Source organism: Triticum aestivum, chromosome 2D (assembly GCF_018294505.1).
Source record: "Triticum aestivum cultivar Chinese Spring chromosome 2D, IWGSC CS RefSeq v2.1, whole genome shotgun sequence".
NCBI lineage: Eukaryota > Viridiplantae > Streptophyta > Magnoliopsida > Poales > Poaceae > Triticum > Triticum aestivum.
In genome coordinates, this window is record NC_057799.1 from 546,285,968 (window position 1) to 546,357,895 (window position 71,928).

Genomic DNA, 71,928 nt, shown 5'->3' on the forward strand with positions numbered 1-71,928 from the left:
ATCAATTGAAAAAAGAAGATAGTGAATAGTAGTATTAAGCTTCTGATTATTTGTACTAAATAAAATCCTTTCAGTTAACATTTTGCCCTTGCCATGCCTGCACTGTTGCATGCACTTCTCCCTCTCTCTCCCATCACGTGTAGCAGTACTTCTTTTGCATGGTGGAATGGCTTGCTAGTAGTACTGTATGGTAGCACTCTCATGAGAGCCTACCAGAGATATCTAGGATGCTCATGTCCGGCGGAAGAATCACGAACATGCACGTACTCTCTATTGCAGATGTAGTCTGCCAGCGAAGATGTGCACGCGAATCCCTCCACCGTGGGCCGTCCTATTACTCTATCTAACGGTCTATATGTGGCCACATAGTCCTCTATCTAAACCAATTGAGTGTGAGCCGTCGGATTACAAAGATCCAACGGTCTATATCCCTTCATATTGATACACTATATAGGAGTATCGAAACCCGCGTGGAATGCGAGAAACCCACTCCGGCCACACACGTCCGCTCAGGAGCAGGACGTCGGCCAAGCTCCTCCTTCCACCATTTTGTCCACTCTTTCGGCGGCATCCGACAAACAGGAAGAGCAGTTCTCCGGCATAAAAGCCGTCTGGGTGGCCCGCCGAGCCCGACAGTTACGAGTGAGGCTGCTCGTTGCTCCACCTACCTCGCCTAGCCCGTCGGAGGCAGTTGCCGCACTAAGCTAGCGTGTGGTTCCCCAGTTGGCCGCTCCAATACAGCTCGAGGAAGAGTGACGAATTTCTCCACGCCGGCTTGTCGGGGAGCACGGCGGCACGGGCACCGTCGCTGCCCTCAACGCCGCTGCGTCGTACAGCGCCTCCCGTGTCTGCGACTTCGCCATCCGTCGTCGACGCACTCGTAGCCGCGCCATGCAGGCAGAGAAAGAGGCCGCCGCGGATGTCAACGAGGTGACGCAGCTACTCGGCTATGCGGATGTCGACGAGGTGACGGCCAGCACGTCCCCGCCCGCTGCCATCATCGAGGAGAAGTAGAACATGGGAGGCCGCCGCTGATTGTATCCCATGAAGGCAACCGCCGAGGCGACGCTGACGAATACAGCCGGTGTCTTGCACGATTCTTCTTCGGTCGGATGCTGGAGGAGGACAAAGAGATCGGGCGGCGACCATTTAGATTAGGTATATTAATTCTACCAGGCTGGTTGTAATGGGAGTATCATAAGTAGTATCATGCATGCCAACTAGTAGGCAAATTTGATGAGGTGGCGTAGAATTAAATGAGGAAAGAGAGGGTTGAGTATCATATATGATATCGTATGGAATTAAGTTACTCCCACTGTGGTTAGCCTTAGGCTGGTTGTAATGGGGAGTATCATATACTAGTATCATGCATGTGATACTAGTGTATGATACTACATCTGCAATGCATGATATCATATGTTGGTATCATATAAGACTGCATTTATTGCCATGCGTGACACAAAGTAGCACCTCATTTAATATGATACAGTATCATGATATGATACTCAAGCCTATCTTTCCATATTAATTCTATGACACCTCATCAAAATTGCTTAGTTGGCATGTATGATACTACCTATGATACTCCCATTACGAGGCCTTGTTCGGTTCAACCTCCTCCTAAGGGGTTTGGAGAGGAATGTAGGGGAATTTGGCTTGTACATGATTTAATCCTCCACAATCCCTGTTAATCCCTGTTAAAACCCCTTGAACCGCACATGCCCTTGTTATCACATAGTCATAATGCAATTGTTATGCATGTTAATGTAAGCCCCCGTTAATCTAGTGCCAGTGTTGATTTGATGTGATGGCACTTCTTAGATAATGGCACTTTTTCATATTGTCATTGTAATGCCATTGATAACATATGAGATGCTTCTGTTAATCATATGCCGCTGCAAAAAATGACACTGCTTAAATAACCCTGTTACATATTTGTGCAAACAGGGTTGTCTATCTCCACATGGTGTCTATTTGTGCAAACGGAAGCACAAACCTCAATTTTAGTGGAACCTGCTGTCAGCTGACCTCACAGTGCTCTAGGTATTCCTACATTCTTAACTACTCAATTTTAGTAGGTAGAATGACCAACGCAAGATGAAATAAGCTTATTGGTACGTTGACCGATGAGGAGCCATAATTAAGCTGGAGGCGTCTCTTATTTTATTTCGAATTGGAAATAAGTTGGAGAGCTGGAGAGTGTCTCTAATGGGATGCCTCTAGTGTTAAGGCCCTCTAGTACGAAACACGGGCAGCAACTGGGCCGATACAAAAGCCTATCCATCTTAAAGCCCATTTGTTTTTGTTTTTTGCGAGGAGAAGCCCATATTTCTTGAAGAGGGGGCGATCCCAGAAAAACCCTCCTTCCTCCTCGCTTCCACTTATACTACAACTCGCTGGACTCTCCAGCTTCCGTCGCCCCCCAATTCCCCCCACTCCCCATCTTCCCCACTCGTACAGAAAACCCCCGCTCACCTTCTTCCTCACTCGTACAGAAAACACCTGCTCCCCTTCTTCCACTCCTACAGAAAAACCCAGCCCTCCTTCTTCCCCACTCGCACTGCCACTAGGCTCGTCTCTGGCTACTCTGCTCAAACCCGTGAGCTCGGTGCGACGACCGCAAGAAAAATGGAGTCGGCTGGCCCTAGCACCAAGAATATGAGGCTCCCACCAGCGGTGACGCCGGTTATAGATCCCGCACCCGGCGGACGGGGAGAAGCGACGAGCACCCCCCCCCCACCCGGATCTGAGGAACCCGTAGAATCTCCGGTGGACCGCATCAGCAATCTCCCGGACGACATCCTTGGGAGATCATCTTGCTTCTCCCAACCAAGGATTGCTACCGCACACAAGTCCTCTCAACTCGGTGGCGCCCTCTATGGCGCACCGCGCCCCTCAATCTTGACTGTCGTTAGATATCTGTCCTTCCTGAATTTGATCTCCTCAGAGCCATCGTCTCCTCTCACCAGCAGGGCCCCATTCTATCGGATCACGGGTTCCGGCAAAACTCTCAAGGTTCGAACACTGGGGTGCGCACGCAGATCTCTCCTCTCCCAAGTTCTCGCGCTCCACGATCTAGCGGACAAACTCGTCGAACCCAAAGAACACAGAGACACAAGATTTATACTGGTCCGGGCCACCGATGTGGTGTAATACCCTACTCCAGTGTGGTGTGGTGGATTACCTCTCGGGCTGGGGATGAACAGTACAAGTGGAAGAACAGCCTCCTGAGGCGAGGTGTTCTTGTGCTTGGTGAACTCGTGAGTGCGAGAGCGGTCTGAATGATCCGTCCTCAGATGAGATGCCTCTCTATGGTGGTGGCTAGACCTATTTATAGAGGCCCGGGTCCTCTTCCCAAATATTGAGCGGGAAGGGATCCCACAACGGCCAAGTTTGAAGGGGAACATCTAGTATAGCTTATCCTGACAAAAGCGGTCTTCGCCTACCAAAGGCTCTGGTGATGGCGCCGTCTTGGGCTCCTCGGTGACCTCCGTCCTACCGTCCCGCTGGTCTTGGTCTTGTTGCACTGATATGGAAACCTTTTCCTGATGCCTCGGGACTCCGCGCCTACGCTTGCTTCTTTAGCACCAAAGAGGAAACTGGTGCTCTGCGCTCGCTGGCGCCCACCTGGCCTTGGTCGTCGTGGCTTGCGTCATTGGAACCTCGCGAGGTTCGCCTCGCCTCGATCTCTCCGCTCCTTGTGAGCCAGCCTAGTGAGGCCGCTCCTGAGGAGGTCTTGTGTCGTCCGCCTCGTGAGGCTTGGCCCCTCGCGAGGGTCTTGTGTGTTGCTGATGAAGATGGGCCAGACGGCCCGCTGGTGGAGCCATTCCGTGGGCCGTAGGCAGGCAAGTCTGGGTACCCCCGTTCCCAGAACGCCGACAGTAGCCCCCGGGCCCAAGGCGCGCTCGGGCTTGGCTTCGGGGCGAAGCCAAAGGGCAAGTACGGAGCGCTGCGGGCCCCAACAGCCTACGGCCTTGGGCGACGCATGCGATTGATTGGACGTGGGCGTCTCCGCTTTCCCACGCTGCCTTGGCAACTGCCCGGCTGACAAAAGGCTGGCACGGGCAAGGCTTGCCTTCATTGCTTTCCTTCGCCTTGCTCCAGATCCCCTTTCTCGCTCCTTGCTTCCGAAATCTCCAGATCCGCTTCAATCCCCTCCAATCTTCCGACCAATGGCGCCGCGCAAGGTCAAGCCCGCCTTGTCGCCGGCTTGGTACGAGCCAGCTCAGGGTGCACCCAACGTCTCGGAGAAGAATTTTGCACCACGCGCTTGCTAACAGAGGGGGAGAGCAACGAGAGGGGGAAGACCGAACTCCGAGTTGGCTCCGCTGAGCTGGAGGCCCCGAACAGCACCTTCTACCCCTTCTTCACGAGCAGCATCGTCGCAGGCCTGGTTCCCCCTTTCTCTCACTTCTTCTTCACCGTCCTCAGCCATTACGGGCCGCAGGCCCTTCATCTTCATCCCAACTCTGTTCTTCTTTTGTCGATCTTCGCCTTCTACTGTGAGGCGTATGTCGGTGTGATGTCGTCTGTGGCCTTGGTGCGCCACTTCTTCTTCCTTCGAGTCAACAGCGACCATGCCACTGGGTGTGCCAACTTCATCGCGGCTGGCAAGGCCAACGCTATTTCGAAGGCTGGGAAGAAGGCAGGCGGCTTCAGGATGGACGCCAAGTGCGTCCACCCACGGATGACGCTGCCAACGGAGGTGCCCCAACCCGACAAGGGGTGGTCTTGCGCAAAGCTTACTGATGACCGGGCGACACCGGTGCTGGAGAAGATGAACGCCGACCTGAAGCCGGGCAACGCGAAGGCGGCAAAGCTGACGGGGGCCATGCTTCTGAGGGAGTTCCTGATGCTGCGCGTGGCCCCGCTCCAGGCACGCTCGCGCTCCTTGTGGATGCTTAGGGGCACGGATGACAAGCTTTGTTTGAGTTCGGCGGCCTTGTCTGATGAAGAGCTAGCAGCGGCTCTCCGTCTTCTGGTTGGAGACGACCAGGAGTACCCGCTGAGTGCCTTCGTTCCTTTGTTCCTATGCAAGGACGGAGCGCGGGTCGTGACCGCCATGCCCATCTTCGACGGGCGCGGGCTGGTGCCGCTGATGCGCCCTGGGGCTTCGATGACGACGGCGCAGGTGCTCGTGTCCTCCAATGAGTCCTGCAAGGGAGAAGAAGAAGAGGAAGGCGAGGAGCGCAATTCCGAAGCGACCCTTGAGGGGACGGGGGAGTCCTCCCCCTTGAGCAAGGCTGAAATCCTCCGCACCCTTCATGACGACGACGAGGCCGGCGTCTCCCAGGAGAAGGAGGATCCGCCCGTGATCCCGACGAGGGACAGGTCGGCGCTGATCTCCCAGGATGCTGCCTCTGCTCGGACGCCACCCGGTGCCGCTCACGGCCATCTCCTGCTCCTCCTTCAGCTCCTGGAGCCCGTGCGCCCGCGCCCCAGACCGCGAGGTTCTCGGGCTTCAAGCTTAACAAGCGGAGGGTGGACCACACCGCGGTAGACCAGTAAGTATTTGTGCTCCATCTTGTTCTTGATTATGTTGTCGATCCTTGACGTTCACCATTGATTGGCTAGGCCACCGCCTGCGGCAAAGAAGAGGAAGGAGGACATGAAGACGCCGCCCGAGGTCGATCCATCCGCGGCGGCCGCACCTCCCTCTGTGGGGAAGGGAAGCGATGGCGCTCGCCCCTCCCCGGCTCCAACATCTTCGCCAGGTCCTAACGGGCATCTTCGTGAGGAGTCAGCCCCCGTGGCCCCGCTGGCTCCGGAGGCGCCGATGCCCAGCGCGGCTGCTGAGGTGCCAGAAGCTCAGGAGCCCCCAGTCTCCCAAGCCATGGTGACGTTGTTGCCTCCTCCTCCTTCTGCTGCACCGCTGGTTCCAGGTTTTTCTGCCTCTCTCGACGTCTTGGAGCGTGCCCTTTCTGAGATAACCCAGCTGCAAGAAGATCTTCAGGGCGCCGAGCCCTTCCTGGCAGCAGGGCACCTGGAGCTGGTCTCTGGCTGGCTCCATTCCAACGTGTCCGTGCGGGCGGCACTGAGCCAGGCCGCGGCAACCTCCGAGAGGGAGAAGCAGGCGGCCGCCCAGGCAGCAGCTGCTTGCAAGGCGGCTGCAAAGGACACCGAGGTCGCCCAGGATCGCTGCCGGGCGTTGGAGGCCGAGCTGAAGGCCCTGCGCGACGAGCGTGCCGAAGAAGCTCGTGGTCGCCAGGTGGAGGAGGAGAAGATGAAGGCCCGAGAGGACGCCATCAAGGGCCGTGACACCAAGCTGGCGCAGTCGGCGGAGGCGCAGGCTGCTGAGCGCGGCCGGCTGGAGGAGCTGGAGCGGAAGGTGAAGGCGGAGAGGGCCGAACTTGACGCCAAGGCGAAGGTCCTGGCCGTGGACCGCGCGGCCTTCGCGCTCTTTGAGGAGAGGTCTCGTGTGGCACTGAAGGCACTCTACGAGAAGGGCCTGGAGAAGCCGCTGACCACCGACGAGGACGACCCCGCTCAGCTGCTTCCTTACTTGGTGGAGGCGCTTGAAGAAGTCGTGAGCGGCGTCGACCCCATGGGGGAGGAAGAAGCTCGCGTCCTTTCTTCGGCTGCGCTGACGCGCGTCTTCAGCCACCTCTAGCTTTGCGACCCTACCACCCGCCTTGACGAGCTGCTAGAGCCTGTGGATGACGTGCACTATGCAGCCGCTGCCACAGCTGTGAAGGGCCAGGTGGAGGCCCTCTTGAAGAAGTTCCGCGCCTTTGACCGGTGGTGCCACTAATCCTGCAGCCCCGACCGATGGTGCAGGAGAAGGCGACGCCACCAAGGGAGGAGCGCCCCTTGCGGGCGCCGGCGATGTCCAGGGGTGACTTGCTTGCGGCTCCTTTCCTGCTTAAACTCCTGCAACATGCATCGTGCCTCGTGGAGGCGTTTAAACTTGTGTTTGATATTCGGAGAACAATATGTCTTGTAATATTTGTTTGAATTTTGTGACTTCCTTCCTGTTTTCTTTTATGTTCTACGTCGGCAGAGCCCGACCCCACGCATACCTCAGCCGCCGCTGGCTCTGACCGGAGACCAGGGCGAGGCCAGGGGTGAGGGGCTACGTGGCCAGTTAGGCTCCTGAGTCGCGATGCTCAGGAGTCCCCCTTGACGCACAAACAGCTTACACAAAGGAGATGCAGGAGCAGGTCCTGATGTTCTACGTCGGCAGGGCCCGACCCCGCGCATACCTTAGCCGCCAATGGCTCTGACCGTAGACCAGGACGAGGCCAGGGGGTGAGGGGCTACGTGGCCAGTTAGGCTCCTGAGTCGCGATGCTCAGGAGTCCCCCTTGACGTTCAAACGACCTTGAGAAGGAGATGTAAGAGCAGGTCTTGGTGTTCTGCGTCGGCAGGGCCCGGCCCCGTGCATACCTCAGCCGCCACTGGCTCTGACCGGAGACCAGGACGAGGCCAGGGGGTGAGGGGCTACATGGCCAGTTCGGCCCTTGGGTCGTGATGCCCAAGGGTCCCCCTTGACGTACGAACAGACCTCATACCTGTCCTCGCCGGGCTTTCGCTCGGGAGGGTTGCGCGACGACCAGGTCCGAGGGACCTGGCGGGGCGTACGCCAGGCGTGACCTGAGCGCAGCCCCCGTGCCCAGCCCCCTCGTGCTACCCTCCCGAGGGAAAGCAGCGCGGTGAGGCTAGGCACCGAGCTCAAGGGCTCCCTGAGGTTGATACGGCCATGGGGCCGCCCTCAGTTGTTTATCACCAGCGCGGAGCATAGCGCTTCTATACTTGCACGGGCATAGCCGCTCCTCGGCAGTGTCGACGGCCAGCGCGGAACATGGTGCTTCCACTGGTGCATGGGAGGGGACTCCCTACTGCGGAGAGCCCCCGGGGCGTGTATAGCCCCGCCCTGACACGTAACTTGCACGGCAGGGCTAGATGAGGTGTGTCTGGGCACTCGTGAGCCAGCGCGGGACTCACGAGGCCCTACCTCAAGGCGGGTTGCGCCTGGTCTTTGTTCTTGTTGACTGTGGTGGTCCTGCGAGGTGGTTAGGCAACCTGCGCCGAATGAATTTCCTGAGGTTATCATATGAGAAGGCCAAGCACCAAAGGCCCCAGGAGGTGACGTGAACGGGGCCGGCCCGCCAGACAGAGCTCAGCCGTTGGATTTATCGACGCTGCAGGGACGGGCCCGAGCATAGACGTCGTGCTTAACTCTCTCATGTGGAAGATCCTGAAGAAAGACAATCGGCGCGCAGCTCCCGTGGTGGGTGACAATCAAGCAGGTGATAACCATAGATAGATCATGGATGAAAAGCGAACTAGCTTAGGTAAATGCAGGAACGACACATGCCACTGGGTAGGACCCGAGCGGCCTGGGGATGATGCAGCCTGAGGGGCGCCCCAGCAAGGTAAGCTAAAGACATGAAAGGATACATGCCGCAAGGATGGACCTATACGGCTTGGGAATGATGCAGCCCGAAGGGCGCTCCCAGCTAAATGAACTTGGAAAATGTCACCTGGTTTAGTTGCTGAAGAGATGTTGCTGTAGGTGAAGGCGTGCGATGAAGTTGCTCCTCACGAGCCACCAGGTTCCTGAGCCTCGGCAGGCCCTGGGAGTTCGGGCGGCTCCTTGAGGACCGTCTCCACCTCCGTCAGGACCGCGTGATGCCTGGCCTCCTAAGCCGCCAAAATGCTCCGTAGGCTACGCTGGAAGGCGGACGCCACGCTCGGCAGGCCAAAGGGCATGCAAACGTAGCTGTGCGGTGGGCCCTCGCAGCGCCCCACGCGCGAAGGCCAGAAACGCTCCTGAGATGCGGCCCGATTGAGCCCTGGGATGTCGACACAGACGCGCAGCCAACCATCCTCGCCTGGATGGGGGGCCGCACGAGGTGGGCGGCGATTACCGTGCATGGCCCTTGCATTTTCCAGCTCCTGAATGGTTTTGTGGACGAACTCCTGAACACCGAGCGCTCCTTGCTTGCCGTCTTCCTGAGGGAAACGTGCCACGAAGCACGCCTCCACGTGGTGCCCAAGCGCCTCACTCGTGACGTTCGTGAGGTCTGAGGCCCTCCAAAAGAGAGCCCCCGAGCCTTGCCCGAGGATGGCACCGGGCGCGCTTTCCTATGCGCGGGAGGGAGGTGCCCCACCTGAGGGCGCTGGCCTTGAAGTGGTGCTTCCAGTGGTGTTGCCCTCCTGCGGACCCGCATGGAGCAGCTGCTTCTTCTTCTTGGGGATGGCCTCAGGAGGGTACAGGATTCCTTCGTTGCCGGGGTCTTCAATTGCTGTGGCTTGGAAGGCGCGCTCGAGGGAGCACACCGCGTCTCTTTCTTCGCAGGGGACCGTGATGATCCCACCGCTCCCTGGCATCTTGGGGACGTTGTAGCCGTGGTGAGTGGCCGCCATGAACTTGGGTAATGCTGGATACCCGAGGATGGCGTTGTACGGCAGGCTGATGTGGGCGACATCGAAGTTGATGAGCTCAGTGCGGTAGTTCTTGCGTTCTCCAAAGGTGACAGGAAGGCGGACCTGCCCTATCGGGGTAGTGGAGCCATCGGTCACCCCTGAGAAGGGCTTGGTAGGCTGCAGCTGTTCATATTGCACTTGGAGGCTGTCGAATGTCTCAACGGACAGGACATTGAGTCCTGCTCCACCGTCGATGAGGGTCTTGGTGACTTGGACGTTGCTGATGACGGGCGAACAGAACATCGAGAGGGCGCCGGTGGTTGCGGCACACTTGAGCTGGTCAACTGAGCTGAAGGTGACGGTGCACTTGGACCACCTAAGCGGGCGTGTCGCCTCGAGCCTGGGAAGAGCCGCGTTCACCTCTCGAGCAAACTGCTTGAAGAGGCGCTGGGAGGCTGGGGCCTACGCACCGCCCAAGATGCAGGCGATGGCACGAGGCTCCTGGAAGCCCCCAGCCCCCTCGTCCTGGTGGTGGTCGTCCTTCCTTCTTGGTGGTGGAGGCAGCGGAGGAAGGCCAGCGTTGCCGTGAGGGCGATCCTCGCGAGGCTGATCCCTCCAGTTGCCCTCACGAAGCTGGTCCAGCCAGCGGTCCTCACGAGGTCAGTCACGCCACTCCTAGCGAGGGCTGCGGTCGTCCCAGCGTCCTCCTCCTCGTCCTCCTCCTAGGCCGTAGCCCCGGTCGTTGCGCTCGGGGCATCGGCCGAAGCGTCCATCTCGAATGGCCCTGAGCTCTTGACAGTCATTGGTGTTGTGCATGTGCACGTTGTGGAAGGCGCAGAACGGTCGGCTGCTCTTGGACGACTCAGGATGGTCCCGGCCGCGCTTCGTATCCGGCTCCGCAGTGAGCACGGCTACTCCCTTGCGCTTCACGTTCTTGGCCTTGGCTTTCTTGTCTTCTAGATCTGCCGTCGGGAGCTCGATGAGGGAGAGACGTCCCTCCTCAGCTCTTGCGCACTTGGTTGCTAGGTTGAATAGCTCCAAGGCCGTGCACAGGTCTTCATGGATAGCGAGCTCCTCCTTCATCTTGACATCGCGGACGCCATCAGAGAATGCGAAGATGATGGCCTCGTCCGTCACCTTGGGGATCTTGAGGCGGCCGCAGTTGAAACGTTGGATGTACTTCTGCAGGGTCTCTCTAGGCTCTTGCTTGATGCGGCGCAGGTCAACCACGGCCGGCGGGCGGTCGCGAGTGCCCTGGAATTTGGCGACAAAGCGGTCGCGCATCTCACCCCAGGAGGAGATGGATCCCGCGGGCAGGTTCAGGAGCCAAGAGCGTGCGCCATCCTTGAGAGCCATGGGAAACCAGTTCGCCATGACTTTCTCGTCGCCGTTGGCCGCCTCGATGCTCAGCTCATAGAGCTGCAAGAACTCTGCAGGGTCGGGGGTGCCGTCATAGCGAGGGGCAGGTCTGGCTTGAACTTGCCCGGCCAGATGACGCTGCGCAGCTTCGGAGTGAAGGCGCGGCAGCCTGCTGTCGCCACCGGGGCTCGCCGTGGGAGTGGAGACGGATCTTGGTGACCGCGCGCCGTCACGACAAGTGGCGCATGGCCCTGCCGCGGCAAGCGATCCTGACGCGGCGGTGCTGGGAGCGGTGGAGCATTCTCTTGCGGGCAAGGAACTTCTTGGCAGCTTCTTTCTTCATGCGCGGGCACCTGACGTGGTGGGTTTTGCCGCGTGGCCGCGTGTCTTGGCGCTAGGACGCCGTCTTGATGCGGGGGTGGTGGAGGTGCTCCGTGAGCCACGTCGCCCGTAGCTGGTGGGGGACAAGGCAGCAAGAGGGACGGCGCAGGAGAGCCCCCAGCAGCGCTGACGAGCTCGGCGATGCTGTCGAGCCAATCCTCGTAGAGGTTGTCGACCGGGCGGTAACGCAGGAGCTCGTGCGCCATGAGCAGCGCGGCCCGCACGTCCGTGGGGGCGCGACGAGCGTGAGACAACGAGCCGGCTAGAGTCAGTGACGGAGTGGCAGTGCGGCCGTCCCGCTGCACCGAGGGGTGCAGCGAGGACGCCTGCTGCTCGTTTCCGGCCGGGCCGGTGGCAGCATTGGTGGTGGGTGACGGAGAACGACGGGGAGGCCCGCCGACAGGAGCCGTCTGAGCGACGCGAGCGGCGAGGGCAGCCCGACGCTCAACGCGGCCGCGACGAGCGTCCGACATGGTTGTGGTGGAGCGGCGAAACGCAGATCGATGAGAAGAAAGCTTCGGCACTCCCCTACCTAGCGCGCCAAATGTCGGATCACGGGTTCCGGCAAAACCCTCAAGGTTCGAACACTGGGGTGCGCACAAAGATCTCTCCTCTCCCAAGTTCTCGCGCTCCACGATCTAGCGGACTAACTCGTCAAACCCAAAGAACACAGAGACACAAGATTTATACTGGTTCGGGCCACCGATGTGGTGTAATACCCTACTCCAGTGTGGTGTGGTGGATTGCCTCTCGGGCTGGGGATGAACAGTACAAGTGGAAGAACAGCCTCCTGAGGCGAGGTGTTCTTGTGCTTGGTGAACTGGTGAGTGCGAGAGCGGTCCGAATGATCCGTCCTCAGATGAGATGCCTCTCTATGGTGGTGGCTAGACCTATTTATAGAGGCCCGGGTCCTCTTCCCAAATATTGAGCGGGAAGGGATCCCACAACGGCCAAGTTTGAAGGGGGACATCTAGTACAGCTTATCCTGACAAAAGCGGTCTTCGCCTGCCAAAGGCTCTGGTGAGGACGTCGTCTTGGGCTCCACGGTGACCTCCGTCCTGCCGTCCCGCTGGTCTTGGTCACGTTGCACTGATATGGAAACCTTTGCCTGATGCCTCGGGACTCTGCGCCTGTGCTTGCTTCTTTAGCACCAAAGAGGAAACTGGTGCTCTGCGCTCACTGGCGCCCGCCTGGCCTTGGTCATCATGGCTTGCGTCATTGGAACCTCGCGAGGTTCGCCTCGCCTTGATCTCTCCGCTCCTCGGGAGCCAGCCTGGTGAGGCCGCTCCTGAGGAGGTCTTGTGTCGTCCGCCTCGCGAGGATCTTGAGTGTTGCCGATGAAGATGGGCCAGACGGGCCCGCTGGTGGAGCCATGCCGTGGGCCGCAGGCAGGAAAGTCTGGGTACCCCCGTTCCTAGAACGCCGACACATTCAATGCCTTTGCATCCCGACATGCTACCTGTTGTCCATACCCTGCACGGTGGAGGCTTGGCTGACATCCCCTGAATTCGAAAAACTTCAGCAGTTTGAGTTCTACCATTACCATGAAAGTTTCATACCATGAACCGGACACCAAGAATTTGTGCCCACACCACCGTTGTCCATCTCGTGGTTTTCCTCCTCTCTCTGCACCGCCACCTTCGGCCGGTGCCATCTACCAGACGATATGGTACAAATGCTTCGACTCCCACTGCTAAAAAAACTTTTTCTTGTGGTGGTTTATCTGTCAAAGGCCTCGCTACATAGCATCATCCACTCCAGTTGCCCTGCCCTGGAGCGCTTGCTGATTGTTTTGGAAAAATAAATCCCTATCAGTTGTCTCCAAGTAAAAGCATTAGAATTTGTTTTGAAGGACAGCAGCTGATCACTGAAGATGCCCCTTCACTTCAAAGGTTGCTCCTTCATTATTGTTATAAACCTTCGCAAATAATTGTCGTCTCTGCGCCCAAATTGGAGACCTTGGGTGTAATTCGTGATCCGTTTAATGATCACAACAAGTTGGTGTTTGGATCCTCACATTTTTTTGAATATTTACTGTGAGGCAAAGCCCCACAGCCCTTTATTAAAGAAAACAGAACTGTACAAGCAAATTACAGACTATACAAAGAAAAAGAAAAGAGCCTACCTATGACTAAACATCCCTACCTGCTTTACAACAAAGAATCAACCCAAGCCAAGAGTTTTGGTTTAATACAATCTTTCACCCTATGAGCAAGCAATGAAATATCATGGATGAATTTACACTTCCAAGCACTGAAAGTAGCTCTCTCAGCTCTGAAGGTTCTGCCATTTCTTAAAATCCAAATATTCCAGGCTGCTGTCAGCATAACTTCAAAGAAGAAAGGGTGCCTGAAGCTGCATCTAGCATGCATGATACATTGCAGTATATCGGGGCCTCCAGACCAATCAATGCCCAAGTAGCTCCAGACTCTACAGCTGAATGTGCAATTAAAAAATAGATGGATTCTATCCTCATACACCAGCTCACTGCAAATGAGACAGAGATTGTCATCTTGGCTAGAGCGCCAATGTCTTCGAACTAGCATATCCTTGGTGTTGAGTCTATCAAAGAATAACAGCCACCCAAACACCTTGATCTTCATAGTGCACCTACTCTGCCACAACCATTTGCAAGGTTGTATTGTAGGTAGGTGGGAGTGCATGATCATGTAGAAGCTTTTGGCAGTGTATTCCCCTGAATTACCAGGCCATATCCAAACATCAGGTATAGTGGGGTCTCTGTCTAACTGCATGATCCAACCTTCCAGCATGTGTGACTCAGCAGCAGCCTCATGAGAAAGAGGCAAATAAAACACGGAGAATAGATCCTGGGATTGAAGAAATTCCTGCACTGAGATCTTATCATTATTGACAAAAGAAAACAACCTAGGCAATCTCCAACATAGGGGTCTAGCAGAATCCCCAATGTGCCAAGAATCTGTCCAGAACAGAGCAGTGTCACCCATGTTGATATGAGCTGAGGCAATAGCAGTATAAGCCTCATGCAGTTTCAGAACATCCCTCCACCAGAAAGATCCAGCTTGAGCTGTGGCCTGTGGAACCACATGATCATAGTAGCTGTTCCATATCAGGGTCACCCAAGGAATATCAACCTTGTTATAGAACTTGTGAAGATGCTTGATGAGGAGTCCTTTATTCTGGATGTTCAGATTAATAACTCCTAAACCCCCTTTATCTTTTGGCCTGCAAACTAGCTCCCATGCAGCCAGAGACTGCTTTGGAGCATCACTATTGCCCCTCCAGAGACATTGCCTGAAGATTCTGTCTAGCTGCTTAATGATCCCTGGTGGAATATTGAGGCTGCACAGAAAGTATATTGGCAGAGAGGTCAGGACAGAGGTAAGAAGCTGCAAGCGAGAGCCTTGATTCAGCATGGAAGAGCTTGCAGTTAACCTCCTCTCAAGACTGTCAACTAGAGGCATTAGGTCAATGATCCTCGGCCTAGTAGTTCCCAAAGGCAATCCAAGATAAGTAAATGGTAGCTGCCCAATTCTACAACCAAGAATAGCAGCAAGCCTAGTAGCCTCATCATCACTCATATTCAATGGAATCATTGAAGATTTAGCAAAGTTCACCTTTAAACGTGTGGATTGTTGGAAGGTAAGCAGCATGTTCTTTAGGGCAACAAGCTCATCATCCTTAGCTGCAAGAAATATAATCGTGTCATCTGCATATTGAATGATAGGAAAATCTCTATCATGGGTTGGAATAGGCAAAGAGAGCGTGCCATGCTCCAACATTTGGTTGACCACAGACTGCAACAGATCCGCTGCGATGACAAACAACAATGGTGATAGGGGATCACCCTGTCTGACCCCACACTTGCACTTAAATTGCTTTCCAGGAATTCCATTTAACAGCAAAGATGAAGAACCTGTGGACAGTAATTGTTTAACCCAAGATATCCATTTGGCATCAAACCCTTTATGATGCAACATCTGTAGAATAACCCTTTATGCTCCTCACATTTCAGGTACCGTATATTATCATCTACACATTTGTAATCATAAGCTACATGTTTCATTTGTGCGCATAAGTTTTATATCATCTTGGAGTACACTTTGGGTACTAATATTATGTTATATGCTCAATGAAGAGTTCATCCATGGATAGCCTATCAATGTTGCTGGATTCTGTCAAGATCTTATATACTGGAATGTATAGTTATGATCTGAACATAATTATTGGCTTGCTGCGATGCATTCGATGTTTGGAGAATTTATATATAAAGGTGATGATTTCATGAACATTGAAAGCTCGTATATACTGTACTAGAATTAACCGTTCAACTGTCGCTCTTTCGACACACTCTTTTTTTCAGACCTTAACTTTTTTCAATCTTCATGTCTACTTAGGCACTAACACATGGAGAAAAACATATAACCAACCGGTGGCGTAATAAGCACCAGGATTTTCTTAGTTCTCATGACATTCATTTGAGGACAATAATGATGGAAGGATATGCATCCAACCAGCCAAACAGAAGCTTTGTCACATTCTTCCTGTTGAATGCGAGGTTACTATTGTCCATGGGGCTTGAGTTTTTCAACAAGAGATTTCTCACGGACGGACATGTTGCACAGCAAAAAAATAAGTTTCGGGTGAACAAATGGGCTTTTGAACGGGCTCGGCTTCTATTTACAACAACTTGTAGTCATCCTCCAATAATTTTTTTGCACGGGATGTTCATTTTATGGATCAGACTGATCCATTTGATTGTAACTGTGAAAAAGAGTGGTTCGGTTAGATGTTATTGCCATGTTCAATCTGGGTTTTGTCTAAATTTGATGAACAATTAATCCTTGGGCTTTTTGTACCGTTTGTATGCTTGAGTTACATGTTGTTGCCCTCGTACTCCCCTCCTCCTGCCACTACACTGCCACATCTTCAACGGCTACGTACTCCCGTCCGAGGCCTCGCCGTCATTCTCCACCTTGGTTTGCTCGCTGTGCCCGTCGCTGTCTGGTGTTGTCAACATGGTCAACAACCGAGAGGAATCAGGAGATGACTACGTGGACAGGGTGACACTAGGGACCCACCAGGGTCATTGCATTACGCAAGCAGATGCCTCGTTATTACAAGCCAAAAAAATACTTCCTCCTAATTGTTTGACAACTAGGTCCCACGCCACTGTCAATGTAGTCAATAAATGAGAAAATTACACGACGAGCGGATAACACCAGGGACCCAGCAGCTCGCCCAGTTGTTTTTTAGTTTTAGAGACGGAGCTCAACTGCGCGATGTGTGGGGGCTGTGGCCCATCTAGCCCACGCCTACGCTTTTATTTAAGCACATGACGTTCCCAGTTGATATCTTTTTTCTTTCTAAAAATGGCTAGCCCAGTTCTTTTTTTGGAGAATACCCAACCGAGGCCTACTTGCTTTTCTCAGCCCTGCTGGGCTGCAAATCTTTCAAGACGAGGAGGGATGTAAGTAGTAAGAAATGGGCTTCCCCAGAAAATGGGCTATAAGTTGTAAGAAATGGGTTGTAAATTTTTAAACCAAAGCCAACCGGCAATTACATTCAAATATCGTTTTTTCTGGATTTCTCTACTCTTATAAAGAGCAGAGTTGGTGATGATGGTGTGCCTGCCATCCTGCAATATAGGCCATCCGATCTATATCTAACGGATAGGAAGGAAACTATGATAATTTACCCGCACTCCTCTCCACATTTGCAAATACGGCTTTCCCTCGTTCATCCTTTTCTCCCAAAAGATAAACTACTCATACAAATGCATCTTGATGTTCCGTGCAATGCACGGGCATCTTGCTAGTCAAGATTTTAAATTTCATTCATTTTTGTGGAGAACTTTTTTTATATGATTTTTTAAAAATTATTTTTAACGTGACTCGAAATTTCGTGATTAAAAGAGTTTGGACCCAACGGAAAAATGCAAAATTTTGTTGAACTTTTTAGCAGTGCCTAGAATATGGTCTGTAATGCTAATAAAAAGAATATGGGCTTCAAAATATCCTCAAGAATTAGCAAATGGGCTGTAAATTATTGAAAATAATGGCTAATGGGCTGTATGCTGTTTCCACAGATTTGGAGGCTGACTTCTGGGCCTACTAGGTTGACGATGACGCAGTCCTAAAATAATTGACGCGTACGCAAGGCCTTGTCAACTTAGTCAACACAGAGCAGTGACTGTTGGATGTCCATCCAACGGCCGTCGTGCTTCTTTAATCTCTGATCTTCCTGCTCCAGCCGCCCAAACCAGCACCGGTGGGACTGCCTACTCCCTCCTCCCGTGGCCGTTTGTGCTGCCGCCAAGCCATCCCTCTACCCACCCGCACATCCTGTTATCTTTTGGCAACATCAGCCTCACCCCGCAGCTGACCAGTCAGCGCTCGTACTCCCCTCGGCGTGGGCATCCGCTGTTGTGGCTTCATCGGCTCCGGGTCGTTCCCTTCCTGGGCCTTGCCCTCATCCATCGCGTTTGTGCTCTCGGTGCGGCATGGTCAACATGGTCAACAAACAACAGCCATTGGAAGAGCGATGTAAGTGGAGAGGCTGACAGTAGGGACCCACACAATCAAGTGCCTCCTTATTATGCGCAAAATAATGATTCGTCTACCTAACAGCTGGGACCCACCGGAAGGGCCTCTGTATTTTGCGAAACAAACGTTCCTCCCGCTGACAGCTTGGACCCACCAGCTATATCTTCGCACGCAAGGAAGTGCCTCCTTATTACGCACAAAAAAATGAATAATCCCCCGGCTAGATGGGACCCACCATAGTGGGAGGCTGACTAGTGGGCCTACTAAGTTGACGCGGACGGAGCACTTTGTCAACTTAGTCAATATGAACGATTCTAGCTCTTGTGACCGTACGATGTCCATCCAATGGTCGTAGTGCTTCTTCAACCTCTGGTCTTCTTGCTCCAGCCGCCCAACCTAGCGCTGGTCGTGTCGCCTGCTCCTGCCTCCCATGGCCGGCTGTGCTGCCGCGGAGGCCTCACCGCCCCCTACTACTCCCACCGCTGGCCAGGCCATCCCTATACTCACCCACACCCCCTGTAATTCGGCAGCGACGGCAGCCTCACACCGCAGCCGAACTAGTGAACCCTCGTACTCCTCTCCGCGTGGGCATCCACTGCCCCGTCTTCCCCGGCTCCGTGTCGTCCCCTTCCTAGGCCTCACCGTCGTCCACCACCTTGGTGCTCTTGGTGCGGCGTGGTCAATGTGGTCAAGGAACGACTTCCATTGGAAGAGTACTGTACGTGGAGAGGCTGACAGTTGGGTCCACGGCCGCAGCATGGTAGTGCCTCCTTATTACGCGCAAAATAATGATTCCTCCACCTGACAGTAGGGACGCACCGGATGGGCCACCGTATTTCACGAAAAAAACTTTCCCCCCTGACTGCTGGGACCCACCAGGTACATCTTCGCACGCAAGGAAGTGCGTCCATATTACGGGCAAAAATATGATTCTCCCCCTGATGCTGGGACCCACCAGCTATATCTTCGCACACAAGGAAGTGCCTCCTTATCCTCCCTGACAGTCGGGACCCATCTGGTCGAAGCGTACGTAGCGTTGTCTATCTGGTCGCGAACGTGTACGTACATACTGGTCAATCGGTCTGTCTGCAGGCTGCAGCGATGAACCGTGGCCGAGTAAGGAAGGGCACATGTCATCGTAGAGGTGCAGACGTAGCATGTCACGCAGTCCCGTCAAATCATGTACACATACGTACAACCAGGGTGCAAGAAAGTAAATATGGCCACGTACGTACATACGGGCGGGGTCTCGAACGCCTACTCGCGCATACGTACGACCAGGGCTCGTGTACATGGAGAGGCAGCGACGGCGTCCTGTTCATCGGCAGCCAACCGGTTAGGTCGGAACGAAGAAACTGTGTCGTCGTGTTCATCGGGAGGCAACGGAATGCGTCATGTTCATCGGGAGCCAACCAGCTTGGACGAAGCCGAAACGAGGCCTGGCGTACCGTAGAACAGAGGAAACGGCCTTGTGTTCGACCGCCTACGGTCGAAACGGGATCATGTTCATCGGGAGGGGTGTGGCGTACCGCCAAACGGAGGAAACAGACTTCTCTTCGACCTCCTAAGGTCAAAACGGGGTCCTGTTGATCGGGAGGGGTGTGGCGTACCGCAAAACAGAGGAACGGACTTCTCTTCGACCTCCTACGGTCGAAATGGGGGTCCTATTTATCGAGAGGGGTGTGGCGTACCGCAAAACGGGACTCCACGGGCTACTGTTCATCCACCGTCTACTGCCTCGCTCCAGCCACCACGGGCTACTATTCATCCACCGTCGACCTCCTCCAGCCTCCACCTGCGACTGTTCATCCACGGTGTCTCCCTCCTGCCTCCACCACCTATTGTTCATCCACGGGCTACTGTTCATCCAGCCTCCACCGCTCCTCCACCGGCTACTATTTAACCAGCCCTCTCCACGGGGTCCTGTTCAACCACCCCTCCACGGGCTACTATTCATCCAGCCCTCCACCGGCTACTATTCAACCAGCCCTCCACCGGCTGCTGTTCATCCAGCCCTCCACGGGGTCCTGTTCATCCATCCCCAACCGGCTCGATCGGGGTCCTGTTCATCCAGCGGCAACGGCCTCTAGCTACTACCACGGGGTCCTGTCCATCCAACCCCCAACAACGCTCACTGTTCATCAAGAGGCAGCAGGTTCGATCGGCTTCGGTTAGCAGCAGTAGCGAAGGAATCGCTCGATCGGGCTCAGTTAACAGCCAGATCGATCGATCGCTCGGGTTCAGTACCGCGTAGCCTGCAGTGTAATCGCTCGGATTCAGTAGGCGAACACCTCGTTTGGGTTTAGTTAGAGCCCAACGCCTCGCACCCACGCACGTATGTGTATGAGAGAAACGCGCATCGCTCGGCCCGACCACCCATCGCAACTGGGAACTCCCCGATATTTTCCTTGCCCTTGCTTCTACCACGGTTTTTTCCGTCATGGACGGCCCAAAGAATGTCATGCAGCTGCGTCTCCGTCCCGCCCAGGACGAAAAGCCCATTTTTGTCATAGAAGTAGGAAGCCACCACATCTATGATGATACAGGGTTTTGTCACAATTATCGTCATAGAAGTGTCATAAGAATGACTGGAAAAAAATTCGTTTGGCCCAAAATGTCACGGATGTGTCTTTTTTTGTAGTGATGTGAGCCCGACCTTTGAGCTTTGTAGTTTAGACCGACTGTGTGTTTTGGGATCTCTGCTCGAACAACTTATGAACAACATATTTTCTGAATGATCCGCAAAGGGGCAATAAAGAAATGCAACCAATAACTTAGGCGAACTACTTGAAGAATGTTTGTTATGAATTGTCTGCAAGTGAACATGTTCGTATTGTGTTTGTATTGGCCTTGTATTCACTAACAATAGACAATGATGATCATTACCCATGTCTTTGTTTGGCAATACATAAGCCTTTTGCCTGAGTAGGTGAATCAAGTCTAATAGGGGGGGGGGGGTTATTGGTTGTCAGGGAGTAATAGACAAAGCAAAGTTCCTTGGTAAGAGCTCATTGAAACATTTTCCAATCAAAGCTTCTTTCAAGAATCCAAATGAAAACTCTCTTATAAGAACGTGAATGTGGTGAAAGACATTATCTTGACGTGTAGGTATTCAAGGAAAGGGGAGTTCTTGGTTTTCAAAGAATCAATAAGCGAATCATGTAACCACTCAACACTTCTTTCTTCTTCTCTTGCCTTGGATTTACGTGTATTATGTATTGAGTGGAGTGGAATGAAGTGGTGATGGTTGCCAACTCAAAAAGAGGTATGGTAGAGAATATGTGGACGAGATCTAAAACCTAACCATGCACAAAAGCAAATTAGGCTTGGAATCACCGGTATAAAACCAGCTGAATTATTGAACCAGTTCAAATAAATTTGAACGGCTTGGGTAGTGTACAGGAATGTGATGAAATATGACACTCGGAAGTACAAATGGAAAAAATGGGAGGGGCTCCAAAAAAAGGTAGCAACTTTTCTACTAGTATATAGAATGGCTTGGAAGTAGCAGCAATACAATTTGCTATGTAGTATCGTGTAGAACAGTCATCGCCATTTTTTCAAAATTGGCATAAAAGAGTTAAGACACAACTCGAAAGTTTCAAATGAAAAGAAGAGGATGTACCGAACTTATATTGTGACGAGAGAGAAGCAAACCAAGAGAGCTCAAAAGTGTTGATGAAATCTTAACTCCTAAGTGTAGAATGAGTGAGGAGGTCCTGAATATAGGGGTCGACCGTTCTGGAACAAAAAGAATGGTGATCCAAAGTATTTGGAAATTTATACAAAGATGGTTGGGGAGGGGATTTTGGATAATTTTGGCTTATGATGTGTTTTTTGAATTTAAACCAAAGCACTTGTTGGTGCCCCTCTTCATAGTAGGGTTGTGACTTATACTTAATGTGAATCTTGGATCCTCTAAAAACCCTCGAAAGGACAACTCTGAGCTTGATGATGACAACTACTAGAAAAAACGTTTGTGTGGGTAACCAATCATCTCCCACATATAGCCTTGAACCTAAATATGAAAATCAGTCCAAAGTCCTGAAACAAACTCGTTGAAACCATTAGTCCACTCAAATGACGTTTTCATTAATCATGGAAACAACTAGGGTGGTATGGATATGCCATTTCGATTAGCTATAGATGCTTGTTAGATAGTGGTCTATGAATACATGGACGTGCGGCTTATGTGTTATCATGACATTTATGAATTTGCCATGAGCATTGCAATTCTTTGTACAATGTCTATGCTTATATTTATGCACAATTGACACTTGGAGAGATGCTACTCGTGAACATATGAATCCTGGTCTAGTTTTCCACATATAAACTACCATACTCTTTTGTTTACACACACTTCTATTTTCTGCAACTAGCAAACCTACTGAGATTGACAACCAATCCGTAGGAGAACCGAGATGGAATCCCAATCATGCTAGGAAGCGGAATCAGATTTAGTTGTGTAACAAGTAACAACTCCGAGGTGAAATTTCATCATCAACAGTTAAATGCCTTTGGTAGACCACATTGGCAGAAGATTACCTGCACCTTGTTTCTTGAATTAGGGGAATCGATTGCAGCTTCTACGTTAGGCACTATCTTCGATGTTGATCTACTTACCTTATCCACCTCCTTGGGATTCTTAAGAAAATTGAAAGGATTGAGCGGAAATGCTTGTGGATACGGAATTTAGAGACCCCTGGAAAGTCTTTGGTGACGTGGGACATGGTGTTTTGGCCCAAATTCAAGGGGGTTCAAGTGTCATTAACACAAGGATACATAATGAAGTTGTTTTAATGAAGCATCTCCATAAAGTTTTCAACAAGTTCAATATGCCGTAAGCTGGTTTGGGATTCTTATGATCATAACTTTGTGCCTCAGGCCACCACTCTTTGTGGCTCATTCTGATGGAGCAATGTGTTCAAGCTTGCACACAAGTATCGTCAAATTTCATGCCTGACTTACAAGCTGGGGATTCTGTTATGTTTTTGTAGGTGGAAAAACTAAAATAGAACCAGAGGCTTCTCTATAAGAGCGCAACCATTTTGAACAAGCAATCAAAAGGTTTGTTAAAAATATGCTCAATGGTAAATTTATTCCCTAATTGTCCATAAAACTCGGCATCGGGCGACAAAGTAAAACCAAAAAAATACAAAGAACATCGCTGAGAGATCCGCCACCAAACGAGAGATAGAATTTTAACAGTTGAATGTAAGAGCATCTCCAGCCGTTTGGCCCCCCCAGCGCACCCGGGGAACGGCTTTGGGCGTTTCCGCCGGCGGTTTTTTTGGCCTGGGGGGTCGAGTTTCCAACGGCGCCCCTAGGTTTCGGCCTCCAGATGCAACAAAATTCAAAGTTCACTTTCCCGCTACCAAAAAATGACACAAGTTCAGCGATGATCATGCCACAGGTCAGCGATCGAACATAGCCAAAGTCCAGTAATCAAAAGGGTAGGAACCATAGACATGGAACTCAAACGGGAGGCTCCTCTGTCGTAGGGCTGGCCGAGGTCGGTGTTGGCGTTGTGGGCACAGCTTTAGTGCTCAGCGTCGGTGTTGTGGGCACAACTTCAGTGCTCGGTGTCGGCGTCGGCTTAGGCATAGGCCTAGCCATGGGTGTGGGCGTAGGGGTAATGGTCGCCGCTGGTCCCGTCATCTAGTCCAAGATGAGGCCATGCTCTGCTAGGTACCATGCCTCCACCTGCTCGTCCATCATCGACATGTTTGCCCCCATCAGGAATGCCAGGTCGGTGTTCCTCTTCTTCGCGGCAACGTTGGTCCTAAGAAGGTCGAGCATGACGTCCTGCTTCATCATCAACGCCGACCACCTCGCCTCGGTTTTCTCCTCCCTCTTGGCGGCGTTGCCCTTGGCATCGACGATGCACTGTTCGATCGACGATTGCAGCCGTTCGGCAGCTGGTGCCGCGTCCCTCGCCGCCTTGGCTCTTTTGTTGCCATCAGGGCGCCCTTTTGCCGCCGCCGAGGCAGGCGCGTTCGGACTGTAGATACCTTCCTTGGCCTTGGCGAGAGCGAGCCGGCACTCTGTCCATTTCTCGTATGACTCGATCCTGGTGAACACATGAAGGAACTTGAACTCTTGGTCGTTGTTGTCCTGGCGAAACATGTCGAACATCTGAACCATCTCACAGTCGAAGAACAAGTGTCAGCGAACTGCACGGCGAAGAACTGGGCTGGCGAGTGATAGCCATACCTGACACTCGACATTGGCGCCGCTTTCCGGGCGAGCCATGACCTCCTCTTGAATCCCATGCCACTTGTTGCAGGCCTGCTGGATGGTCGCCCAATGGTTCGCCATGGCCTTCTCGCCGCGATCCATGTGGATGTTGGCGAAGTCGGGGTCGACCAATTTGCGCTCGTCGAACGTCGTCTTGATCCTTCTCCAGTACGTGTCAGCGTTCTCATTCGCGCCAGTGATCGGGTCGACGCTGACGGTCTTCCATGCTTTAGCGAGGCAATCATTTTCCTTGGCCGTCCACTTGACGTGAGGCTCGCCCGGCCTGGCATTTGCTGCCCGCTTCTTCTTTCTCCCTTTGGGCGCTGGCTCCGCCGGTTCTTCCTCCTACACCTCCTCCTCGGCGTCGTCGTGCTCGTCCTCCAAGTTGACAGCGGTGTCCAGCATTTTGCCTTGCGTGCGGAACCCGGTGCATGCAGCGGCGGCGACCGAGCCGCTCGTGATGATCTCGTCCATGTCGGCTTCGGTGCTGCTGAACTGTGGCGCCGAGCCCTTTGCGAAGGGTACGGCCCCACGGCGCACGCGAGTCTGAGTACGTCGGTGGCAAGTAGTTGTATTGGGCATTGAGGCCGGCGGTGAACGCGGGGGAAGGAGTGCGTAGGTCGGGGTTGAAGACGGGAGGGGACGCGCGCGGGTCGGGGTTGGAGACTGGGGGGGGCATGCGGGAAGGTGATGTTGGGGTTGAAGCCGCCATGCGGGAAGGTGATGTTGGGGTTGAAGCCGCCATGCGCGTCACCGTCGACGTAGCCAGGCAAGGGCGCGTACCCCCATAGTGGCGGCGAGAAGTTAGCCTTCGACGCGACGCTCTGCTGGCTCCCCCACGCGCCTTGTGGGCACTGGCCGGCTTGCTGAGGCGGAATGTTCGCCATCCCCGTGCGAGACGCCGCCTCCTGCTCCGCCGCTGCATCCCTGGCCTTCTTCATGTTGAGCCTATTCCGCCGATCGGTGGTGACCGCTGCACGGTGATCAACGTCGGCCTTCCACTGAGTGTTCGTCAAGCCCGGGGGCCTTGCCATCGGCGCCCTCGGCTTCCTTTGCTTTGCCTGGACGAAATCTGTGGCAAGGCGAGGGGGCGCATAATTCTTCGGCGGCATGGGGGCGGATCAGGGAGAATGGTGGGAGCGGCGGGGGAGAATGGGGTCGGCAATGGGAAAATGGAGGGAAAGGGAAAAGACGGTGGGAAAATCGGCTAGTGTCGCTGAACTACCGTATATATGAATCCCGGTCCAGTTTTCCACATATAAAGTACCGTACTCTTTTGTTTACACACACTTCTATTTTCTGCAACTAGCAAAGCTACTGAGGTTGACAACCAATCCATAGGAGAACCGAGATGGAATTCCAATCATGCTAGGAAAGCGGAATCAGATTCAGTTGTGTAACAAGTAACAACTCAGAGGTGGAATTACATCATCAACAGTTAAATGCCTTTGGTGGACCACATTGGTAGAAGATTACCTGCACCTTGCATCATCAACAGTTGTGTAACAAGTAACAAGTAACAACTCAGAGGTGAAATTGAACAAGCAACCAAAAGGTTTGTTAGGAAAAAATGCTCAATGATAAATTTATTCCCTAAAAGTCCATAAAACCCGGCATCAGGCGGCAAAGTCACCAAACGAGAGATAGAATTTCAACAGCTGAATGTAAAGTTTGAATCGATATTCTCGCCGGTGCAACAGATAATGCAAACGGACGCATACTATTTCTTGATAAAGTTACAAGTTCCAAACACATTAATGTATGTCCTTTGCTTATTTCTGTGTGTACTTGTCAACCATGCATGCATGCAGACATACACGGGCACTCGCCATATGCATGGCAGAAGCGTTTTACTTCTTGCACACGACACCTTTGCCGTCCATGCCGCTGGCGCAGGTGACACCAGCGAGCTCAGATAGCACCGCGGCACCGTCGTTTCCACGGCTGACTCCATAGCGCGCCACGCTGCAGTCGGCGGCGAACAGGCTGGAGGTGGTGAAGGTGGCATCTCCTCCCATGGTGGGCATGGAGGCCCTCACGTCGAAATGGTTGACGTAGTCGGAGCGGTACGTCTGTCCGACCACACCGTGGACGTCGTCGGTGAGCGCGTCGAACTTGAACGCCAGCTCGAGGTGCGCGAGGCAGTCATCGGCGGTGACACCGTAGCGGTGCACCCTCGATTCCTCCTCGGTGATGGGCACGGCGTTGGCCCTGACGCTGAACTTTCCGGCGACGGTGACGAGGACGCCGTTGGCCGCCTTGGTGCGGGTCACCGACAGCTCGGGCACGCGGCTGGACGTCCACTTGGCGCCTTCGATGAGGTCAGCGGGAAGGTAGACAGGCTCGCCGTCCAGGGTGATGTCCAGGTGCTCGACGGCGTCGTCCCAGGTGCCGGTCTTCCTGGCGCCGAGGTAGAGGCGGTGGCCGTCGAAGAGCACAGCGATGGCCTGGATCCAGGTGAAGTCCCGGGACATGCCACTGTGGCCGCTCTTGCCGATGAAGTGCGCGTTGATGTGAAGGTCGCGGTCGGAGACGACGCAGAAGTCGGCGTCCCTGCGTCCGTGGAAGTAGAAGGCGTTGCCGTCACCACCTATGAACCGCGGGTCGCCGCACGCCCCCGGGGTGTTGCAGACTGCACGAAGGCACGAACCAAAACCATTAACCAACAAAATCAACGTACGTAAGTAGCTCCATTGTTAAGACATGGCATCGATCCAGTGGTTACCGCAGACGGGTTTGCATGTGTTGCAGTCGGGGTAGCAGGACTGGGGGCAGTTGGCGGGGCAGTCCATGTTCCGGTTGAAACAGTAGGGGTTCTCCTTGCGGTTCTCGGTGCACTTGACCTTCATCGGCTTCGGCTTCGGCTTCGGGCCCTGGGCGTTGGGTGGCCGTGGCGTGGATTGCCCGGCGGCGGCCCCCGCGGCGGCAAGAAGGACGACAGCCGCTAAAGCCAGCACGACTCCCAAACGGCTCGCCATTGCGAGCGCCCTCACGCTGTCAGTTGTTACTATAGTGTTTTTTTTGCTGATGATTGATCGACTTGAATGGGTACGTTTGTATGCATGGTTCCTAGCAATTTATAGGCGATCGATCGATCGAGTTGGCATCTAGTATCTATCTGGTTGCTTCGTACATGGCGCTTGTCAACGCCGCTGCGTGCCGCTCGCTTGAAGTGGAAAAGCTTATACTTTGCGTGCATAGATGCATGCGTAGATGAAACTTTCAATTTATGCTACCTGTGCTAGCTACGTAACTCCGGGCTATACATGCATGTAAGTAAGTATGCATATGGAGTAGTACGTTGTGATCTATATAGTAAGCTTACATATCCTGGGAAGGAGTGTCCCAGGTTTTCGGGGCAAGATTGCCAGGATGTAGCTTAATCTTCAAGGAAAGAGGCTGCTAATGCATGTGATTACCAGCCTCCTAAAGGAAGCGATCGGAGCGTTTTGCCGTCCTTGAGTACTCTCTTCTGGCGTCGCCCCTGCTCGGGCGACTCGGGGGCCCCAAACCCTAGCTCCGTCGCCTCCCCTTTCTTCTCCCCTCCTCCTCGCCGCCGCCTGAGGCCGCCGCCGGGCAAGCCCGGGGTGTCGCCGAGGAAGGTGGCGGCGGGGCCCTGGCGCCCCTGCCTCTGCTGCGGGGGGCCGTGTTCCCTAGGGCGGCGGCCCTGGTCGGAGAGGCGTCACCGGCCCGGCGGCAGGCGGTGGCGCGGGCGTGGGCCGGCGTTCCTGGCCGTGTGGATGGTGGGTGCCCTGGTGGACGGGAGCCCTGGTGGCTCGCGGTGGCGCCAGATCTGGCCGCCCCTGCCCCCCTGTTTCGAGTGGTCCGCCCCGGACAGATCTGCCCGGCTCCTTTGCGGGCCGCCGGATCTTGCGTCGTGGGGGTGGTGGAGGCGAGGATTCGCAGACCGGGAGAAATTCCAGGCCGGCCTCGTCGGTCTTGGCGGCGGCGATGCTCGTGGCGCCGTTCCCCTCCCTGGAGGCGCCGTTCAGGTCAGATCCGTCACCCCCCATCCCTCTAGTCTCCCGGGTGAAAACCTCAACTCTGTTGGGCGGCGGCGGCGCCCTCGGCGTCGCGTCCTTCCTGAAGGCGCCGTTTTTGGGAGCTAGGTGGGCAGTGGGCTCCTCGGCGAAGTGGTGGGTGTGCAGCGGCGGCAGTAGCTGGTCTTCTTTGTCGGCGGCGAGTTCGTCAGCGGCTCAACGCCTACAGGGACACTGTGCTACTGCTCCTCCGTCCGTCCCGGCAGTTCTTCCTCATCCGTGTCCAGTCCGTGGGTGTTGGGTGGTGCTCTGCTCCTTGAGATCATTTCGTGGCTAGTCGGGTGAGCTAGGTTCCTTTCCAAATGCAGCCTGCCGGTGTCTTTCCTCCCAGGTTCTAGGGTGAACTGCTACACTGTCAACGGTTCGGCGCCTTCGAGCCAGGCGAGGAGACAGGGGTCTTCTTTGACAGTGGAGCTGGGAGGACATGGCAATCCGGGGCCGCTGGTGATTTGGCGACGGCGTGCCCTTCCTCGCCGTCCGTAATGCTGCTCCTGTGCTGACATTCTCCTTCTCCCTGGTGATTTGTATGCGATTGAGGACCTACATATCCCCGTGCTGCGTGCTTCCTTGTTCGATCCTTTAGCTGGGTGTGTGTGAGGCTTGTGTGCTGTTGTCCAGCGCCTCTGTATCTTGTCGTTTTTTCGCTTTCTTGTGTTGGTTTCGAGTTTGTAATCCTGGCCGGTTGATGGCTTTGTTAATTCAAAGCCGGGCTCTTCTGGAGCCTTCGTTCTAAAAAAAAGTACTCTCTTCTTCTTCTTTTTTCGAAAATGATCAAATCTATACCGATATTAATTACAGACTCTCTAAAAATTACCACGTTAATTAGAAATTATGAGTCGTTTATCTGATGGGGCCGAATTATTACGGTGTAGATTAATCCGGATAATTCGCGGCTGAAATTATGCTCAGTTTGGCCAAAGAAAATAAAGATCGGAAGGCCCATAGACACCGGAAACAAAAGCTGGCCCACAGTGCTTTCACGTTTTGTTGCAGGGCAATGCTTCATGTTTTATCCCTAAAAAAATGTACGGTTTTTTTTTTGCAGCTCAATGCTTTCACGCAAAATAGAAACAGAAGGATATATTATACCCGCAAAATAGGGCACGTTTCAATCTCTTTTCCTTGACCGCCTCCTCTCTTGCCGCTTACGTTAGGTACTCTCCACACTAGGGTCGAATCTTGCCGAGGACTTCCAATCTGACGAGGACTTCCAATCTGACGAGGCGCCTTCCAAGAAGAAAACCAATGATTCCTCTCCGTTCTCTATTTCTCATGCATCATAGCTGGCCTCGACATCGGACCTGTTCCAGGAATCATGCTACCACACCACCAACTTTCTCTCTCCAGCAGAGTTTGGCTTGGTCCTGGGCTCTTGGCGATCAACAAGTAACGCCATCAACTTTGTTGGATTGAGTTTGCTTGAGATTGCACAGCCCTCAATGGCTGATTAGGCCCTAGGATTGCTTGGAGATCGAAATAGAATTTATATATATGCTATAACTACGCTCATGTCTTGATTATTAGTAGTATCAATCTTATTGTATAAACATCCAATTATTTCTGTGAGAGCCAATATGTACGAGATATTGAAACAGTACTACTTTATTCAAATACAAGATTTGATGATTGTTGTGGTAGAGTAGAATGTCACACTAGCAGTTGATTTGATGAATTTTTCACGCCAAACTATAGGTGTGTAATCTTTATGGTGTCCCTAATCAAATCTGGAACATGCCCCCTCAATTGTGCATCCTTCACTGTCCTAGGAACGCCGCCGCTGCAGTTTCATATATCATACACTCCAGGCGGCACAACGCGATGGTGGTTTCAGATATCTTACAATCCAGGCGGGGCAATGTGCGATGGCGGTTCAGATGCCGCAGGAGACACATCAAGCATGGGTAGAAGCAAGGAGTGGCTGGGGGTAATGCTAGCGAGTAGTGTCTACTCTTCCTATTTGTTGGCCATAGTAATCCTCAATTAGTTTTAACTTCCTCTTTTTTTGTTAGGTGATTTCCTCTTTTTTTAATTATTTGGTAATACATGAGCCCGACCTGAACTATTGCATCCCAAAGTCTCGGTCACACAACCTTGATTGTTAGTTCCTTGCCCCTGATATTCTTAATGTCACTTAAGTTTATACAGAGCCATTACAGTTTTGAGAACTGCACTGAAACATCAATGATATAATTTGACTTATTTGTATGAGGATGACTTTTTCGTTGCTACTTTTGCAGGAGAGTTCTATTACCAGACCAGGCTAAGTGTCGTTCATATGATGTATGACATCAGGTTTGAGTTGGAAGCCGCAGTCGGAAATGGATACATGTCAGTTCACGTGCAAAGCTATTGTCAACAAAGGGAGGTCTCCGTGTCCCATGGGAAGCTCGAGAAGCTGGTGCCGACTCTATGGCAACAACTTGAATGGTGCAAGACATGTGGTAGACAAACAACGACCGGATGCTGACATGCCCATGTAGATGGTGCAGACATCGGCGAATTAAGACCACTGTGAGAAGAATCCTTCTAGGTTGTTGAACAAAACAGAGATGACATACTTTAGAATCTGCAGCCAACGACAGAATGCATCCAGGCCAGTGTGAGAAAAAAGATTGTCCTTTAGTTATTGGAATTGTTGTCCTTCTATGTTCATATCATCATTATATTAATTTAAGAATTTTGCGTTCCACTATGAATATAAAATGAACTAATGCAGTCACGACTCACGACACCTTATTTGCCCCCCTGCTATACACCTATATCAACATACATGCTTAAATACAGGGCACTGCCTATGGACATGAAAGCATGAAAAGTGCAAATACTAAACTACTTCGGGTCCATCTTACATATGCAAAATCATCTCAGGCATTCTCCTGTAGCTAGAATTTACTCAAGTTCTCTTTTTGTATTACCATTCAGCAAACCTCTATATTCGGTTACTCGCCTAACCAAGAGAATGAGGTACTATTTAGTTTAATGTTTATAAGAAAATCATAGTGTTTTTTATTATACAGGGAAACCATAAATTAAGAACCACCTCTGACACCCCCCTCACCACCCTAGGTCCGACTAACTCTGTCCTGGCTTCGCCTCTCCAGTCACTACAGCTCTCACCGTCGTTGTGTTCTTATATACGCGTCCATTGCATCAGAGACTCTAACCACAACATGTAGGCTAAGCTCGAGGATCCTTTTTTTTTTGTTTACAAAACTAGATATCTCATTGCAGTTATTTTATCTCTAAATAGGACCGAATTTTCTTTATTTTAATATAATTAAGTGTTGAACATTGGTTGCAATCTAAGCCAGCTCCAATCTTTTATCTTTTCAACAAATTGACTGCTATATCTATAGTTTGTTATTTCGAGATGGCAATTGAAGCTCTTTCTACCAACTCGGCTGCTACTATGTGCAGGCACTACACTTGCACATCATTCTGATAACTATTCGATGTGCGCGGGTAATTAATCTTGGATTTTAAAGGAATTAAATTATGAAAACAATCTGTGTATAATCTTACATATTTGAAGGATGTGAAAACTCATGAACAGTTGAACACATTCTCCTTTCTTTTACTCTTATTTCTCATGGCACATTGACTGAGGAAAAGCTATGTGGGGTGGTATATGGCAGTGTGGTTCAAGGTCAAGGATCATAGTGGAGAAGGAAGCAAACAGGTCAGCGTGGAGCTGCATGCATGCATACATAATTAGCTTAATTCGTCTTATAAGTTTTTATACTGATGGTTCCACTATATAATTAAAGTGCACCTACCATCATCTTGCCTCTATCCAAATTGCAAAGATTTATAGTTGATATGCGGGCTTGCATGCAACATAAAACTGGGTGATCCTTCGAAATTCGGAAGCAACACTATTGATTGTTTTCTTTTATTCAAATATTCTGTCTGACTACAGTCTCTTGATGTCTTCGTAGGTAGTTATGTTCAGTCTAATGTTTGGTAATTATTATGGCTGATCGGCACCATTCCGCCCTCAACTCGCTAATGTTTCAACTATTTTGTTATTTTGGGATCCTTTATATTTCTACAGTTTACAATCCAAATAATCATCATACAGATCGTACGTCCAACTTTGTGATTACACGAGTCATATTAACATGAACTTCATTTCAAGAGTCCCCCGTTTCATCTATGATTGAATATTACTGAAGTAATACGTAATCTTTGTATATTTTTTAAGGCTTGCTCTCGCATGCTCACTATGTAGTTTTTTTTTTCTCCACAAAGGAGTTTAGCTCATGACTATGTTGGCAAAAGGCAAATCCTCCGAAACCACGCATCCAGCTTAGTTGAGTTTAAAGTTTGCTGTCAAGCTGATGGAGTTTTCCCATACCTTCTTTTTGTTAAGAGTTATTTCATGTCTTTGTGTGATTGTGTCACACATAAAATGTACAGTTATGGGAGACAATTTTAAGGACATCGGCCAAGTCATTTACGATGTTCTAGATAAAGATTTTTATTTATGAAGTTCTTGATTTTTTTTAATGGGTACGCTCTGAGTAAATGTTCTATCTGAGCACACATATTGTACCATGGCACTCATTTTCTATTTCCTATAACACATAACAATGAACTTTCTATAATTGTTTTCATAAATTTGATTGAAAATGGTCATGTATGACTGCTTCAGGAACAGAACAATGATGTTATATATTGTAGATTGTTGATCCATCGGAGTGAAAACTGGAGCAAACAATTTAACTTCTGATGGACATTGGGTGCAAGTGGGTTCCATCTAACTAACCTGTCAAACCAGGAATTAATGTCCGTATATATGTATTTTGATCCATGTGACAAGTATTTTTTATTTCCCATAGGCGGCATTTTGAATGTCACTTGGCTCCGACGGACTACTGGACACTGTTAAATGTTTGTGCACATAAAGTTCGATTTGTACAAATATCAGGGAAGCTCTAATTAGTTCGTTCTTAAAATCTCTAGCCCGTGCAAGTGCACGGGTTGACGACTAGTCTATTATAAAGATTCACCGGAAATACAAAACATCTCAAACATAATAAAAATTACATCGAGGTCCATGGACCATTGAACGACCATTGCCGCCGCCAGAACCGGCCTGACCTTATTGATGGCAGCCAGTAAGTCTTTGTGGATGTGCCCCTAAGGATCAGCGCCCCGGAGCCGCATCCGTCTTCGTTGAATCCTTAAATAAATCTGAAGAACTTGACACCAAATATCACCGTTGCGTACGCACGACAAAAAAACCTAACCTCGTCGCTCCGCGGAGCTGGCAGGAATCTACGCTGGAGCTTCGTCTAATCCGTCCCAATGGGCGAACTTGAGGAGGATCGAAGCGCGGAAGACTGACTACAAGAAGAAGCGCCGCCATCCGTCAAAACGCCGCCCTACGAGGACTAAAACCCTACCTATCTACTAGCGGGACTCGGGGCACCAGAAATCCCCTCCGTGCCACCGACCTTCGGAGCGACAAGTGGAGGGACGACGAATTCACAGACTCGCTGATGATGATCGTGGGGAGGAAGGCTTTCCCTAGTCGTCTTGCGAGAGGGGAAAGGAAAATATCAGTTGAGTACTCTCTTGTCCTATTCATTTTGTTCCATCATTCGGCGGTCAATGCAGATGTGCAAATGCTTGTAAGCGAGGAAAAGGTTGCACGTCATTGAACAAGGAGCTCCTGTCTACGCACAAAGCCTGTAATAATATCGCCTACCGGACGGCCAAATAGCTTCGAATTTTTTTATTCCCATTTTTTATTTTATAGATTTTAAAACGAGAAACATTCAATATGGGCTAAATTCACATGCCAATTCAGATTTGTTAGTATCCATATGGAGAATTTGTCTTTTTTTTCTCCTCAACTTGTGTTTTGGATTTATATTTGAAATTTTATACTCCCTCTATTCAAAATTATTTGAAGTTTTCGCTTTGTCCCTAGTCAAATCTTTCTATACTGGATCAAAAATTTAAAATAACATGCTAATGCCTACAACATCACATATATAAAGATGAAAATCAAGGGCGGCACCATGAATCCAACCTTTCTTTCATGCCATGTACAAGTATATCGTCGAGACCATTTATTCCATACCTAGGGAGCGCATAGCGAGTGAATGCGCAGTGTAGCAATTACTAGGTTGGCACAATAAGGAGATTGCACTGTGATTTTATCATGTAAGTTGATTTTTTTATTTAACGGATTTAAAGATTCTCAAATAAACAATAACAGATTAAAGATATTTAGTAATGTTTAATGGAACTATAAAAGAGTTCACGAAGTTAAAAAATATTCGTGGGTTTTAGAAAATGTTCAAGAAAATAAAGTTTGACTCCAAGTATAGGAAGTTGATGCATATATGGGATAAAGGGAGCCATAAATTTTAATGCTATGGTTGGATTTTACGTCAATAAATTCTTAGTTGTTCTGGCTTTTTGCTAAAGGTTTCAATCATAAGTACATGTTGTCGATGGATTTTGTTACATGTTAGTATAGGCTTCTCTCACCACTAGTAGGAAAAGGGGCTTTTACCCCGGTTCATAAGGGCCTTTAGTCCCGATTCTGGAACCGGGACTAAAGGGTCGTTACTAATGCCCTAGACCTTTAGTCCCGGTTCTTACACGAACCGGGACTAAAGGCCGTCCACGTGGCCGGTGCGGGGAGCCCGGGCAGGAGGGCCTTTGGTCCCGGTTGGTGCCACCAACCGGGACCAATAGGCATCCACGCGTCAGCACCTGGCAGGAGCTGAGATTTTTTTTTTTGAAAGGGGGTGGTTTAGGGGTTTTGGGGGGTTAATTTAGGTGTTTCATATATTGTGTTAGCTAGCTAATTAATAGAGAGAAGTGTCCTCTCTTATCTCCGTGCTTGGTCGACGCTACGTACTATATACGTATGGAGAGGAGTAGACACGCTAGCTAGTAATCAAATGAAGGAAACAGAAGATCGTCATGAACATATGCATACAGAGAGAAGTGATATCGACCACCTCTCCTTCTCCGAGATATTGGTCGAACAACAAGTTCTCGTATATCTATCCGACACTACCGGCTACATATATACAATAATTATCTCTTACAATACAATCTCCTAATTATATTGTAGGAACACAGGGTCCACATAGTATTCTCCGTTTTCAGCGATCACGTGGTCAAGGAAGAATGCCGCCAATTCCTCTTGAATTCCTAGCATACGATCTTCTGCTAGGAGTTGATCCCGCTTCCGAAAAATCTAATTTGAAGAAGGGGGTCAATACATATATATATGAATAAATGAAACTCAACACAAATGATGGTAATAAAATAAAATTGTGAATATTATTGCTTACGCACTTCATATTGTTCTTCAGTGTAGCCCCGCTCACAGGTATGGTAGCGGATGGACTCGCAAACGTAGTATCCACAGTAATTATTCCCGGGTTGCTGCCACAACCACTTTACAAGAAATAGAGGTCAATCAAACTGATAAGCAAGCATGCTAAATGGTATTGATCAAACTAGCGCTTGAATCACTAGGAGATGCGCGGAACATGCTACTATAGTACTTACTTTCGGGTGTCTAAATTGCAGCTGGTTCGGCAGTCCCGGGGCTTTTGAGGTGAATTTTCTCCAAACCCTGCCAGACAAAGAAAACAATTACTTGATATCAGGAAATGAACAAAGTTGCTGATATGGTGGATAATGATCGATTTAACTTACTTCTGGAGCATTTGAGTCATGTTCGCATAGTCCTGGGGATCTTTTCGTCTCGAGTCTAAGACGGTTACTACTCCCGGCTCAAGCTTAATCTCTAGGAGAATATAGTGGAAGCTGCGCATGCATGCATAAGTCATCAATTACATTACCATAACCTGGACTAATAAGGGAAACCGAATATGCAGAAGACAGTAACACTCACTTGAAGTTGTAAGGAAAGAGTATTATATCTTTGTTTTGATTTAATACCAACGATTGTAGCAAGTTGGCCTCGGCTTCTTTGGGATGTTTTTCAACCGTATATGCATCTATGAGATTTGTGTTGATGAACCCAATATCACCGATTTGTCTTTTCTTCAATTCGGCGATCTTCAATCTGCATAATATAGTGAGGATAAGTATAAATACATGCAATGAAAGAGCTGACCTATATAGAGAGACTTAATGACAGAAGTAGTACTACTTACAGACAGTAGCAAGTGATCGTTGTTTTATCGAGGGACTTTAGATTGTAAAACTGGAAGAAATCCTCAAATGGAACATTCAGCAGTTCAATTCCAACGAGGTCATGCTCCGGTTTAACTCTCAGCGTCAAAGTACTCATCCCATCAGACTCTCTGCAGGTTTTCATGTACCAATCATGTAGTCTTCGCATCATCGTGCTTAGAGATCTGACATCTTTGACGAGAGGCTTCCCGTAATGGTATTTGTGGTTCGTCCACCTCCATGATTTCATAATGTACATCGTCGGGCAGGTAATCTCCAAGATTGCTATAACCGGGCACCATACCCGGATCATTAGCGACGATGTCTTTTGACACCTTGAGCGGGGGGCACGATTGGTTCGCTTGTTCGCCGAGCTGGGCAATTTTTTTCCCAGCTCGTCGTTCTTTCATCCTTTTATCACTGACAGTACTTCCCGACCGCTCCGCTTCGGCATATGCCTTTCCAAGAACGCGCTCATAGTTGCCTCTTGGCGGAGACTTTGGTGGTTTTGTCAGGGCAGCCAGAGTGCGCTTTGCTTTCACCGGATCTACCTTCTCCTCCGGAGGTGGATGTTTCTTTGCTTTGACCCCTTCAAAGAAGTTCTTCACTTCGGCTCGCACGATCTTCGCGTTCTCCTCCTCGGTCCTCTCATATGGTAACTTCTCTGGAGTCTTCAGAGAAGGACCGAATCTGTATTGCCTCCCGCCTCTGGCAGCTGTACTGCTAGACGCCGGCAGAGCAGACGGAGCGGCTGCGGCTGTCTTCTTTCCTTGCTTACGAGGCGGAGGAGAAGGACTACGACGCGCCGGAGCAGCCGCAGCGGCGGCGGGTCTCTTCCGCCCTTGCTGACGAGGCGGAGAAGGAGGAGGCTGGCTGCTCTGGCGCGCCGGCGCTGGCGGAGAAGGAGGCGGAGTGCCGCCACGCGCCGGAGAAGGAGGCTGAGTGCCCTGATCACTCGCCGGAGGAGGGGCGGAGGAGGAGGCGGAGTGCCCTTACTCGCCGGAGCCGTCCAGTTCGGAAGCTTGATGAGCTCCTTCCGCCATAGGCATGGAGTCTTCAGAGCTAAACCCAGCCGAGTCTCCCCTTCACCGGTAGGGTGGTCAAGCTGGAGGTCCTCAAATCCCTCCGTTATTTCATCCACCATCACCCTAGCATATCCTTCTGGAATCGGCCGGCAGTGGTAGGTTGCGCCGGGTTCAGTAGGTAAAACAGAGCCAACAGCCGCCTTGACTTTCAAGTTCTGCCATTCCGCCATAAGGTGGCAATGTTGAGACTCCGTGATAGCATCCACGGGGTAGCTAGGAGTAGCCGCATGCTCCAGCTGAGGCAGCTCGGTGGAAGCCACGCTGCTTCTACGCTGAGATGGCGGTGTAGCTTCGGGGGCAGTTTCGGCATCTCTATTGCCGTCTCGTTCCTCTAGCACTTGAACCCTTTCGTGCAGACGCTGAATTTGGATCTGCTCCACTTTTTTCCTCCTCTCCTGGGTTTTGTAACCGCCCGCGTCCGGAAAACCAGCCTTCCACGGAACGGAGCCTGGCGTGCCTCGTGTCCGTCCAGGGTGCTCAGGATTCCCGAGGGCCATTGTGAGCTCGTCGTTCTCTCTGTCTGGAACGAACGTCCCTTGCTGCGCTGCATCGATATAGTGCTTAAGCTTCTTGACGGGTATTGCAAGTTGCTCGTCCGTCCAACGACACCTCCCTGATACAGGGTCCAAGGTTCCGCCAGCCCCGAAGAACCAAGTCCGGCAACGGTCTGGCCAGTTCATTGTCTCTGGTTCGATCCCTTTATCAAGCAGATCCCTCTCAGACTTGGCCCACTTAGGCCGGGCTTTGAGGTAGCCACCTGACCCCGTGCGATGGTGAAGCTTCTTCTTCGCAGCATTCTTCTTGTTTGTCGCTGACATCTTCTTACTCTTTTCCGATGTCTTGTGGGCCACAAATGCGGGCCAGTGATCTCTGATCTTCTCATACCGGCCGACGAATTCTGGTGTCTCTTCTTTGTCGACAAAAGTTTTCAGCTCATTCTTCCACCTCCTGAATAGGTCTGCCATCTTCTTAAGAGCATGAGACTTGATTAATTGCTCTATAACTGGCTTCTCCGGATCCTCCTCTGGCGGTAGGGTGAAATTTGCCTTCAGCTCAGTCCAAAGATCATCTTTCTGCATATCATTGACATAAGACACCTCAGGGTCTTCCTTCTTAGGCTTATACCATTGGTGGATGCTGATCGGGATCTTGTCCCTAACTAGAACCCCGCACTGAGCAGCAAAAGCATCCTTTGTCCGGAGGGGTTCAATCGGTTGGCCGTCGCGCGCGATTGCTGTGATCTCAAACCTTTCATCCGAGCGCAACTTTCTCTTCGGGCCTCGTCTCTTTACCGCAGTTGTGCTCGATCCGGAGGGCTAGAAAAAAGAAGAAAGACGAGTGTTAATTAATATGTGTACATACCAAAACAATGAATGCATCAATTAGCTAGTCAGCACAGGCTTAACTAATATATTTACCTGGCCGGACTCTGTTCGGTCACCGGAGCCGTCACCACGGGCTCCTTCTTGCACCAGCATTGGGTCACCGGAGCCATCATAATCATGTCTTTCCTCCTCCACTCTTCGATCACCGCAGCCTGCTTCTTCACCCTGTTCTTCCAGACCATCATTGTCGTTAAGATACGACAAGATATCACCTCCGGCTAAGATTATGTCCCCCAACACATCTTCTGCTTGCTCATCTCGTCCGTGCTCCATTGTTTCTGCAAATATTACAACATGGCAATTATTACACAAACATGACAGCAGGTGGATATATTAGTGCAAACGTAGACCTAGCTTATTCCGGGTTTGGGGTGGCCTAGGCAACGCTTCAAGGGTAGGGGCGCGGCGGGAGGGGGTAGGAGACCGACATCGTTTTTTTCTAGGGTTTGGGTGTCCTCGAGAGTTTTGGTCGAGCGAGAGGGCCGGGGGGTGCTCCCGTGGTATAAGTTATCACGGTCGAGAGGGGGTATACATATCGACCGTCCATCATGTCGAAGTTATCTGGGAGGGTGTTATATATATCGACAACGACGACATACATACACGGGAAAATAATGTTATCGGGGAGGGGGTATATATCGACCCCCCCCCCACGTGTTGAAGTTATCGGGAGGGGGTTTTATATCGACAACGACGACATACATACACGGGAAAATAATGTTATCGAGGAGGGGGTATATCAACCCCCCCTCGTGTTGAAGTTATCCCCCCTCGTGTTGAAGTTATCGGGAGGGGGTAATATCGACAACGACAACATACATACACGGGAAAATAATGTTATCGGGGAGGGGGTATATCAACCGCCCCCCCCCCCACGTGTTGAAGTTATCAGGAGGGGGTTATATCGACAACGACGACATATATACACGGGAAAATAATGTTATCGGGGAGGGGGTATATCGACCCCCCTCGTGTTGAAGTTAACGGGAGGGGTATATATCGACGACGACAGACCCGATAAAACATAAGAAAATGAAGAAGAAATAAAAAGAGGAGAGAAGAAGAAAGGAATAGAGGAGAGGATTGAAGAAAAAAAGAAGAAAAAAAGAAGAAAAAAAAGAGGAGAAGAAGAAAGGAATAGAGGAGAAGAAGAAAAAATAGAATATTTTCTATTTTTCTTCTTCTCCTCTATTCCTTTCTTCTTCTCCTCTTCTTTTTCTTCTTTTTTCCTCTTCTTATTTATATCTCCTCTTCTTCCTCTCCTCTTCTTCTTTCTTTCCTCTTCTTATTTTCTTCTTTTCTATCCTTCTTTTTCTTCTTCTTCCCTTCCTAGCTAGATATATAAAACTTTTCTAAAATTGTAACTTTTGCATATATAAAACTTTTCCATGTGGATCATCATTTCTCATATATATCGAATATATATCCATTGTCATATATAAAAACTTTCTATATATGAACAAAAAACTTTCTATGAACAAAAAAACATTTTTGACATATATATTCATACATTTTGAACATCTACATACATACAAATTTTTTTGGTTCACATATACATTATAGCCACATACACATATACATCACATATGAACAAAAAATTAAACTAATAAAAATAAAAAAACAGAGCCGGGGCGGCGGCTCTCACAGCGGGGGCGGCTAGGACGATGGCGACGGCGGGGGCAGGGGCGGTGAGGGCGCCGGCGCGCGGGGCCGGGACGGGGCGGGGGCGGCGAGGGCGCCGGCGAGCACGCGCGGGCCGGGCAGGGGGGCTCGGGGGCCGAGGCGGCGCGCGCGAGCAGGGGAGCACGAGGCGGGGCGGCGCGTGGGGGCAGGGCGACGGCGACGAGCACCGGGCGGCGACCCGTCGAGGCAAGGGCGCGGGGCGACGGCGACGAGGAGCGGGCGGCGACGGTGAGCACGGGCAGCCTGGCGGCGTCGGGGGCAACTGGCGAGGTATCTCGAAAATTTCCTAAGTGTGGACTTATATAGCAAAGCCTTTAGTCCCGGTTCGTGGCACCAACCGGGACTAAAGGTGGGCATTAGTCCCGGTTGGTGCCACCAACCGGGACCAAAGGCCCCTTTTCAGCAGCCCAAAGGGCGGGAAGCGGCGGCCTTTGGTCCCGGTTGGTGGCACCAACCGGGACTAAAGGGGGGGCATTGGTCCCGGTTGGTGCCACCAACCGGGACCAAAGGCCTTGCGCTGCCCGCGGCCAAAAGTTTAGTCCCACCTCGCTAGTTGAGAGGGGCTCGGAGTGGTTTATAAGCCCCACTGCGGCTGCCCTCTCGAGCTCCTCTCAAATGCAGGCTTACGGGCCTAATGTCACACTGTGCTGTCTGTTGGCCTATTGGGCCTTCTGCGGGCCTGAATCCTGGCCCAGGTTGGGTTTCTAGTCGTATTCAGGCCGTGGTGGCCCAATAGGTGGCAGTTTTTTAAAAAAAATCCAGTTTTTTGGTTCTGTTTTTGCATTATTTATTTTCTTTTGTTTTTGCTTTATTTTTTAATTCTTTTTGCTTTTAGGTCAACAAAATTATAAACTGTCTGTTAGTGCCATTAGTTTTAGAAAACATATAAACTTTCTATTAGTGCCATTAGTTCTTTATGAAAATTCTTTTTGCTGTATTTAGTTTTTTTGTTTTCTTTTTTGCTATATTTATTTTGTTTTGTTTCTACTTACAACAAAAAACTTATTTATTTTATTTTATTTTGTTTCTAATTACTTATTTATTTTACTTTATGATAATTCTTTCTGCTATTAAAGTTTCTATCAAAAAAAGTTCTTTATGAAAATTCTTTTTGCTTTTAATGATTAAAAATAAAAAAGAGGCGCAATGCGCGTTGATTTGCTTCAAGCCTTTCGGAATAGTGTAGACTGCACTGCACATAGCTCGATGCAGTCTACCTTATTCCTCAAGGCTTGAAGCTAAGCAACGTGAGCATTGCGCCTCTTCTTCATCGTCTCTGCACTCAGGGCTTATAAACCGCTCCTAGTGCCTCTCAGCTAGCGAGGTGGGACTAAAAAACTGCTTAGCTAGTAAGAAACTCTAGTACCGGTTCGTGCCACGAACATGTACTAAAGGTGCTCGTGGGGCCACAGCCTCATTAGTACCGGTTCGTGGCACCAACAGGGACCAAAGGGTGGAATTGGTCCCGGTTCATGCCACCAACCGGGACCAATGGCCTTGCACAGCGGCGTGGTGGTGAGTTTAGTCCCACCTCGCTAGCTAAGAGAGAGCCGCACCTGTTTATAAGGTGCGGTGCGCCTCAGCTGTCGAGCTCCTCTCTAAAGCAGGCTTACGGGCCTAACCTCTCTGCACTCAGGGCTTATAAAGCATTTCAAATGAACTCTGAAAAGGTTGAAAGTTGGCATGGTATCATCATTTCATCCATATAGCATGTGCAAGAAAGTTGAGAGGGTTACGGCAAAAACTAGATGCACTTCTTATACAAAACGAACAATGGTATCATACTCGTCTATTACAAAGTTGGCATGGTATCATCATAATAGTTGCGGGAGAAAGTCTTCACTAGCAGTTGCGTCATAATCACGTGGCAGTCATGAGACTTTAGGTTCTGGAACTTTTTCTCTGGCATATTTATTATTCCCTTTATATTCGACGAGAAGCCAGTCGGGACCTTCATACTGAGCAGGCATTCAAAGAAGATTTCTTTCTCTTCTTTCGTAAGAGCGTAGCTGGCAGGACCTTCATACTGCTTCGGAGGCATGCCGTCTTTTTCGTGCAAACGTTGCAGGTCCTCCCGTGCCTCAGGTGTATCTTTTGTCTTCCCATACACGCCCAAGAAGCCTAGCAGGTTCACGCAAAGGTTCTTCGTCACGTGCATCACGTCGATTGAAGAGCGGACCTCTAGCTCTTTCCAGTAGGGTAGGTCCCAAAATATAGATTTCTTCTTCCACATGGGTGCGTGTCCCTCAGCGTCATTCGGAACAGCTAGTCCGCCGGGACCCTTTCCAAAGATTACGTGTAAATCATTGACCATAGCAAGTACGTGATCACCGGTACGCATGGCGGGCTTCTTCCGGTGATCTGCCTCGCCTTTGAAATGCTTGCCTTTCTTTCGACATTGATGGTTGGTCGGAAGAAATCGACGATGGCCCAGGTACACATTCTTCCTGCTTTTGTCCAGGTATATACTTTCAGTGTCATCTAAACAGTGCATGCATGCGGGGTATCCCTTGTTTGTCTGTCCTGAAAGGTTACTGAGAGCGGGCCAATCGTTGATGGTTACAAACAGCAACCCGTGCAGGTTAAATTCCTCCTGTTTGTGCTCATCCTACGTACGTACACCGTTTCCATTCCACAGCTGTAAAAGTTCTTCAACTAATGGCCTTAGGTACACATCAATGTCGTTGCCGGGTTGCTTAGGGCCTTGGATGAGAACTGGCATCATAATGAACTTCTGCTTCATGCACATCCAAGGAGGAAGGTTATACATACATAGAGTCACGGGCCAGGTGCTGTGATTGCTGCTCTGCTCCCCGAAAGGATTAATGCCATCCGCGCTTAAACCAAACCATACGTTCCTTGGGTCAGCTGCAAACTCAGCCCAGTACTTTCTCTCGATTTTTCTCCACTGCGACCCGTCAGCGGGTGCTCTCAACTTCCCGTCTTTCTTACGGTCCTCACTGTGCCATCGCATCAACTTGGCATGCTCTTCGTTTCTGAACAGACGTTTCAACCGTGGTATTATAGGAGCATACCACATCACCTTCGCAGGAACCCTCTTCCTGGGGGGCTCGCCGTCAACATCACCAGGGTCATCTCGTCTGATCTTATACCGCAATGCACCGCATGCCGGGCATGCGTTCAGATCCTTGTACGCACCGCGGTAGAGGATGCAGTCATTAGGGCGTGCATGTATCTTCTGCACCTCCAATCCTAGAGGGCATACGACCTTCTTTGATGCGTATGTACTGTCGGGCAATTCGTTATCCTTTGGAAGCTTCTTCTTCAATATTTTCAATAGCTTCTCAAATCCTTTGTCAGGCACAGCATTCTCTGCCTTCCACTGCAGCAATTCCAGTACGGTACCGAGCTTTGTGTTGCCATCTTCGCAATTGGGGTACAACCCTTTTTTGTGATCCTCTAACATGCGATCGAACTTCAGCTTCTCCTTTTGACTTTCGCATTGCGTCCTTGCATCGACTATGACCCGGCGGAGATCATTATCATCGGGCACTGGTTCCTCTTGATCTTCAGCACCTTCCCCCCTTGCAGCATCATTGGGCACATCGTCTGGTTCCTCTTGATCTTCAGCAGCTTCCCCCGTTGCAGCATCACCGTATTCAGGGGGCACATAGTTGTCATCGTCCTCTTCTTCTTCGCCGTCTTCCATCATAACCCCCATTTCTCCGTGCCTCGTCCAAACATTATAGTGTGGCATGAAACCCTTGTAAAGCAGGTGGGCGTGAAGGATTTTCCAGTCAGAGTAAGACTTCGTGTTCCCACATATAGGGCATGGACAACACATAAAACCATTCTGCTTGTTTGCCTCAGCCACTTCGAGAAAATCATGCACGCCCTTAATGTACTCGGAGGTGTGTCTGTCACCGTACATCCATTGCCGGTTCACCTGCGTGCATTATATACAATTAAGTGTGTCAAAAACCATTACAGAACATCATGAATAGATAATTAAGTGACCAAATTAATAGAAGTTCATCATCACATTAGAACCAAAGTACATACATAGTTCTCATCTAACAACATATATATAGCTCTCCAGAGCATCTAATTAATTAAACCATACATTGAAACTACGTAAAACATTTCAATGCGAAAACAAATGCGATCATAATCGCAACCAAGGTAACAATTGATCCAACGGCATAATGATACCAAGCCTCGGTATGAATGGCATATTTTCTAATCTTTCTAATCTTCAAGCGCATTGCATCCATCTTGATCTTGTGATCATCGACGACATCCGCAACATGCAACTCCAATATCATCTTCTCCTCCTCAATTTTTTTATTTTTTCCTTCAAGTAATTGTTTTCTTCTTCAACTAAATTTAACCTCTCGACAATAGGGTCGGTTAGAATTTCCGGTTCAACCACCTCCTAGATAAATAAAATCTATGTCACGCTGGTCGGTATATTTGTCATAAACAATAAATGAATCAAATAGTTATAAAAAGATAATATATACCACATCCGAATCATAGACAGGACGAGGGCCGACGGGGGCGGATACCAAAACCATCGCATTATGTAATAAGAAGGAATAAAATAGTAAGAAAATTAGACAAGTATCTATCTAAAGTAAGAATTTTTTTCTTTCAAAAAGAAGATAAGAACAAGAGGCTCACCACGGTGGTGCCGGCGACGAGATCGGCACGGGCGGTCGACGGCGGTGAAGACGGGAATGGAACGTGACGGGCCGCTAAACCTAGACAAATCTCGAGGAAAATGGAGCTTTGAGGTCGAGCTTCGAGAGGACAAAGCTTAACTAGTGTGGCTCGGGCATTTCATCGAACACCTCATGTGCATAGGAGGTGAGCTAGAGCACCACAAAGCCCTCCCCTCACCGGCCAGAGAAAAACAGAGCACTGGAGTGCTCTGCTCGCGGGCGGGGGGTATATATAGGCACCTCATTGGTCCCGGTTCGTGGCATGAACCGGTACTAAATCCGGGCCTTCTGTCCCGGTTCATGCCAAGAACCGAGACAAATGGTTGTGGGCCAGGAGCGAGGACCATTAGTCCCGGTTCGTGGCTCGAACCGGGACAAATGGTTCCATACGAACCGGGACCAATGCCCACGAGGCCCCGGCCGGCCCCCTGGGCTCACGAACCGGGACGAATGCCCCCATAGGTCCCGGTTCGTGACTGAACCGGGGCTAATGAGAAAACTGCCCTATGACCTAAGCCCTGTTATCTACTAGTGCACATATAACATTATAATGTATAACTATCGGTCTAGTAATGGAGCCACTTGCCTAGGGATAATTCGACACCTACCACCTCTACTCCACGCTCACTACCTTTTTTTATTGTGCCTTTACATTAAAATAACTAACTATTATTAAGTAATACTTTATTATCTTGCAAACTATCTCTTTTATACATGTAAAGTTCTTTTCAGTTATATAGCCTAGGTAAAGCAAATGTTCGGTGTACGTAGGGTTGTATCATTCGCAGATGCAAATTCTACCTTTAGACCTTTTGGGTTTGACACTCCATATTTACCACCTTCACTTTGAAAAGTATTACGTACTCCCTGCACTTGGGGATTATCAGTTGTGAACGCAGGATGCACTATGCATCAAGGAGTACAAGTTTACTACAATACATAGTACAGGTTGGGTAAAAAAGGTTCATCGAAATCTATCAACAGGGAATCTATTTTCAAAGCTCTCACATGAGAAGCACGATAGTGAAAATGATTTTGTGATTTGGCCACACGTTGGGGAGATATTTTGATTTGAAAACCGGGTCTCGAGAAACAAAGCGCACATAGTCAAACTCTCGTCCCACTCAACCATGGAAAAACTCATCAAAACTCTCTTTTGGGGGACAAATGGAGTTATTATGTTATGCCACTTGTCACCACCAAAGACAATATGTTAGAGCATCTCCAGCCGCGCCCCCAACAGGCCCCCCGGGCGATTTTTTAGCGCCGGTGGCCGAAAATCGGCCCAGTCGCGCCCCCAGGATCTCGTTTAGCGCCGGTTTGGGCGAAATCCAGAGCCGGCGATCCCGCCCCGAACCCAAACGACCGGGTGTCGCCTGGGCGCGCCGGCGGAAGCGAAAAGCGGCGTGGGGCCGCTCTGTCGGCGACTGGAAGACTTTTTCCCGCCGTTTCCTCCCGCTCCCCCCTCTCTTCTCCATTCCTCCCGCCAAACCCGGCCTCCACCCTGCCGTTCCGCCCGCCATGCCGCCGAAGAAGTACGTGATGCCGCGCGCCGCGACGGATCCCGCCGCCGCCGCCCCGCCGAAGCAAAGGAAGCCTAGGGCTCCGCTGTCCAAGCCCCCCGGCATGACCAACGCCGAGTGGAAGGCGGATGTGGAGCGCCGGGAGGCCGTCACCGCCAACAGGCGCAACAGGGCCAAGAAGGCCAGGGAGAAAGCGGCGCACGCTGCGGCGGCGACGGCTGCGGAGCATGCGGCGGCCGAACAAGCAGAGGCGGCGCGCGCGGCAATGATGAACCCACCCGGGCATCCGTACGCAGCCTGGAGCCAGCAAAGCGTCGGCTCTCCGGCCGGGTTCTCATCGTCGCCGCACCCATGGAGCACGCCGTCGCTGGGCTATGCTGACGGGGACGCTCATGGCGGCTTCAACCCCAACATCACCTTCCCCCATGGGCGGCCCGTCCAGCGCACGCCCTCGCCCGCGTTCACCGGCGTGCAGTACCCGCCGTACACGTACTCGCCGTCGGACTACGCAGCCTCACCGACGCCGCCTCTCCGCCGCGGCCTCTACTCACAAGCCTCTTCCTCGTCGCATCTCGGTGACGCCGACACGACGGAGGCCGACATGGAGGACATCATCACAGCTGGCTCGACTGCGGCTGCCGCTTCCCCCGGGTTCGCTACGCAGGACCTCGCCGACGTGGACGACGAGCTCGACTACGGCGAGGAAGAGCCGGAGGAGGAGGAGGAAGAGGAGGAGGAGCCGGCGCTGACGAGGAAAAGCAAGAAGAAGAAGAAGAAGAAGAAGAAGAAGAAGAAGAAGAAGAAGAAGAAGAAGAAGAAGAAGAAGAAGAAGAAGGCCAAGTCCGGCGAGCCACGCATCAAATGAGCGTCCAAGGAAGAAGAGTGCCTCGCCGAAGCGTGGAAGGTCGTCTACCTCGACCCGGTCAAAGGCACGAATCAGAGCATCGAGACGTATTGGGACCGCATCAAGGCCGAGTTCGACGAGCGGAAGCTCGTCGACCCCTACTTCAAAGGCATGCACATGAAGCGGGGGTCGAAGGCGATGGCAAACCATTGGTCGCTCATTCAAACGGCGTGCAACAAATGGCATGGGATCGTCGAGGAGGTCGCGGCTCGCCCGGAGAGCGGCACCAGCGTCAAGGATCAGGTATCGCACGCCGTCCATGTTGCTACCTTTCGCCGCACGCGCGCTCTTTCGCCTTTGTGTGCGCCCTGGGCGTGCCCTGGCGCGTGCTCTGGTGCCGACTAACGTTCTTTCTCGGCGCAGCTGCTGCGCATGTTCGCCATGTTCCGCGATGACAACTGCGACGCAGACTTCAAGTACCTCCACGTCTTCAAGCGGATCGACAAGTGCGAGAAATGGGCGGCCGTCCGACGCACCCTTGCCTAGGCCAAAGAGACGTACAAGTCGGACGCGCCGACAGCGGGCCCGGCCGATGGACGCCCGGGCGGCAACAAAGGTGCCAAGAAGGCGAAATACGCCGAGACGGCTACCACGTGCGTGCAGGAGTCCATCGAGCACTGCATCACCGACGCCAAAATCAGGGCTGCCGAGCGAGAGGAGAAAACAGAGGCGAGGTGGGCTGTTTTGATGACGGACAGCGCCGTCAAACTCGACTTGCTCCGCGCCAACACCGCCGCGGAACTCAAAGCTCAAGACGCCAAGAAGAGGAACAACGACCTTGCCTTCTTGATGGGCAGCGCTGACATGCTCCAGAGCGGCGACGAGAAGCTCAAGGCGTGGTTCTTGGCCGAGCGCGGCCTCATCCTGAACCAGATACCGGCGACGCCGCCGCCGCCGCCCAGCCCGGCTGCTGATGACGATGAGACCAGGACCGACGATGTCTCCGCCTCCGCGACGCCCAGCCCCACCGACGATGCCTCCGCCGCGCCCAGCAGCACAGAAGACGCGCCGAACAGCTCGGAAGCCGCGCCGATTCCTCCCAGCCAGCGTACGCCGACGACTACGCCACCGGAGGTTGAACTCGACGCTTGATGTTCTCCTTCTGCGCCCTTCCTTTTTTGTACGCTGAACTATTGCGTGTCCTGTTATTTTGATCGCCGAACTGTGGCACCGAGTCGCAGAACTATTGCGATGATCGCCGGTTTGTTGTTTCTTTGAGCGGGAATGATGTTTTTCGAATATGGAGCGCCTTGGGGGGGGGGGGCTGGGCGCGCGGCTGGGGAAAAATGAACCCCAGGGGCCGATCTAGCGCCGGCTCGCCCCCAGGCTGGTCTTTTTCGGCGCCCTGGGAGGCCGAACGGCTGGAGATGCTCTTAGTTGGCGTAAGTCCAGTCGGTACTATGCAATTGCATGCTAGTAAGATATGTTCTTTTAACATTTGACTTTTATCTTATAATCATGAATTTTTAAACTAGCCCAGTTTGATTTAACAAACGTTTTCTCTCTTTCAGCTTTAAAATATTTTTTATTTTTTTTACAATTGTAAATGTATTTTTATTATACTAATTTTATATCAATTCTCATCATTTATTTAAAAATATTCATTGCGTAGTAAAGATGCTCAAGAGGCATTTAAAAATTCTCAAAGTGTATTGAAGAAATGTTTATCGTGCATTTATTTTTTGGCATTATTCCAAAATATTTGTCATGTATTATAACAAGTTCAGTGTGTATTTCAAAATTGTTTAATGTGTATTTAGAAACTTTTCAATACTATTAAAATATATTTCTCGTGTGTTTCAAATTATTCTAATTACGTCAAAATATGTAATATATATGACTATTTTCTTTAAATTTTCTTTGGGTATTAAGAAACTTGAATGTTTAATACAAAATTTTTAGTGTGTATTTAAGATATATTCATGGTGTATTAAAACATGATATGAACATTTTTAAAATATGCGGTTACATTTCAGAAAACATGGCAAAGATTTGTGAAATGCACAGTGGGTATTTTTTAGAATAAATGATAACATTCATATAAACACCCCCATGAAACATTTGAAAGTACATGCCATTCTTTCTTAAACACGTTGAACATATTTGGAAATATACGAGAAACATTTTTTGACGACATGATAAACATTAGTTTTATGTGCGATTAACATATTATAAACGGACAATGAAATTTCATGAAAAGAGGGTGACCTTTTTGAAAATACACTATGAACGGATTTAAATGCATGATGAAAATTATAAATACTTGTGAAAGCATTATAGATGCATGATACGTCTCCAATGTATCTATAATTTTTTTATTGTTCCGTGTTGTTATACTATCATTGTTGGATGTTTTACAATCATTTAATAGCAACTTTATATCACTTTTTGGGACTAACCTATTGACATAGTGTCCAGTGCCAGCTGCTATTTTTGCTTGTTTTTTTACTTTGCAGAATATCAGTACCAAACAGAGTCCAAATGTAGTGAAACTTTTTGAAGATTTTTTTGGACCAGAACACAACTTGGGAGCCAAGGAAGCACCTGGGGGAGGCCCGTGGGGCCCACAAGACACCAGGGCGCGCCAGAGGCCCCTAGCACGCCCTGATGGGTTGTGGGGCCCACGGGGGTCTCCTCCACCGCCTCTCAGCTTTATAAATACCCAAATATTCTAGAAACCCTAGGGGAGTCGACGAAACACAATTCCAGTCGCCGCAAGTTCCAGAACCACGAGATCCAATCTGGAGCCCTATTCCGGCACTCTGCCGGAGGGGAACACGATCACGGAGGGGTTCATCATCCCCATTGGTGCCTCTCCGATGATGCGTGAGTAGTTCACCATAGGCCTATGGGTCCGTAGGCAATAGCTAGATGACTTCTCTCTTTTTGATTCTCAATACAATGGTCACTTGGAGATCTATTTGATGTAATGACTTTTTGCGGTATGTTTGTTGGGATCTGAAGAAGTTTGAGTTTATGAATATTATTTGAGTCTTCTTTGATCTCTTATATGCATGATTATTTTCAGCCTTGTATTTCTTCTTTGAATCTTTGGTTTAGTTAGGCCAACTAGATCGATTTTTCTTGCAATGGGAAGAGGTGCTTTGTGATGGGTTCGATCTTACGGTGTCATCACCCAGTGACAGAAGGGGTAGCGAGGCACGTATTTATCGTTGCTATTAAGGGTAACAAGATGGGATTTATTCCTACATTAATAGATCTTGTCTACATCATGCCATCGTTCTTATTGCATTACTCCGTTTCTCCATGAACTTAATACACTAGATGCATGCTGGATAGTGGTCGATGTGTGGAGTAATAGTAGTAGATGCAGAAACATTTCAGTCTACAAATCTTGGACGTGATGCCTATATATTGATCATTGCCTTGGATATCGTCATAATTATTTGTTCTTCTATCAATTGCCCAACAGTAATTTGTTTACCCACCGTGTGCTATTTTCTCGAGAGAAGCCACTAGTGAAATCTACGCCCCCTGGTCTATCTCTTATCATATTTGCTTTTCGATCTATCTTTTGACATATTTGCTTTCAGATCTATATTTCCAAACCCCCAAAATACCTTGCTACACTTTTTCTGTACTTATTTTATTTCGTGTTTTATTCAGATCTATTTATCCAAACTCATACAAATTAATCTATCTTTTTACCGAGGAGGGATTGACAACCCCTCTTAGGCGTTGGGTTGCGAGGATTTGTTCTTTGTGTGTAGGTACCGTTTACATAGTGTTTCTTGGTTCTCCTACTGGATTGATACCTTGGTTTCATAACTGAGGGAAATACCTACCGTGGCTGTAGTGCACCATCCCTTCCTCTTTGGGGAATTACCGATGTAGTTTCTAGCCGGCAAAAGGAATTTATGGCGCCGTTGCCGGGGAGATATCATCAACATCTATCAGGTTACTCATCACAAATCTCATCTCCTTGCAATTTACATTATTTTCCATTTGCCTCCGTTTTCATCTTCCCCACTTCACAAAAAATTGCCTTTTTATTCGCCCTCTTTTTCGTTTGCCTTTTTCTCGTTAGATCTCTTGTTTGCCTCTTTGCTTGTGCTGCCATGTGTCTTCTATTTGCTTGCATCTTCTCTTGCTAAAAATCTATTGATATGGATCCTCATCCACTTGCTAATCTTTTTGAAAGATCCAATTGTGATGAATCAATTGATAGTGAATTGAATTCACTAGATTATCTTTATGAAGCTTCGCTTGAGATTCATGAATCTGAAAATTGTGATGAAGTGTTAAACCAAGAAATTTATAAAGTGATTCGTGATAGCTCCTTGAATGAAAAGCATGATTGCAATGATGTTATTATAAATTCTATTAATGTCAATTGTGTTAGTGATATGCAAAACCCCAAGCTTGGGGATGCTTGTTTGGTTATGTCCACTACTTATTGCAATGATCATGATTGGGGTGATAATGATTCTTATGATCTTGAAAATTTATTTAAACCTCATGATGAATATGCTTGCGATAATATTAAAAGTGGGTTTGGAAGAGTGTCAACTTTAGCTAAAAATAATCTCACATATTTGGAAGTGATCAATCTTATGAAATTTTTGATGAAAGTGGGTTTGGAGAGGTCATGATTTCAGTTTATGTTAATCCCACTATCTTGGAAGATTATAACACTTTTATGCAGGAGGATCATGAAGAGAAAATTTTATATGATAGCTATATTACTGAATTTGATTATGGTCCTACATGTAATTATTATGATAGAGGAAAATATGGTTGTAGAAATTTTCATGTTACTAAATTACCTCTCAATATGTTGAGATCGTCAATGTTTTATTCCTCTTCTTTGCATATGTTAGTTGTTTCTTGTCTTGATAATTTGTTTGCTTATAAATTCCTATGCATAGGAAGTATGTTAGACTTAAATGTGTTTTTCATATGTTTCATGATGCTCTCTAAGTGTTTCAATTCTTATCTTTCATGTGAGCATCGTTGAAATCTTAAGCCTATCTTAATGGCTATAAAGAAAGAGTTTGTTGGGAGGCAACCCAATGAATAAAATTTATTTTTTCCTTTTTCTTTCTGTTCATGAGTGTTCTTACAATTATGCTACTGTTATGATTGTATTTTTTTATGTTTTAATTAGTGTTTTACCAAGTAAATCCTTTGGGTCATGTTTGGTGATAGTTGATTTGATCTTGTTGAAAAACATAAACTTTTGCGTCCAGTAGCAGAATTGTTAAAAATCACAGAAGCGTGATAAAATTTCGAATTTTTTACACAAGATTTATATAAAAATTCCTTATGTTGTCCTAACATTTCAGAATTTTTGGAGTTACAGAAGTATGGTTAGACTTTAGATTACTACAGACTATTCTGTTTTTGACAGATTCTGTTTTCGTTGCTTTGTGTTCTTATTTTGATGAATCTATGGATTGTGTTGGAGGGTATAAGCCATGGAAAAGTTGGAATACAGTAGATACAATGCAATAATAAAATATGAATCGATTTTCAACAGTACTTATAGTAGTGATTTGCTTTATTATACTAACGGATCTCATGAAGGTTTTGTTAAGTTTTGTGTGATTGAAGTTTTCAAGTTTTGGGTGAGATCACGATGGATGAAGGAATAAGGAGTGAAAAGAGCCTAAGATTGGGGATGCCCATGGCACCCCAAGTTAATATTCAAGGAGAACCAAGCAACTAAGCTTGGGGATGCCCCGGAAGGCATCCCCTCTTTCTTCTAACAACCATGGGTAATTTTACTTGGAGCTATATTTTTATTCGTCACATATCATGATTTTTTCTTGGAGCGCCTTGTATTATATAAGTCTTTGCTTGTTTTGCTTTTTAGTTTTTCATAAGTATCCTTGCTGGATAGACCTATTTGAGAGAGCCAAAATTATCCTATGAATTGTTAGAATTGCTCTATGTCCTTCACATAAATTTTTTGAGCCATGGAATTGCTCTAGTGCTTCACTTATATATTTTTTAGCACGGTGTGCTTTAATATTTTTGAATAAATACTCTCATGCTTCACTTAGATTTATCTGAGAGTTAGTAAATTTTTTGAAGAAATTCTCTCATGCTTCACTTAGATATTTGGAGAGATGAAAATCTTTATGCTCATGTTCTTCACTTAAATTTGTTTGAGCTTGTCAAAAGCAATTACAACATATGAAATTAGTCCCAAAGTGATAGATACTCAAGAGGGATATGATAAAAACTTTCATGAAGATCACTGGACAAAATAAACTTGATTCTTTGTAATAGTTTTGAGATATGATGATAGTAATATGTGAGGCATGTTGGTGAGTAATTATGCTTTAGTAAGAATATTTTATGCTTGGGAACGGCCTATGATATATCTAGCATGGAAAGCGTTGGGAATTACTCAGTCATTTTCGTTGACGGGAAAAGCATGCCTCTCAAAAAAAATTATCTCTCAATTTAAGCTTTGAGCTCTTGCACCTCTACAAATCTCTGCTTCCCTCTACGAAGGGCCTATCTATTTTACTTTTATGCAATTTTTATTTTTATTTTGAGTCTCCATCTTCTCTTATAAAGCACCAACTAAGGAGAACTATGATCATACTTGAGCATTGGATGTAGCTAATATTCGAGTGTGTCGTGAATGGATGAATGATTGAGCATGATGGCCTAGGGATAACTTCCTTTAGTGTTGATATTTTGAAAGACATGGTTTCTTGTTGATATGCTCGAGTATTGAAATCTTCATGTCAAAACTAGACTATTGTTATGAACCATCTAAAAAGTTCAAATGTCCATTCTACAAAAGAAAAGAATATGTGATGAACATGTTAGGCAGCATTCCACATCAAAAATTCTGTTTTTATCATTTACTTACTCGAGCACGAGCAGGAATTAAGCTTGGGGATGCTGATACGTCTCCAACGTATCTATAATTTTTTATTGTTCCATGCTTTATATTATCATTCTTGGATGTTTTACAATCACTTTATAGCAATTCTATATCATTTTCTGTGACTAACCTATTGACATAGTGCCCAGTGCCCAGTGCCAGTTGCTGTTTTCGCTTGCTTTTTACTTCACAGAATATCAGTACCAAATGGAGTCCAAACGCAGTGAAACTTTTTGGAGATTTTTATTGGACCAGAAGACAACTTGGAAGCCAAGGAAGCGCCTAGGGGGAGGCCCATGGGGCCCACAAGACACCAGGGCGCGCCCTTATGGGTTGTGGGGCCCACGGAGGTCTCCTCCACCGCCTCTCAGCTCTATAAATACCCAAATATTCCAGAAACCCTAGGGGAGTCGACGAAACACAATTCCAGCCGCCGCAAGTTCCAGAACCACGAGATCCAATCTAGAGCCCTATTCCAGCACTCTGCCAGAGGGGAATACGGTCACGGAGGGGTTCATCATCCTCATTGGTGCCTCTCCGATGATGCGTGAGTAGTTCACCATAGACCTAAAGGTTCGTAGGCAGTTGCTAGATGGCTTCTTCTCTATTTTTGATTCTCAACACAATGGTCTCTTGGAGATCTATTTGATGTAATGACTTTTTGCGGTGTGTTTGTTGGGATCCGATGAAGTTCGAGTTTATGATCAGATATATATCCATGAATATTATTTGAGTCTTCTTTGATCTCTTATATGCATGATTATTTATAGCCTCGTATTTCTTCTTTGAATCTTTGGTTTAGTTAGGCCAACTAGATCGATTTTTCTTGCAATGGGAAGTGGTGCTTTGTGATGGCTTCGATCTTACGGTGTCCTCACCCAGTGACAGAAGGTGTAGCGAGGCACGTATGTATCGTTGCTATTAAGGGTAACAAGATGGGATCTATTCCTACATGAATAGATCTTGTACACATCATGTCATCATTCTTAGTTCATTACTCCATTTCTCCATGAACCTAATACACTATATGCATGCTGGATAGCGGTCGCTGTGTGGAGTAATAGTAGTAGATGCAGAATCGTTTCGTTCTACTAATCTTAGACGAGATGCCTATATATTGATCATTGCTTTGGATATCATCATAATTATTTGTTCTTCTATCAATTGCCCAACAGTAATTTGTTTACCCACCGTGTGCTATTTTCTCGAGAGAAGCCACTAGTGAAATCTACGGCCCCGGATCTATCTTTTATCATATTTGCTTTTCGATCTATCTTTTGCCGTATTTGCTTTCATATCTATATTTCCAAAAAACCCCAAAATACCTTGCTACACTTTTTCTTTGCTTATTTTATTTCGTGTTTTATTCAGATCTATTTATCCAAACTCATACAAATTAATCTATCTTTTTACCAAGGAAGGATTGACAACCCCTCTTACTGTACGATGGACTTTAGGGTTGCTCAAACATCATCTGTAACTAGGTGATCATAACAACAACTTAGAGGTTAAACGGGAAGTTTGACAAGGGACTGGATGCTCAACAATGGGATTTGCTCCTCCGACGATGGAGATACTTTCTTAGGTCCCTCTCGGTGTTATGGCATCCATCATCATATGGCCAGACACATGTGACTAGGTCAGGGGATGCTGGAACATGTCAACGAGAAGAAGAACAAAACCATTAAGGAGGAGACCGGTATAGTGAGCATGGTGATGACTCAAGAGGATACTGATTCATCTCACCTTGGATTTTTTAAGATATCTCGAAGCAAAGGGAACATTGCATGGTAACCAAAGGTTCACTTGAATATCATTTGTGTACTCATAGGGATTCATATGGACGTCCATGGTTTCACTATCGGTCATTTAACAAATGGGTTTTGTTCATGTCTATGATTTACCGAACCTACAGAGTCACAAGCTTAAGGTAATCACGATAGGCTGAGTGTTAGTAGTAAGGGAATAATGATAATTCATTTGTGAAATAGTTTCACTAATATTCAGAATAGTTTTGAGACGAACCGGAAACATTACGGGGTCACCAGAAGGGTTTCGGAGTTTATCCGGTAATATCGGGTATTTCTGATAAGTAATATATAGGTGGAAATTGTTTCCGGTGATTTTAAATTAATAATAAAAGGCTCTAGTAATTGTTAGGAGGTTTTTATATTTAATTTAATATCAACGGGACTTAAAAGGCCTAGTGGTGGCAGGCTACTTGGGCCACTTGGGCCCAAAAGGGGTGGCGCCCCCTTCTCCCCATGGAAAGGGGAAGGGGACACTACTAGGGAGAACCTTATACACAGAACTTTAGCACTAGTGCGGCAAGGGAAAAGAGCGCTACTACTAAAATTACCCCACCGTTGCCGCCAGGCTAAGTTTAGTAGTACCGCTTTCCTATGAAACACGCTACTGCTAGCTAGTTTAGTAGTAGAGTTTGCTCCAAAACCGCGCTACTGCTAATCCAGCCTTATCCCCCCGCGCACCCGCCCGTTTCCTCACTCTCTTGTCTCACTGTCGCGGGCGTCGTCCTCCTCCTGCCATCGCCCCCATCGCCGCATTGCCGCCGCCGGCGTCGCCGCCATCCTCCGGCCTCGGTAAGCCTCCTCTTCCACCTCCCTCCTCCCTCCTCTAGCTTCCACTCCTCCCTCCTCCGTCCCACTCCTCCTCCCCTCGTCCCTCCCCCTGCTCCTCCCTCCTCCGCCCACTCCTCCTCCCCTCGTCCCTCCTCCTGCTCCTCCCTCCTCTAGCCGCCCCTCCATCAACAGCACCTCCTCCCTCCATAGCCCCTCATCCCTCCACAGCCCCTACTCCCTCCCCCTCCTCCATCCACAGCCCCTCCTCCCTCCATAGATTTAGTTGATAGTATAGATAGGTAAAATGTAGGTTTTTTCAATAGTATAGATAGGTAGAATTTTGTAGAATGTACATGGAATTTAAGTGGTTAATAGAACTAGTTTATTTATAGTAAGTGCTTAATAGAATTAGTTGAATTAGTAAGAAAATTAATTATTTTTATTTATAATAAGTGCTTAGTTGAACTAGTTGAATTAGTAAGAAAAATAATTATTTTTATTTATAGTAAGTGCTTAGTTGAACTAGTTGAATTAATAGAACTAGTTTATTTTTAGTAAGAAAATTTAGGTATGGAGAATTTAATTATTTTTATGTCATTATCACTTTGTGATCAAAGAATGCTATATGAGATTTGATGATCTAAAATTTTACTTGGTGGAATATGCAGGCTTTGTAGAGTCGTGTCTCCTTGGAGTGATCGTCATCCTAGCTACCTCTACTTCCTCTACACCCGAGTCGGTGAGCTAAAAGTCCACCTCCTCCTTCTCCACTCCTCGGTGTGTTGAATAGAGTAGAACTAGGGTATTTAGTCGGTGATCTCATGTGCGAATGCTTATGATAATTGATCCGGATGGAATTCCAAGTTTAAGCATCATTGTATGTGTATGGACATCTTTGTATCGCAGGGAAAATCTGAGTGGCCTATGTTTTGCCGGAGTGTTGATTCATTTCCGTTTCGGCAAATTTCAGGCGCTCGATATGTCCTATTTTAGTGAAGGTCATGCCGGATTTTTCCATGAATTTAAGCATGACTTGTGCTAGAATATGTAGGAAATATCGAGTGCCCCGGATTTGTGTGTTGAGTTTCCTGGTAGTTTCCTTCGACCGATTTCAATTAATGTTTCAACTATGAACATAGGAAATGTCTGACGATGAAAATGATTTCGATATGTGCGAATACTGCGAAGACGAGTGCGGCCTGTGCGACAGACATTTCCTAGTTGATGATAGGCGCTTCAGCATCAAGCTGGATGAGAACTTCGAAGTGGATACAGTAAGTCACAATGACAAGTCTTTTTTCGTAATTAAGCATGATTTCTGCTTCTTTTGCTTCAACTTATAATTTTAATTTTTTACTATTCTACTAGCGTATCCCCTGCCATGCAAGAATTTTTGTCTTGGATAAGATTGGTTTCAGTCCTATGAAAACTATGGAGGTAAAGAGAGTTCACTTGAAGACCGGGCATGGTTATACTTTTGACGCAAAATTATACAATGCAGACACCTACACCCTATTTTGAATGCAAAAACTGGAGAGCACTATGCAAGGCTTATGCATTTGAGCCTGATATGCTTATCACCTTTGATATTCGTCCGGAAGATGGTATTGAAGGCAATATCGACATCTGGGTCGATGTGCAGACGCCTCCAATTCTACCATTATGTGAGTTTCTCAACCATGCATATTTATGTCTTCGATATTGTTTATTAAAAAATAGTTGACAACTAATTTCTATTGACAGCTTATTTCCATTCAAGCAAACATGTTCGGCGCTTGGTAGACATGACCTACCACTGTCCCGGGGCTGAACTAAACTACGAGGAGATAAGTCATTATGTTTCATGGCTTGAGGATCTTGATGCTGTCAAGAGAAATTATTTTCCTGGACTTGAAAATCTTAGTACTCAAAACGTGCGACCAATAGTGTTCGTATTGAACTACGGTCACATCTATTTAGGAAAGATGGTAAGATTTTCACTATTTGTCCTCAGTGCATCTTTTGCATACATTATTTTTTAAGCTAAACTTCATTGCTAAGTATGTTACTACGATGTTCTTCAACAGGGACTCCCGATGATAGTTGTGCCTCATTGGATCGAGTCTAAAGGTCGCATCGCAATGGTTAGCTTACGGCCAAGACATCCTACATCGCACATGAGTGCATTCAGGATTTCTAAAACCGAGCAAGTCTTAATAGTGAAAGACTGGAGCAGAATTGTGAAGGATCGCAGAGAAGTACTGGGGCAGCAATCAGAAGCGCATCCCACAATTAGGAGATAGGTTCATCTGCATGCTCCAATATGATGAATCAGGACTGCTACACATGTTCTATGATATTTTACCTGAGAGAGAGCAGCAAGAGTGATTAGCTAGCTAGAATGAGTTTGAAGATGATGATGTGCTACACTATGACTATAATGATTAAATAGATAGTGTTGGTGGTAATGAATGATGATTATTATTAGCTACTGTTGGTGGTGATTAGATAGCTAGTGTTATTTTAGAGACGGAGCTCAACTGCGCACTGTGCGGGGGCTGTGGCCCGTCTAGCCCACGCTTACGCTTTTATTTAAGCACATGACGTGCCCAGTTGATATCTTTTTTCTTTCTGAAAATGGCTAGCCCAGTTCTTTTTTTTTAGGAGAATACCCAACCGAGGCCTACTTGCTTTTCTCAGCCCTGCTGGGCTACAAATCTTTCAAGACGAGGAGGGATGTAAGTAGTAAGAAATGGGCTTCCCCAGAAAATGGGCTATAAGTTGTAAGAAATGGGTTGTAAATTTTTAAACCAAAGCCAACCGGCAATTACATTCAAATATCGTTTTTTCTGGATTGCTCTACTCTTATAAAGAGCGGAGTTGGTGATGATGGTGTGCCTGCCATCCTGCAATATAGGCCATCCGATCTATATCTAACGGATAGGAAGGAAACTATGACAATTTACCCTCACTCCTCTCCACATTTGCAAATACGGACTTCCCTCGTTCATCCTTTTCTCCTAAAAGATAAACTACTCATACAAATGCATCTTGATGTTCTGTGCAACGCACGGGCATCTTGCTAGTCAAGATTTTAAATTTCATTCATTTTTTTGTGGAGAATTTTTTTATTTTATTTTGATATAATTTTTTTAAAAATATTTTTAACGTGACTCAATTCGTGATTAAAAGCATTCGGACCCCACCGAAATATGCAAAATTTCGTTGAATTTTTTAGCAGTGCCCAGAATATGGTCTGTAATACTAATAAAAAGAATATGGGCTTCAAAATATCCTCAAGAATTACCAAATGGGCTGTAAATTATTGAAAATAAAGGCTAATGGGCTGTATGCTGTTTTCCACAGATTTGGAGGCTGACTTCTGGGCCTACTAGGTTGACGATGACGCTGTCCTAAAAAAAATTGACGCGTACGCAAGGCTTTGTCAACTTAGTCAACACAGAGCAGTGACTGTTGGATGTCCATCCAACGGTCGTCGTGCTTCTTCAATCTCCGATGTTCCTGCTCCAGCCGCTCAAACCAGCACCGGTAGGACTGCCTGCTCCCTCCTCCCGTGGCCGTTTGTGCTGCCGCAAAGCCATCCCTCTACCCACCCGCACATCCTGTTATTTTCCGGCGATGTCAGCCTCAACCCGCAGCCGACCAGTCAGCGTTCGTACTCCCCTTGGCGTGGGCATCCGCTGTTGTGGCTTCGCCGGCTCCGGGTCGTTCCCTTCCTGGGCCTTGCCCTCATCCACCGCGTTTGTGCTCTCGGCGCGGCATGGTCAACATGGTCAACAAACAACAGCCATCGGAAGAGCGATGTAAGTGGACAAGCTGACAGTAGGGACCTGTCGGTGTCAAAACCGGTGGATCTCGGGTATGGGGTCCCGAACTGTGCGTCTAGGATCAATGGTAACAGGAGACGGGGGACACAATGTTTACCCAGGTTCGGGCCCTCTCTATGGAGGTAATACCCTACTTCCTGCTTGATTGATCTTGATGAATATGAGTATTACAAGAGTTGATCTACCACGATATCGTAATGGCTAAACCCTAGAAGTCTAGCCTATGTGAATATGGTAATGAGTATATCTCCGTATCCGGACTACACTCTCCGGTTTATATAGACACCGGAGAGATCTAGGGTTACACGGGGTGGGTTACATCAGAGGGAATCTTCATAGTCGGTCGCCTAGCTTGCCTTCCACGCCAAGGAGAGTCCTATCCGGACACGGGTATAGTCTTCGGCCATCATATCTTCACAGCCCATCAGTCCGGCCCAATGAATAACAGGTCGGACGCCCGAGGACCCCTTAGTCCAGGACTCCCTCAGTAGCCCCTGAACCTGGCTTCAATGACGAGGAGTCCGGCGCGCAGATTGTTTTCGGCATTGCAAGGCGGGTTCCCCTTCTTCCGAACTCCAAGATAGTCTTCGGATGTGATGATTGTATCCGGACCTGTTACACACACCAGACACAACCGCAGAGAGAATATATATATATATATTACATGAGTTCCATCTGCTGACAGCTTTTTACAACACGACATCACATCTGCTCGGTCATAATTTCGAACCGTTTTTCTTCTGCCATCCCACGTTTCAAGACGCGGTTGCTATTGGCACGTCTTGTCGAAGCAGAGATCGTGTCCCCTTATTGCGGGATTCTCATCGATGCGGGTATGGGTAACCCAACCGTGCCATTTATACAGCCCTCGGGAATAGGCGGATCTTAAGGCGAGTGAGGAGGCGTTTAATATATGTTGCCTTTATAAAGGGATAAGGATTCCCTCTTCCTCTTCTCATGCTCTCTCCGTCTCCGCCTTCCCAATCTCGAGCTCCAGTGCCCAAGTTCTCATCTTCTTTCCACTCAAGCAACCATGTCCGGATCCGGTGGTCAGGGCAAGTGGATGGTCTCCTCTGTCAAGGAGGAGGACATTACCGAGCTCCGGGCGGCCGGATATTTGGCGAAGGGAATCGCCCACTGCTTGCCGGCCGAGGGACAAATCGTCCCCACGCCGGAGCCCAACGAGAGGGTAATATTCCTCCCTCATTTCTTCCGCAGGCTAGGATTTCCACTCCACCCTTTCGTCCGCGGGCTAATGTATTATTACGGGATAGACTTCCATGATCTGTCCCCGAATTCCTTCCTCAACATCTCGACGTTTATCGTCGTGTGTGAGGCCTTCCTCTGCATCCCACCCCACTTTGGGCTGTGGCTCAAAGTCTTCAACGTGAAGCCGAAGGTGGTGGATGGCTAGCACGCGGAGTGCGGAGGGGCAATGGTGAGTAAATTGTCCAACGTCTCCTGGCCCAAAGGCACCTTCGTGGATACGGTAAAGGAGTGGCAGAAGCAGTGGTTCTACATCTCAGAACCACGCGGCACCACCTGGGCCGCAGCTGCCGAATTCCGCTCCGGTGCTCCTATGCGACTCACCTCCTGGGTCGAGAAGAGTCCGGACAGGTGTTCTCCTGATGAGCTGATCAGACGCGTGTTCAGAGCATGGTAACCAAGAGCATCAAGCTCGTTGATGTGATCCAGGTGATGTTAGTTCGCCGGATCCTTCCATGCCAGCGCCGAAGCCGCCCGCTGTGGGAGTTCAATCCGAAGAAGCACCAGACCCTGGTGAGGCTCTTCGAGACTACACACGAAGGCGCATGGAAGTTGCTCTTCAAGGGCAATGAGAAACCGCCGGCCGCGGATTCAGACCGCAGACACGACGCCAAACACCCCGCTAGCAAGGTATGTCGTTTTCCATGCATTCTCCACTTGTTTGTTTTTAGGGATGACGCCTGAGCTTTTATTGTTGCTTTTTCAGGACTGGATAGAGAAGGCGAAGTGGATCCAGTGTCCGGCTCCGGTGCCAGAAGAACCAGTCGTCCCGCGTCTGGTGAAGATGCTGGTGCCGGCGCCATATAAGGCACCGGAGAAGAAGACCAAGAAGAAGGCAAAGGGGGCCAAGAGCGGCCCCCGCCGCAAGGGCGCTTCGGACGTGACGTCCGAAGACGACAAAGCTCACTCCTCTGTTCTTGAGGATCATGACGAGGAAGAGGAGGAGGAGGAAGGAAACAACCCTCCCCCTGAGGAGAGGAAGAAGAAGAGGGCAGCCTCGGCGCATCTAGAGGCGGAGACGCCCAAGAAGGGGAAGGGCGTCCTGGTGGTCAACACCGCGTGAGACGTTGACAGCAGTCCAGAACGACGCCCCCGTGCTAAGCCCCAGGCCGCATCGTAAGTGACATGGCTTGCTTGTGCGCACAAGCGGCCCTTTCTCTCCATCATCTTGACATAGTTAACTGTACTATTGCAATCTGGCCCGCGACCTAATCCAACGATCCTCATTTGGAGGTTCGTTGTCTCCGTCGGAGATGGCGAACACATCGCCACCGCCTGCTTACTCCCCCGGGGCCAGGGATGACACCTAAGTGTTGTCCCGGAGGACCGCTCTGAAGGGAGGAGCCCAGGACGCTGTCCGGGAGGCGCCTCAAGGCAAGACCTCCACTGCCGGACACATGGGGGAGCCGATCCCCATGGAGACTGGCGAAGAGGGCCGCATCCAGTTTGGCCCTCAGCCGAATACGATTCCGGAAACCCATATGGCTTCGGAGTCGAGCGAGCAACCCCCTTTGAAGGAGGGGGGTGCGCCGCTTCCACCAGCAGTCCCTGTCCATCCTGAGACGCCGGATAACCTGATGGAGGCGCTACGAGGCGCCTCTGTTATGGACGAGCACCGCGCCCTTATAGGTGCGGTGATCGAGAAGGTTCAGTCCGCCAAGAGTGGACTAAACGAAGCCTGCAGCAACCTGTTGACAGGTTTCGAGGTAAGTGACATAGAAAGAGAAAAACCCCTTGTAGTCAGTAGCCCCTGAGACACTGTCCGGTGTTTAGCAAGAAGAACCGGACAGTGGATCAATCCTTTATTGTAGGAGACTGACGTAATATGTATGCATAAGTAGGCGTTGCTGTTAGCCGCAACCTCGCATGCTGCCGAAGTCTCTGAATTGAAGCAGAGGCTGGAGCGGACAGAGAACGAGCTCGGCGAGGTTAAAATTCGGCTTCAGGAGAAGCAAGGTGAGTAACGTCTTGCTGTGTTTTTGGAAAGCATAGGCGCTGTGTATTGACTGTAATGTTGTAATATGTGCAGGAGCCGTGACCGAGGTTGAGGCCCTGAGGAAGGCCTTGGGCGAGGCTGAGGAGAAAGCTGTCCAGCAGCAGGCCGCTAGTAAGAAGCTCAAGGCCCGGGTCAAAGAAGTCCAGCAGGAGCTCCAAGATGCGGTGAAAAAATGTGAGACCTTGGAGAATAATGCGTCGGCTCACGAGGCCGAACTCACCAAGGCTCGTCAGAGCGCGGAGACCGCACGGAATGAGACCCATGTCGCCCTCCAGGAGATCCAGGAGGCCAAGAAGATCACGGCGGGTAAGGCATTTAAGATGCAAAGCAAGTATGCGGAGAAGCAATACCTTTTACTAACCCGGGTTCGGAGTTCCCCAGGGGCTTTTGCGGATCTACCACGCAGCGTATCAGACGTTGTGGATTTCTACCGAGCCGGAGGAGGGGGTTCTACGGAGAAGCTATTCTGGCCACAGTATGCGACGCCAGAGCATCCCATCTCCTTCACCGATCAGCTGAAGCAGCTGGTGGAGCTGCACAGGGTGGCCGAACTAGCCATGAAGGATTTAATGATCTGGCTATGGCCAGCCGAAGCTATGCCCGGCAGCTACTTTAGACTCGTGAGGCGGCTAGTGGAAGCCTGTCCGCGGCTGGACGTCGTCAAGCGCTCTGCCTGTATTGAAGGTGCCCGTATGGCCTTCGCTCGTTGCAAGATGTGGTGGGCGAAGATGAATGCCGTTGAAGTTGCCAGCGGGCCGCCGGAAGGCAAGGAGCACCGCACACCCGAGAGATATTTTGCGGATGTCATAGAAGGGTCTTGACTTGTGGTAGCTCAATGTTCGCAGGATATTTTATTTGAATAAATGTATTCATGTTGCCCTTGCAGTGTATTATGGAAACAGAGCCTGTAATATAATTTTGTTATGCTTTAATTGTTTCCTCCTGTGCGGCCGTGTTGTTTGTGATCTGAGGGTTGGCCAGTCGTCGGCTTCTGCCCTCGCGTAGGTAATACGGAGGTGTTCGGGATAGGATCTAAACAATCTTGATCCAATTATATGGTCCTTTGGAGGAGTTGTTTAGCGCAACGAACAAGGCAATCAGACTATACGGCTTAAATGCCCTCACTTAGCCATAGGAGTTTTATAATTAAGCAAGTGCGCAGCCCCTGGTCCAAGCCAGGGTGCTGTCAGCAGCTGATCGGGAAGTGCCGATCCTTCGCATGACGCGGCAAAAAATCTCCAACGATTTTGTGACCCTCGAACAGCTGACCGGCTCTCGCCGTATCATGACAGTCAGTTTTCGGCTTTCTCTACTGAGGTGCTCATCCGGTCAAGGCCAGGGCACAATCGCAGTAGTTCTCCCTTTACTACCCTAGCCGATAGAGCGGAACATAGGGTAGCAAGCATAGGAGCCGGGCAACCCAACTATTGACCAAAGACGTGATTCGGAGCCAATGCATATAATGTTATATTCGGGGTGCCGAACTTATATATAAGAAGTGTTCGGACTTTGATGCCGTATTGTGGGGCGATAAATAGCCCCTGGAGAATATGAGATGTACAAAAGAGTACCGATGTAGCTGATAAGCAGATCGAAATAAAATGAAGTAAGAGGCAAAAACCACAGAAACTGGGCCGCAAAGCTTTTTCATTATAACTGGATGGATACGTCAAGGCGTATCTTGTACAAATAGTGCGATAGGCCTCCGAGCTATGCTGCTTGCATCCTTTATATGCCGATCCTTCAAATGGACTGGTCAGCAGACCCGTGGGAAAGGGAACCTGAAACAAAAAGAGAAAGGTGAAAAGTATGTGTGTCCGAGATCGGTCTAGCCGAACTGTAGATCCCGGGTTAGCTTCTGCCTCCGTCGATGTCCATGGGATTTTGAGTGCGTAGTTATGTATGTGTGGTGCGAATGCCACTACTTCAATTGGGACGGAGTCCGAATTGCTAATCGAGCTCTTGACGAGCCGCGCTGTCCTGCTGCAGTGTAGTCCGAAACCTCTTGATGGTGTCCAGGGGCTCGGTAGCCGCACTATGATGCTGCTTGAGAAGGCCGCTCTGTACCTCTGCTGCTAGGGCGGTGGTGTGCTCCTCTGTTCGGAGGGAGCGTTCCGTATTGCCATTGACTGTTATGACGCCGCATTGACCGGGCATCTGGAGCTTGAGAAAAGCGTAGTGTGGCACTGCGTTGAATCTGGCAAACGCTGTTCGTCCGAGCAGTGCCTGGTAGCCGCTGCGGAAGGGGACGATGTCGAAGATTAACTCCTCGCTTCGGAAGTTGTCCGGAGAACCAAAGACCACTTCCAGCGTGATTGAGCCCGTACAGCGGGCCTCTACGCCTGGTATGACTCCTTTAAAGGTAGTCTTTGTTGGTTTGATTCGTGATGGGTCAATGCCCATGTTCCGCACTGTGTCTTGATAGAGCAGGTTGAGGCTGCTACCACCGTCCATCAGGACTCGTGTTAGGTGAAATCCGTCAATGATTGGGTCAAGGACTAGTGCGGCTGAACCGCCATGGCGGATACTAGTTGGGTGGTCTCGACGATCGAAGGTGATCGGGAACGATGACCACGGATTGAATTTTGGGGCGACTGGCTCTACCGCGTAGACGTCCCTAAGCGATCGCTTACACTCCCTTTTGGGGATGTGTGTAGCGTATATCATGTTCACCGTTTTGACTTGAGGGGGAAATTTCTTCTGCCCCCCAGTGTTCGGCTGCCGGGGCTCTTCGTCCTCGTCCTCACCTTGTGATCCCTTTTCTTTGTTTTCGGCATTTAACTTGCCGGCCTGCTTGAAAACCCAACAATCCCTGTTGGTATGATTGGATTGCTTGTCCGGGGTGCCGTGTATCTGGCACCGACGGTCGAGTATGCGGTCCAGGCTGGAAGGCCCTTCATTGTTTCTTTTGTGGGGCTTCTTCCGTTGGCCGGACTTGAAGCAGTGAATCCGGCGTTGACTGTGGTGTCATCGGTGTTGTCGCCATTATTTCGGCATTTGTGTCTATTGCGCCGGAGCTTGCCAGTGCTATTCTTGGCCTCGGAGGGGCCTGTCTCGCTGGCTGTGTTGTTACTACGAGCCAGCCAACTGTCCTCACCTGCGCAAAAGCGGGTCATGAGTGCCGTGAGGGCTGCCATGGACTCCGGCTTTTCTTGGCCAAGGTGGCGTGCTAACCATTCGTCGCGGATGCTGTGTTTGAAGGCTGCTAAGGCCTCGGCATCCGGACAATCAAAAATCTGGTTCTTTTTGGTTAGGAACCTAGTCCAGAATTTTCTGGCTGATTCTCCAGGTTGTTGAACTATATGGCTTAAGTCATCGGCATCTGGTGGCCAGACATAAGTTCCTTGGAAGTTATCAAGGAAAGCCTCTTCCAAGTCCTCCCAGCTGCCGATGGAATTCTCAGGCAGGCTATTTAACCAGTGTTGAGCTGGTCCTTTGAGCTTTAATGGGTGGTATTTGATGGTGTGGAGGTCATCTCCTCGAGCCATATGGATATGGAGAATAAAATCCTCGATCCATACTGCAGGATCGGTTGTGCCGTCATATGATTCAATGTTGACAGGCTTAAACCCCTCGGGGAATTCGTGATCCAGCACCTCGTCTGTGAAGCAGAGAGGGTGTGCGGCGCCTCTATAGCGGGTCGCATCGCGGCGGAGCTCTAATGGAGTCCGTCTGCGGCATTCGGCCCGGGCGTGGTTAGGTTTATCACGTCCGAATAGGTAGCCGTCGTCGTGCCTCGAGGCACGTCCTCGCGATCCGTAGATCGATCTTGTATGTCCTGCTCTACTGTCCAGTTCCTGCCGGAGATTGTATGTATGGTCCCGAGCTGGTTTGTCCCTGTTTTTGCGAGGCGGTGGGCGGGCTGCTGTTCGGCCTGAGTTGCCGTTTTATCCCGACCGCGGGGTGGCCGGTCGGCCGCCCTGTCTCGACCACGTGGTGGTCGTTCCACATTACGCAAGGGAGATGTGTGCTCTGGTGCCTCCTCATCGAATTGGGGCAGCAGTCTATGTTTCGGGTAGCTCTTGGCTGGGCGCTTGAGGCCGTATTCTTCGGCTGTCAGGACGTTAGTCCATCTGTCGACGAGCAGATCTTGTTCGGCTTGAAGCTCCTGTTGTTTATTTTTCAGGCTCCTTGCAGCGGCTATGAGCTAGAGTTTAAAGCGCTCCTGCTCTAGAGGATCCTCGGGCACGATGAAGTCTTCGCTGCCGAGGCTTGTCTCCTCTTCGGGGGGTGGACGGTAACTATCATCCTCCGAGTCATCTTCTATGGCCTGCTCATCAGTGTTTTCCTGCCTGTTGTCATGTTCCTCCTGGTCGGATGTGGCTCCGACAGGGTCTTCGTTGTTTTCGGCGTCGCCCGGAGAACTATTTTCTCCGGTGCCAGTGTTGCCATCTTTTGAGCGACGAGGCTTAGAGCGGCGTTTGGGGCGCCGGCGCTTGGACTGCGTCTCGGAGGGTTTATTCGCATCTGGCTCTCCTTTGTCGTCGTCAGATCCTTTAGGTGTATCAACCATGTACACGTCGTACGAAGAGGTGGCCGTCCAACATCCAGTGAATGGCAGGTTTTGGGCCTCCTCTTCTCCGGCATCGTTGTCCATACCATCGATGTCTTCGGAGTCGTAATCGAGGTCGTCCGTTAGGTCTTCGACTGTGGCGATGAAGTGGGTGGTGGGTGGGGAACAAGATTCTCCGTCATCAGCCTCCAGTTCGAACCGGACATAATTCGGCTTAGAGTTTCCCGCCAAGGACGGGTTCTTTAATGAGTCTAGCACATCACCGAAGGGCGAGTGTTGAAAGATATCTGTGGCGCTGAACTCGAAAATCAATAACCGATCAAGCTCGGTGTTCGCGGGCGCGCGTGGTTCGGAACTCGCAGCCGGATATGAGTCCGGCGTTCCGTAAACACAGATGTTGCATGAGGCTGAGTCTGTGTGCGGCTCCAACGCCGCGGACTCGGTGGCCTCGGATGGCGTAATCTGCTCCGGCCTTAAGGTCGTTGCAGCGACAGGAACCATCTCCTGGATGTGATCCGATGACAGATTTAAGTCATGTTCATCGGGGTGAGCGATCGCCGCGGTCTCGAATCCAGTGAAGATCAAGTCTCCACGGACGTCCGCGACGTAATTCAGGCTTCCAAATCTGACCAGATGGCCTGGGGTGTAGCTGTCGATCTGCTCCAGATGGCCAAGGGAGTTGGCCCGCAGTACGAAGCCGCCGAATACGAGGATCTGTCAGGGAAGGAAGGTTCCTTCCTGGACAGCATCATTGCTGACGATTGAAGGGGCCATCGAACCTCTCGTCGACGGCACAGTGGAACTCTCAATGAAAGCACCAATGTCGGTGTCAAAACCGGCGGATCTCGGGTAGGGGGTCCCGAACTGTGCGTCTAGGATCGATGGTAACAGGAGACAGGGGACACGATGTTTACCCAGGTCCGGGCCCTCTCTATGGAGGTAATAAGCTACTTCCTGCTTGATTGATCTTGATAAATATGAGCATTACAAGAGTTGATCTACCACGAGATCGTAATGGCTAAACCCTAGAAGTCTAGCCTATGTGAATATGGTAATGAGTATATCTCCGTATCCGGACTACACTCTCCGGTTTATATAGACACCGGAGAGATCTAGGGTTACACGGGGTCGGTTACATCAGAGGGAATCTTCATACTCGGTTGCCTAGCTTGCCTTCCATGCCAAGGAGAGTCCTATCCGGACACGGGTATAGTCTTCGGCCTTCATATCTTCACAGCCCATCAGTCCGGCCCAATGAATAACAGGCCGGATGCCCGAGGACCCCTTAGTCCAGGACTCCCTCAGGACCCGCACAATCAAGTGCCTCATTATTATGCGCAAAATAACGATTCGTCCACCTGACAGCTGGGACCCACCGGAAGGGCCTCTGTATTTTGTGAAACAAACGTTCCTCCCGCTAACAACTCGGACCCACCAGCTATATCTTCGCACACAAGGAAGTGCTTCCTTATTACGCACACAAAAAATGAATACTCCCCCGGCTAGATGGGACCCACCATAGTGGGAGGCTGACTTGTGGGCCTACTAAGTTGACGCGGACGGAGGGCATTGTCAACTTAGTCAATATGAACGATTCTAGCTCCAGTGACCGTACGATGTCCATCCAATGGTTGTAGTGCTTCTTCAACCTCTGGTCTTCTTGCTCCAGCCGCCCAAACCAGCGCCGGTCGTGCCGCCTGCTCCTGCCTCCCATGGCCAGCTGTGCTGCCGCGGAGGCCTCACCGCCCCCTACTACTCCCACCGCTGGCCAGGCCATCCCTCTACTCACCCACACCCCCTGTTATTCGGCAGCCACGGCAGCCTCACACCGCAGCCGAACCAGTGAACCCTCGTACTCCTCTCTGCATGGGCATCCACTGCCGCGTCTTCCCCGGCTCCGCGTCGTCCCCTTCCTAGACCTCGTCGTCGTCCACCACCTTGGTGCTCTCGGCGCGGCGTGGTCAATGTGGTCAAGGAACGACTTCCATCGGAAGAGTACTGTACGTGGAGAGGCTGACAGTTGGGTCCACGGCCGCAGCAAGGAAGTGCCTCCTTATTACGCGCAAAATAATGATTCCTCCACCTGGCAGTAGGGACCCACCGGATGGGTCACCGTATTTCGCGAAATAACTTTTTCCCCCTGACTGCTGGGACCCAGCAGTTACATCTTCGCACGCAAGGAAGTGCGTCCATATTACGGGCAAAAAAATATGATTCTCCCCCTGATGCTGGGACCCACTAGCTATATCTTCGCACATAAGGAAGTGCCTCCTTATCCTCCCTGACAGTCAGGACCCATCTGGTTGAAGCGTACGTAGCGTTGTCTGTCTGGTCGCGAACGTGTACGTACATACTGGTCAATCGGTCTGTCTGCAGGCTGCAGCGATGAACCGTGGCCGAGTAAGGAAGGGCACGTGTCGTAGTAGAGGCGCGGACGTAGCATGTCACGCAGTCCCGTCAATATCATGTACACGTACATACATACGGACGGGGTCTCGAACACCTACTCATGCATACGTACGGCCAGGGCTCGTGTACATGGAGAGGCAGCGACGGCGTCCTGTTCATCGGCAGCCAACCGGTTGGGTCGGAACGGAGAAACTGTGTCGTCGTGTTCATCGGGAGGCAACGGAATGCGTCGTGTTCATCGGGAGCCAACCGGCTTGGACGGAACAGCCGAAATGAGGCCTGGCGTACCGCAGAACGGAGGAAACGGCCTTGTGTTCGACCGCCTACGGTCGAAACGGGGTCCTGTTCATCGGGAGGGGTGTGGCGTACCGCAAAACGGAGGAAACGGACTTCTCTTCGACCTCCTACGGTCGAAACGGGGTCCTGTTGATCGGGAGGGGTGTGGCGTACCGCAAAACGGAGGAACGGATTTCTCTTCGACCTCCTGTGGTCGAAATGGGGGTCCTATTCATCGGGAGGGGTGTGGCGTACCGCAAAATGGGACTCCACGGGCTACTGTTCATCCACCGTCTACTGCCTCGCTCCAGCCACCACGGGCTACTGTTGATCCACCGTCGACCTCCTCCAGCCTCCACCTGTGACTGCTCATCCACGGCGTCTCCCTCCTGCTTGCACCAACTACTGTTCACCCACGGGCTACTGTTCATCCAGCCTCCACCGCTCCTCCACCGGCTACTGTTCAACTAGCCCTCTCCACGGGGTCCTGTTCAACCACCCCTCCACGGGCTACTGTTCATCCAGCCCTCCAACGGCTACTGTTCAACCAGCCCTCCACCGGCTGCTGTTCATCCAGCCCTCCACGGGGTCCTGTTCATCCACCCCCAACCGGCTCGATCGGGGTCATGTTCATCCAGCGGCAACGGCCTCTAGCTACTACCACGGGGTCCTGTTCATCCAACCCCCAACAACGCTCACTGTTCATCAAGAGGCAGCAGGTTCGATCGACTTCGGTTAGCAGCAGTAGAGAAGGAATCGCTCGATCGGGTTCAGTTAACAGCCAGATCGATCGATCGCTCGGGTTCAGTAACGTGTAGCCTGCAGTGTAATCGCTCGGATTCAGTAGG

General features: G+C 49.6%; 1 protein-coding gene and 1 long non-coding RNA gene across 3 annotated transcripts; one reads left to right on the forward strand and one right to left on the reverse strand.

Annotated features, from left to right (window-relative positions):
• Nucleotides 1–25,570: 25,570 nt before the first annotated feature.
• On the reverse strand, nt 25,571–26,931 carry LOC123049892 (uncharacterized). Its single transcript, XM_044472751.1, has 2 exons — nt 26,595–26,931; nt 25,571–26,501 (listed from the first exon to the last, which is right to left on the reverse strand). Exons 1-2 carry the CDS (start codon nt 26,845–26,847, stop codon nt 25,720–25,722), a joined length of 1,035 nt encoding a protein of 344 aa, XP_044328686.1. The 5' UTR covers nt 26,848–26,931; the 3' UTR covers nt 25,571–25,719.
• Nucleotides 26,932–29,045: 2,114 nt separating this feature from the next.
• On the forward strand, nt 29,046–30,195 carry LOC123049893 (uncharacterized). Of its 2 annotated transcripts, XR_006423678.1 has the most exons (3): nt 29,046–29,295; nt 29,676–29,833; nt 30,147–30,195. It is a non-coding gene; the product is annotated as an uncharacterized lncRNA (long non-coding RNA). The 2 variants fall into 2 exon arrangements; XR_006423677.1 differs by having other exon boundaries at nt 29,676–30,195.
• Nucleotides 30,196–71,928: the final 41,733 nt, after the last annotated feature.

What these genes read in the sequence shown, in the direction of transcription:
- LOC123049892 (XM_044472751.1), bottom strand. Translation starts at nt 26,847, where the DNA reads ATGGCGAGCCGTTTGGGAGTCGTGCTGGCTTTAGCGGCTGTCGTCCTT. An exon ending in CACATGCAAACCCGTCTGCG is followed by an intron (nt 26,502 to 26,594) that starts GTAACCACTGGA and finishes GCCTTCGTGCAG; the next exon opens with TCTGCAACACCCCGGGGGCG.